At 44.1% G+C, this 72,089-nt stretch overlaps 3 protein-coding genes across 5 annotated transcripts; 1 reads left to right on the top strand and 2 right to left on the bottom strand.

The window, feature by feature from the left end:
• Positions 1–36,812: 36,812 nt before the first annotated feature.
• On the bottom strand, positions 36,813–56,927 carry iftap (intraflagellar transport associated protein). 2 transcript variants are annotated; one of them, XM_029667837.2, is made up of 7 exons: positions 56,781–56,927; positions 53,872–54,060; positions 53,477–53,637; positions 52,506–52,580; positions 52,102–52,165; positions 37,288–37,451; positions 36,813–37,023 (listed from the first exon to the last, which is right to left on the bottom strand). In XM_029667837.2, exons 2-7 carry the CDS (start codon positions 54,002–54,004, stop codon positions 36,916–36,918), a joined length of 705 nt encoding a protein of 234 aa, XP_029523697.1. In that variant the 5' UTR covers positions 54,005–54,060; positions 56,781–56,927; the 3' UTR covers positions 36,813–36,915. The 2 variants fall into 2 exon arrangements, with proteins under 2 accessions (XP_029523697.1, XP_029523698.1); XM_029667838.2 differs by lacking the exon at positions 56,781–56,927 and having other exon boundaries at positions 53,872–54,366.
• On the top strand, positions 55,859–59,030 carry rag2 (recombination activating gene 2). The gene is made up of 2 exons (XM_029667835.2): positions 55,859–56,083; positions 57,151–59,030. Exon 2 carries the CDS (start codon positions 57,165–57,167, stop codon positions 58,764–58,766), a length of 1,602 nt encoding a protein of 533 aa, XP_029523695.1. The 5' UTR covers positions 55,859–56,083; positions 57,151–57,164; the 3' UTR covers positions 58,767–59,030.
• A 329-nt stretch (positions 59,031–59,359) lies between these two features.
• On the bottom strand, positions 59,360–66,755 carry rag1 (recombination activating 1). 2 transcript variants are annotated; one of them, XM_029667833.1, is made up of 5 exons: positions 66,666–66,755; positions 66,226–66,498; positions 64,879–65,232; positions 63,601–64,742; positions 59,360–62,931 (listed from the first exon to the last, which is right to left on the bottom strand). In XM_029667833.1, exons 3-5 carry the CDS (start codon positions 65,214–65,216, stop codon positions 61,175–61,177), a joined length of 3,237 nt encoding a protein of 1,078 aa, XP_029523693.1. In that variant the 5' UTR covers positions 65,217–65,232; positions 66,226–66,498; positions 66,666–66,755; the 3' UTR covers positions 59,360–61,174. The 2 variants fall into 2 exon arrangements, with proteins under 2 accessions (XP_029523693.1, XP_029523694.1); XM_029667834.2 differs by lacking the exons at positions 66,226–66,498; positions 66,666–66,755 and adding an exon at positions 65,926–66,162.
• Positions 66,756–72,089: the final 5,334 nt, after the last annotated feature.

The following is a 72,089-nucleotide window of genomic DNA, read 5'->3' as shown; positions in this document are numbered from 1 at the left end:
GAGGGACCATCACGACAAGGAGGCCAAATCAGTCTCTTACTTTATGTACATTACTGTATGTGACACGTAGAGAGAATTCATATGCTCAAGCACGTATCTTCTCTATACTGATCTAAACTCTATACTCTGTGTCTCTGTACGTGTCTCTGTACTCTACCTATTGGCTTTGCGTCATGACCTATATTGTGAGCTATTTAAAGTTTAAAGTTTACCCACTCCTTTGAAACAGTATAGAGTGCCTGCTCCCTCACTAAGTCCCAACTAAACACAGAGGCTACAATGTATATCTACACACCTTATAAGATACTATTGGTACATAAGGCCTCTAAAAAAGCACAAAGGTTTCAACCAGAGTGTGAAACAAGGAATAGGGACCAACAATAAACACCAACAGAAATGTCAGCAGTATCTACCTATATACACAAAGGTCAACCTCTTATACACATACAGCAATTGCCTCCCAACCATAAGCAAACCCCATCTGAACCACACATGAAACTGTTGTCACATATCAAATAATTGGCTGACAGCTTCTGACAAGAAAATATTAATTATTGTATCAGGCTGGTTGATTCGTTTTGGTGTGTGTGTGGGGGGGTTGACATTGAGGCATCCCACTGTTGTGGTAACGAGAGTGAGTCACTCGAGCAATGACAACAGGAGGTGTGCAGTGTGGGTTGATTGATAACAGAGGATATAACCAACACACACAAACAAACACACACACACACACACACAAACACACACACAAGCACACACACTATATAATTGAGTGAGTGAGGCTGACGGCTCATGATAATTGCCATAACGTGGATAATCAGCCAGTACAGGTCATAATAATGAAGAATCCAAGGCACAGCCATACTCTGCTCTGTGGAATGACAACATGAGGCTTAATCATGAAAAATATACACCCACAAACATGCCATCCTGTGTGTCAAAAAACATCTTTTGATTATGGTCAAATTGCTTGACTACCTGGTTGCATGGTAACGTTTGTGTTCTGACTTCTCTTGTGCCGGTAGACAAGGACACAGGTAGTACTGACTCATAGTGCCCTGTGGCTTTCCTGGAAATAAATCCATAGTGTGTATTGGTCACAGTTAGACACCTCTGGTTCTGAAGAGTTATAGAACTTTCAAAATACAGAAAGTGTATGATGCGTTTTGTATCCTGTACAAATACTTAATAAAAATGTAAAATTAAAACTTGGCATACAAACCTTTTGGGACTGTATAAACAGTGGACTAATGAAAAAATATATATTTTAAGGTAGTAATGTGCAGTATGAGAATAAATATTGAAAACCGTACAGAGGGAGCTGTCTTATAATGTAACTATTGGCATTCCCAAGGTACCCTTCTACTGCCTGACTAAAGCACAGATTTAAGGGGAATGCTGGTTAATCGCTGGTCCCTCTCTTCTCTCCCCTCTCTTTCGCTCTCTCTAACACGCTCCCTGTCTTTTTACCTACTTTTTGTCCCTTTCTCTGTCAGGTAGCCTAGTGGTTAGAGCATTGGGCCAGTAACTGAAAGGTTGCTGGATCGAATCCCCGAGCTTACAAAGTGAAAATCTGCTATTCTGCCCCTGAACAAGGCAGTTAACACACTGTTCCCTGGTAGGCTGTCATTATAAATAAGAATTTGTTTTTAACTGGCTTGCCCAGTTAAATAAAGGTCACATTTAAATGTTTCTCTCTCTCTCTCTCTCTCTCTCTCTCTCTCTCTCTCTCTCTCTCTCTCTCTCTCTCTCTCTCTCTCTCTCTCTCCTGGTTGAAACTCAGTGTCTGATAACCTTTCATCATCCTTTTTAATCTGCTGCCATCACCAGAGCAGCTCCATCTCAGAGTTACCACTGCCATGGCATTGACATTTGGCTCTCCACCCTCATTTGACAGCCCTAATTACTGTACTGATAACCAGTCCATTGAGCTTGGCCATGAGAACCTTTGGGATATGTAACTGTCCCCTCCCTTTGTTATCCTCTGTCATTAGGAATGAATGGAGCTATTGAGATCTCAAAGAGCATGCATCTCTAGATGACATATTAAAGATGGGTCTGTTCCAATTCTGTACGCGACATGTCATTCCACCACCACATGTAGACAGGGTAATGGCATTTTAACTGTCAAACGTTTCGCTTTGAATACTCACTTTTACTGAAATAATGAACAAATGTTTGTGTAGGTATCCTTCAAAATAAGTATTACCGTTTTTTACATTCTAGATACTAAAAATATAGATTATAATACAGCAGTTCCAAAGCTATGAGCTTCATAAGTGCATCAATGACTCATTCACATTCCTAAACTGTGAACGGAAGATAGTAAGTTATTGGGTCTAAATAGCAATAACACTTCCAGTGAGAAAAAATATTATTTAAATTACAAACAAACCATTACAAACACAATGAACCAGGAATAGCTGTTTGAATAACTTGAGAATTGAGTGACTTGCGTTCTTTTTATTCCTTTGTGTCTTCATAAGACATTCAACTTTATTAAAGTTTCATTCGTGTTGCAGAAAAGGCAGGTGGCATTATGTTTGTGTAAGAGTTTAGCTAGACACATACAGAAAAAGGGTATCTTCTCAGTTAACTAAATTTGAAGTATGTGTTGCATCATCAAACACAATTCCTTTAAATAATTTTGACTAATCAGTAGCATACAATGGAAGGTAGCATAAAACACTCAAGACATATTCTCTGTCCTATTTCCATCTTGGATGTTGTTGCATACATGCCTTAGTTCCTGCTACTGTTGGTCTCCAGTGTAGGTAGAGACAAAGCACAAGTGCTGATGTACTTAAAGTGCTGATTCTAGGGGGCAAAATGAAGTGACGTTATGTTGGCTAGCTGCTGCGTCTAGCTGTAAGACCTCTTTGAGAAGCAGTGACAGTCTGCATCATCACTATTTTAACTACTTATTGGATATTCAGCACACAGAAATGCCTTTTACGTTCCTAACTCTGAGTTGAATTTCAGAACCACGGTGTTTCAGACACTCACAAGCAACCATTCAAAACTAATCAATGAATATTCTGATGTAAAAATGGTGTGTGTGCTTGCTTTCATCCATGCATTTGTGTGTGCGTATGAGCATGCTTTCTGGATAAATACAAGCATACACAATACACAGTATAACTATATGAGGTTAACTATAATTATAACCTCACACTCAACGTCAACAAAACAAAGGAGATGATTGTGGACTTCAGGAAACAGCAGAGGGAGCACCCCCCTATCCACATCGATGGGACAGTAGTGGAGAGGGTAGTAAGTTTTAAGTTCCTCGGCGTACACATCACAGACAAACTGAATTGGTCCAACCACACAGACAGCGTCGTGAAGAAGGCGCAGCAGCGCCTGTTCAACCTCAGGAGGCTGAAGAAATTCGGCTTGTCACCAAAAGCACTCATAAACTTCTACAGATGCACAATCGAGAGCATCCAGTCGGGCTGTATCACCGCCTGGTACGGCAACTGCTCCGCCCACAACCGTAAGGCTCTCCAGATGGTAGTGAGGTCTGCACAATGCATCACCGGGGGCAAACTACCTGCCCTCCAGGACACCTACACCACCCGATGTCACAGGAAGGCCATAAAGATCATCAAGGACAACAACCACCCGAGCCACTGCCTGTTCACCCTGCTATCATCCAGAAGGCGAGGTCAGTACAGATGCATCAAAGCAGGGACTGAGAAACTGAAAAACAGCTTCTATCTCAAGGCCATCAGACTGTTAAACAGCCACCACTAACAATGAGTGGCTGCTGCCAACACACTGACTCAACTCCAGCCACTTTAATAATGGGAATTAATGGAAATTGATGTAAAATATATCACTAGCCACTTTAAACAATGCTACTTAATATAATATCTACATACCCTACATTACTCATCTCATATGTATATATATATACTGTACTCTATATCATCTACTGCATCTTTATGTAATACATGTATCACTAGCCACTTTAAACTATGCCACTTTGTTTACATACCCTACATTACTCATCTCATATGTATATACTGTACTCCATACCATCTACTGCATCTTGCCTATGCCGTTCTGTACCATCACTCATTCATATATCTTTATGTACATATTCTTTATCCCTTTACACTTGTGTGTATAAGGTAATAGTTTTGGAATTGTTAGGTTAGATTACTCATTGGTTATTACTGCATTGTCGGATCTAGAAGCACAAGCATTTCGCTACACTCGCATTAACATCTGCTTACCATGTGTATGTGACAAATACATTTGATTTGATTAGATTTTTATCTGTTAATGGCGACAATGGTTTGATGATGTCTGTATCCTGCCAATGCCAGCTGCTTCATTGTCTTAATTGTTCATGTCAGCTCACATTACAAAATATATGCAGTGTGCAAAACGGAGAGCTAGTTCCAAATTCCCTTATTAAATACAAAATACTTCACCCACTCAACACAATACTTTTTCTTGGGATGATACTGTTAAACAAACACAATTTGTCACTTTAGTATCGACTGTATGCTGGGAGCAGTGAGTGATAAAATAATTACTCCTTTATAGAAATGTCTCTCTGTATGACAGCTGGGGAAAGGAAATACATGGTTCATCATTTTTGGGCACCTACTATATTTCTCTTGATGTGCCCGCCCAACGTGGTCTGAGGACAATTCGCATGCAAATCTGTGACACTATTTCGTATGATATTTTTAACTTATTTTATACCTTTATTTAACTAGGCAAGTCAGTTAAGAACAAATTCTTATTTTCAATGACGGCCTAGGAACAGTGGGTTAACTGCCTGTTCAGGGGCAGAACGACAGATTTGTACCTTGTCAGCTCGGGGGTTAGAACTTGCAACCTTCCGGTTACTAGTCCACCGCTCTAAACACTAGGCTACCCTTATGCATTAGTGCATAAGCCAAACTTGAGGGCCTAACTTTACACACGCCAAATAGCCTACACACCAATTGCCAAATGCATTTGGGAACATGAAGAAAAGGTTAAGGTCATACAATGTAGCAAAAAGGAAAATGTTGGAGTTTAATTCAATAAGCGAAAAGCCTGAACATGGAGAGTTGAAAATAAAGAGAAAGGAGGGCCTGAAAAATAATGTTTCGGAAAGATTTGGTAAAGTGGTAAAAGACGATGATTTCATGTTATGTTATGTGTGATGATTGTGAGGCACTATACAAATTTGACAATTACAAGAATGGGACTTCAAATAGGCCTATGGCACATCAAGGCAACTGTAGCCTACTGTTCAGATGGGTTAAATGGAAACTGAAATCTGGACACTACTGTCAGTAGGTCTATAACCTTTCACATAATGCAAATCTCTCTCTGCACTATGTGTTTGGACACTGTGTTAACTAACCTCCAGACAAGCTTCAATGCCATACAACTCTCCTTCCGTGGCCTCCAACTGCTCTGAAACGCAAGTAAAACTAAATGCATGCTATTCAATCGATCACTGCCCTCACCTGCTCACCTGTCCAGCATCACTACTCTGGACGGCTCTGACTTAGAATACATGGACAACTACAAATACCTAGGTGTCTGGTTAGACTGAAAACTCTCCTTCCAGACTCACATTAAGCATCTCCAATCCAAAATTAAATCTAGAATTGGCTTCCTATATCGCAAAAAAGCATCCTTCACTCATGCTGCCAAACATACCCTGTAAAACTGACCATCCTACCAATCCTCGACTTCGGTGATGTCATTTACAAAATAGCCTCCAACACTCTACTCAACAAACTGGATGCAGTCTAACACAGTGCCATACATTTTGTCACCAAAGCCCCATATAGTACCCACCATTGCGACCTGTATGCTCTCGTTGGCTGGCCCTCGGTTCATACTCGTCGCCCAACCCACTGGCTTCAGGTTATCTACAAGTCTCTGCTAGGTAAAGCCACGCCTTAGCTTAGCTCACTGGTCACCATAGCTGCACCCACTCATAGCACGCACTCCAGCAGGTATATATATATTTATTTTTTTATTTACATTTTTTATTTCACCTTTATTTAACCAGGTAGGCTAGTTGAGAACAAGTTCTCATTTACAACTGCGACCTGGCCAAGATAAAGCATAGGAGTGTGATCAGACAACAACACAGAGTTACACATGGAGTAAACAATAAACAAGTCAATAACATAGTAGGAAAAAAAGAATCTATATACATTGTGTGCAAAAGGCATGAGGAGGTAGGCAATAAATATGCCATAGAAGTGAATAATTACAATTTAGCAGATTAACATTGGAGTGATAAATGATCAGATGAACATGTGCAGGTAGAGATACTGTTGGGCAAAAGAGCAGAAAAGTATATAAAATAAAAACAGTATGGGGATGAGGTAGGTAAATTGGGTGTGCTAAATACAGATGGACTATGTACAGCTGCAGCAATCGGTTAGCTGCTCAGATAGCAGATGTTTAAAGTTGGTGAGGGAGATAAAAGTCTCCAACTTCAGCGTTTTTTGCAATTCGTTCCAGTCACAGGCAGCAGAGAACTGGAAGGAAAGGCGGCCAAATGAGGTGTTGGCTTTAGGGATGACCAGTGAGATACACCTGCTGGAGCGAGTGCTACGGTTGGGTGTTGCCATCGTGACCAGTGAACTGAGATAAGGCGGAGCTTTACCTAGCATAGACTTGTAGATGACCTGGAGCCAGTGGGTCTAGCGACGAACATGTAGCGAGGGCCAGCCGACTAGAGCATACAGGTCGCAGTGGTGGGTGGTTTAAGGTGCTTTAGTAACAAAACCCATGGCACTGTGATAAACTGCATCCAGTTTGCTGAGTAGAGTATTGGAAGCTATTTTGTAGATGACTTCGCCGAAGTCGAGGATCGGTAGGACAGTCAGTTTTACTAGGGTAAGTTTGGCGGCGTGAGTGAAGGAGGCTTTGTTGCAAAATAGAAAGCTGACTCTAGATTTGATTTTGGATTGGAGATGTTTGATATGAGTCTGGAAGGAGATTTTACAGTCTAGCCAGACACCTAGGTACTTATAGATGTCCACATATTCTAGGTTGGAACAATCCAGGGTGGTGATGCTAGTCGGGCGTGCGGGTGCAGGCAGCTAACGGTTGAAAGCATGCATTTGGTTTTACTAGCGTTTAATGTGTTGTGTTGTGACAAGGTAGGGGTGGAATACAAAAGATAGCTCTATTTGGTAAAAGACCAAGTCCATATTATGGCAAGAACAGCTCAAATAAGCAAAGAGAAATGACAGTCCATCATTACGTTAAGACATGAAGGTCAGTCAATCTGGGACATTTCAAGAACTTTGAAAGTTTCTTCAAGTAAAATCGCAAAAACCATCAAGCACGATGATGAAACTGGTCTCAGGAGGACTGTCACAGGAAAGGAAGACCCAGAGTTACCTCTGCTAAAGAGGATAAGTTCATTAGAGTTAACTGCACCTCAGATTGCAGATCACCTGTATCATCATCATCATTCTAGAACTTCATCATTCTACATCATCTGTACTCCACACATAGAGATGCGTACAAAGCTCTCCCTCGCCGTCCATTTGGTAAATCCGACCACAACTCTATCCTCCTGATTCCTGCTTACAAGCAAAAATTAAAGCAGGAAGCACCAGTGACTCGGTCTATAAAAAGTGGTAAATGAAGCAGATGCTAAACTACAGGACTGTTTTGATATCACAGACTGGAACATGTTCTGGGATTCTTCCGATGGCATTTAGGAGTACACCACATTAGTCACTGGCTTTATCAATAAGTGCATCGAGGACGTCGTCCCCACAGTGACTGTACGTACATACCCCAACCGGAAGCCATGGATTACAGGCAACATTCACACTGAGCTAAAGGGTAGAGCTGCTGCTTTCAAGGTGCGGGACTCTAACCCGGAAGCTTGTAAGATTAAAAGATATCTTGCTATGCCCTGCGACAAACCATCAAACAGGCAAAGCGTCAATACAGGGCAAAGAATGAATCATACTACACCGGCTCTGACGCTCATTTTATGTGGCAGGGCTTGCAAACTATTACAGACTACAAAGGAAAGCACAGCCACGAGCTGCCCAGTGACACGAGCCTACCATACAAGCTAAATAATTTCTATGCTCGCATCGAGGCAAGCAACACTGAGGCATGCATGAGAGCATCAGCTCTTCTCTTCTGCGTGTGATCACGCTCTCCGTAGCCAACATGAGTAAAACCTTTAAACAGGTCAACGTACACAAGGCTGCGGGGCCAGATGGATTACTAGGATGTGTCCTCTGGGCATGTGCTGACCAACTGGCTGGTGTCTTCAATGACATTTTCAATATGTTCCTGATTGAGTCTATAATACCAACATGCTTCAAGCAGACCACCATAGTCCCTGTGCCCAATAACACAAGGCAACCTGCCTAAATGACTATAGACCCGTAGCACTCACGTCCGTAGCCATGAAGTGCTTTGAAAGGCTGGTAATGGCTCACATCACCACCATTGTCCCAGAAACCCTAGACCCACTCCAATTTGCATACCACCCAAGCAGATCCACAGATGATGCAATCTCTATTGCACTCCACACTGCCCTTTCCCACCTGGACAAAAGGAACACCTATGTGAAAATGCTAATCATTGACTACAGCTCAACATTCAACACCATATTACCCTCAAAGCTCATCACTAAGCCAAGGATCCTGGGACTAAACACCTCCCTCTGCAACTTGATCCAGGACTTCCTGACGGGCCACCCCCAGGTGGTGAAGGTAGGTAGCAACACATCTGCCACACGGATCCTCAACACTGGAGCCCCCAGGGGTGCATGCTCATTTCCCTCCTGTACTCCATGTTCACCCACAACTACATGTCCAGGCACGACTCCAACACCATCATTAAGTTTGCAGATGACACAACAGTGGTAGGCCTGATCTCCGACAACGACGAGACAGCCTATAGGGAGGAGGTCAGAGACCTGGCCGGGTGGTGCCAGAATAACAACCTATCCCTCAACGTAACCAAGACTAAGGAGATGATTGTGGACTACAGGAAAAGGAGGACCGAGCACGCCCCCATTCTCATCAACGGGGCTGTAGTGGAGCAGGTTGAGAGCTTCAAGTTCCTTGGTGTCCACATCACCAACAAACTAGAATGGTCCAAACACACCAAGACAGTCGTGAAGAGGGCACGACAAAGCCTATTCCCCCTCGGGAAACTCAAAAAATGTGGCATGGGTCCTAAGATCCTCAAAAAGTTCTACAGCTGCAACATCGAGAGCATCACTGGTTGCATCACTGCCTGGTATGGCAATTGCTCGGCTACAGAAGGTAGTGCGTACGGTCCCGCACTGGGGCTAAGCTGCCTGCCATCCAGGACCTCTACACCATGCGGTGTCAGAGGAAAGCCCTAAAAATTGTCAAAGACTGTTCTCTATACTACCGCATGGCAAGCGGTACTGGAGTGCCAAGTCTAGGACAAAAAGGCTTCTCAACAGTTTTTACCCCCAAGCCATAAGACTCCTGATTAGGTAATCAAATGGCTTCCCGGACTATTTGCATTGTGTGTGTGTGTGTCCCCCAACCCCTCTTTTACGCTGCTGCTACTCTCTGTTTATCATATATGCAGAGTCACTTTAAATATACATTCATGTACATACTACCTCAATTGGCCCGACCAACCAGTGCTCCCAGACATTGGCTAACCAGGCTATTTGCATTGTGCCCCGCCACCCACCACCCAACAAACCCTCTTCCACACTACTGCTACTCTCTGTTCATCATATATGCAAAGTCACTTTAACCATATCTACATGTACATACTACCTCAATCAGCCCGACGACCCGATGTCTGTATGTGGCCTCGCTACTTTTATAGCCTCGCTACTGTTATTATTCACTGTCTTTTTAAGTAAGTAAGCATTTCACTGTAAGGTCTACACCTGTTGTATTCGGCGCACGTGACAAATACACTTTGATTTGCAGCCCAAATAAATGCTTTACAGAGTTCAAGTAACAGACACATCTCAACATCAACTGTTCAGAGGAGACGTGAATCAGTCCTTCATGGTCGAATTGCTGCAATGAAACCACTACTAAAAGACACCAATAAGAAGAAAATACGTGCATGGGCCAAAAAAACACGAGTAATAGACAATAAGACCGGTGGAAATACGTCCTTTGGTCTGATGAGTCCAAATGAGATATTTTTGGTTCCAACCGCTTTGTGTTTGTCTTTGTGAGACACAGAGTAGGTGATCTATTTAGAATTCAAGGCACCCACTTAACCACCATGGCTACCACAGCATTCTGCAGGGATACACCATCCCATCTGGTTTGTGCTTAGTGGGACAATCATTTGTTTTTCAACAGGACAATGACCCAACACACATCCAGGCTGTGTAAGGGCTATTTGACCAAGGAGAGTGATGGAGTGCTGCATCAGATGACCTGGCCTCCACAATCACCCGACCTCAACCCAATTGAGATGGTTTGGGATGAGTTGGACCCCAGAGTGAATGAACAGCAGCCAACAAGTGCTCAGCATAATTGGGAACTCCTTCAAGCCTGTTGGAAAAGCATTCCACATGAAGTTGGTTGAGAGAATGCCAAGAGTGTGCAAAGATGTCATCAAGGCAAAGGGTGGCTACTTCGATTAAAATAAATAAAATAAAGTGTTATTGGTCACATACACATGGTTAGCAGATGTTAATGCGAGTGTAGCAAAATGCTTGTGCTTCTAGTTTCGACAGTGCAGTAATATCTAACACGTAATCTAATAATTCCACAACTACACACAAATCTAAAGGGATGGAATAAGAATATGTATATAATGTTGAGCGATGGCCGAGTGGCATAGACAAGTTGCAATGGATGGTATCAGATACAGTCTATACATATGAGATGAGTAATGTAAGATATGTAAACATTATTAAAGTGACATTATTTAAAGTGACTAGTGATCCATTTATTAAAGTGGCCTGTATGTAGGCAGCAGCCTCACTGAGTTAGTGATTGCTGTTTAACAGTCTGATGGCCTTATATAAGAGGTATAAGCTGTTTTTCAGTCTCTCGGTCCCAGCTTTGATGCACCTGTACTGACCTTGCCTTCTGGATGGTAACGGGATGAACAGGCAGTGGCTCGGGTGGTTGTCGTCCTTGATAATCTTTTTGGCCTTCCTGTGACATCGGGTGCTGTAGGTGTCTTGGAAGGCAGGTAGTTTTCCCCCGGTGATGTGTTAGACAGACTACACCACCCTGTGGAGAGCCTTGCGGTTGAGGGTGGTGTATTTGCCCTACCAGGTGGTGATACAGCCTGACAGGATGCTCTCAATTGTCAATCTGTAAAAGTTTGTGAGGGTTTTTGGTGACAAGCCACATTTCTTCAGCCTCCTGAAGAGGCGCTGTTGCGCCTTCTTCACCACACTGTCTGTGTGGGTGGACCAGTTCAGTTTGTCTGGGATGTGTATGCCAAGGAACTTAAAACTTTCCACCTTCTCCACTACTGTCCCGTCGGTTGTTTTCCTAACACCACACTCAGAGTGCTCCCACCTCCTCCCTGTAGGCTGTCTTGTCGTTGTTGGTAATCAAGCCCACTACTGTTGTGTCATCTGCAAAATAGATGATTGAGTTGGAGGCATGCACGGCCACGCGGTCATTGGTGAACAGGGAGTACAGGAGCACGCTCCCTTGTGGGGCCCCAGTGCTGAGGGTCAGCGAAGTGGAGATGTTGTTTCCTACCTTCACCACCTGGGCCTCAAGCTTAATGATGATCTTGGAGGGACTATGGTGTTGAATGCTGAGCTGTAGTCAATGAACAGCATTCTTACATAGGTATTCCTCTTGTCCGTATGAGATAGGGCAGTGTGCAGTGTGATGGTGATTGCAGCGTCTGTGGACCTGTTGGGGCAGTATGCAAACTGTAGTGGGTCTAGGGTGGCAGGTACGGTGGTGATATGATCCTTGACTAATCTCTAAAAGCACTTCATGATGGCAGAAGTGAGTGCTACGGGGCAATAGTAATTTAGTTAAGTTATCTTTGCCTTCTTGGGTACAGGAACAATGGTGGTCATCTTGAAGCATGTGGGGACAAGATATTGGGATAGGGAGTGATTGAATATGTCCGTAAACACACCAGCCAGCTGGTTTACGCATGCTCTGAGGACGCGGCTGGGGATGCCATCTGTGTCACGTTCTGACCTTTAGTTTCTTTTTATGTCTTTGTGTTAGGTTGGTCAGGGCGTGAGTTGGGGTGGGTAGTCTATGTTCCTTTTTCTATGTTATATTTCTATGTCTTGGCCTGGTATGGTTCTCAATCAGGGACAGCTGTCTATCGTTGTCTCTGATTGAGAACCATACTTAGGTACCCTTTTCCCCCACCTGTTTTGTGGGAAGTTAACTTTGTCTTTGTTCAGTGCACATAGCCCAAAGCTTCGCGGGTTGGTTTTTGTTCTTCGTTTTGTCTGCGTCATTTTTTAATAAAGAGAAAATGTACGCTTACCATGCTGCACCTTGGTCCGGTCCTTCAGCCAGCCGTGACAATCTGGGCCAGCAACCTTGCGAGGGTTAACACGTTTAATTGTCTTACTCACGTCGGCCACGGAGAAGGAGAGGGGGTTCCTGCAGTCCTTGTTAGCGGGTCACGTCGGTGGCACTGTATTATCCTCAAAGCAAGCAAAGAAGGTGTTTAGTTTGTCTGGAAGCAAGACGTTGGTGTCCGTGATGTGGCTGGTTTTCTTTTTGTAGTCCGTAAGTGACTGTAGACCCTGCCACATACATCTCGTGTCTGAACCGTTGAATTGCCACTCCACTTTGTCTCAATACCGACATTTCACTTGTTTGATTGCCTTGCGGAGGGAATAACTACACTGTTTATATTCGGCCATATTCCCTGTCATCGTTTCATGGTTAAATCCATCCAAGGTTTCTGGTTAGGGTAGGTGGGTACAACATGGGTACAACAACAGTGGGTACAACATCTCCAATGCACTTCCTTATAAACTCACTCCCCGAGTCAGTGTATAAATCAATGTTATTCTCTGAGGCTGTCGAAAGATTTCCCAGTCAGCATGATCTAAAAAATCTTGAAGCATGGATTCCGATTGGTCAGACCAGCGTTGAATGGTTCTAGTCATGGGTACATCCTGTTTGAGTTTCTGCCTATAAGATGTTAGGAGCAAAATGGAGTCGTGGTCGGATTTGCCGAAGGGAAGGCGGGGGAGGGCCTTGTATGCATCGCTGAAGTTAGAGTAGCAGTGGTCCAGCATATTGCCCGCGTGAGTGCTGCAATCAATATGCTGATAGAATTTAGGTAGCCTTGTTCTCAAATTTGCTTTGTTAACATCCCCAGCTACAATAAATGCAGCCTTGGGATATATGGTTTCCAGTTTACATAGAGTCCAGTGAAGTTCCTTGAGGGCCGTCGTGGTACCTGCTTGAGGGGGTATATACACAGCTGTGACAATATCTGACAAGAATTATATTGGGAGATAATATGGTCGACATTTGATTGTAAGAAATTCTAGTTCAAGTGAAAAGAAGGACCAGCCCTTCTTCTTCCCAGAGAGATGTTCATTTCTGTTGGCGCGACGCACAAAGAAACCCAGTGGCTGTACCAACTCTGACAACATATTCCGAGAGAGACATATTTCTGTGAAACAGAGAATGTTACAATCTCTGATGTCTCTCTGGAAGGCAATCTTTGCCCTAATTTCATCCACCTTGTTGTCTAGAGACTGTACATTGGCAAATAACATACTCGTAAGCGGTGGGTGGTGTGCAAACCTTCGAAGTCTGACCAGGAGACCACTCCGTCTACCTCTACTGTGGTGATGTTGTTTTAGGTCAGCCTCTGGGATTAGATCCAATGTCCTGGGTGGGGTTGTCAGAACAAAGGATCCGCTTCAGGAAAGTTGTATTCCGGGTCTTCTAGGCAGAGTTGCAAAGAAAAGCCATATCTCAGACTGAACAATAAAAAGAAAAGATTAAGATGGGAAAAGAACATAGACACTGGACATAACTTATCATATGTGTTGGAGGATGTATTGTAGTGCATGTATTTATCTGAGGCCAGGTTGCTTGTTGCATCATAACAGCAAAGTTTACGGGGATAATTTACGTAGGCAATTAGGAGAACTAAACAAAGGTTAGGTGAATTTACATAACAGGTGAATCAATCAATCAATCGAATGCATTTATAAAGCCCTTTTTACATCAGCCGATGTCACAAAGTGCTATACAGAAACCCAGCCTAAAACCCCAAACAGCAAGCAATGCAGATGTAGAAGCGCGGTGGCTAGGAAAAACTCCCTAGAAAGGCAGGAACCTAGGAAGAAACCTAGAGAGGAACCAGGCTCTGAGGGGTGGCCAGTCCTCTTCTGGCTGAGCCGGGTTGAGATTAAAACAGTACATGGCCAATATGTTCAAACATTCATAGATGCCCAGCAGGGTCAAATAATAATAATAATCACAGTGGTTGTAGAGGGTGCAACAGGTCAGCAACACAGGAGTCAATGTCAGTTGGCTTTCCGTTGCCAAGCATTCAGAGGTAGCAGGTGCGTAGAAAGAGAGAGTCGAAAACAGCAGGACCGGGACAAGATAGCATATCCGGTGAACAAGTCAGGGTTCCATAGCCACAGGCAGAACAGTTGAAACTGGAGCAGAAGCACAACCAGGTGGACTGGGGACAGCAAGGAGTCATCAGGCCAGGTAGTCCTGAGGTATGGTCCCAGGGCTCAGGTCCTCCGGGAGGGAGGGAGAGGGAGATGGAGAGGAAGAGAATTGGAGGGAGCAAACTTAAATTCACACAGGACACCGGATAAGACAGGAGAAATACTCCAGACATAACAGATTAACCCTAGCCCCCCGCCACAAATTATTGCAGCATAAATACTGGAGGCTGAGACAGGAGGGGTCGGGAGACACTGTGACCCGGTCCGACGATACTCCCGGACAGGGCAGGATATAACCCCACCCACTTTGCCAAGGCACAGCCCCCACACCACTAGAATGATATATTCAAACCACCAACTTACTACCCTGAGACAAGGCTGAGTATAGCCCACGAAGATCTCCTCCACAGCACAACCCCGAGGGGGGCACCAAACCCGGACAGGAAGATCACGTCAGTGACTCAGCCCACTCAAGTAACGCATCCCTCCTAGGGACGGAATGGAAGAGCACCAGTAAGCCAGTGACTCAGCCCCTGTAATAGGGCCAGAAGCCCGGTGGAGAGAGGGGAACAGGCCAGGCAGAGACAGCAAGGGCAGTTCATTGCTCCAGTGCCTTTCCATTCACCTTCACACCCCTGGGCCAGACTATACTAAATCATAGGACCTACTGAAGAGATGAGTCTTCAATAAAGACTTAAAGATCGAGACAGAGTCTGCGTCTCTCACATGGATAGGCAGATCATGGGAGCTTTATAGGAGAAAGCCCTGCCTCCAGCTGTTTGCTTAGAAATTCTAGGGAAAATAAGGATGCCTGCGTCTTGTGACCATAGCGTACATGTAGACCAAATCGGAGAGATAGGTAGGAGCAAGCCCATGTAATGCTTTGTAGATTAACAGTAAAACCTTGCAATAATCCCTAGCCTTTACAGGAAGCCAGTGTAGAGAGGCTAGCACTGGAGTAATATGATCACATTTTTTTGGTTCTAGTCAAGATTCTAGCAGCCGTGTTTAGCACTAACTGAAGATTATTTAGTGCTTTATTCGGGTAGCCAGAAAGTAGAGCATTGCAGTAGTCTATTCTAGTAGTGACAAAAGCATGGATTAATTTTTCTGCATCATTTTTTAACAGAAAGTTTCAGATTTTTGCAATATTACGAAGATGGAAAAAAGCTGTCCTTGAAATAGTCTTGATATGTTCGTCAAAAGAGAGATCAGGGTCCAGAGTAACGCCGAGGTCCTTCAGTTTTATTTATTACGACTGTACAACCATTAAGATTAATTGTCAGATCCAACAGAAGATCTCTTTGTTTCTTGGGACCAAGAACTAGCATCTCTGTTTTGTCCGAGTTTAAAAGTAAAACATTTGCAGCCATCATCTTCCTTATGTCTGAAACACAAGCTTCCACGGAGGGCAATTTTGGGGCATCACCATGTTTCATCGAAATGTACAGCTGTGTATCGTCCACATAGCAGTGAAAGTTAACATTATGTTTCCAAATGACATCACCAAGAGGTAAAATATATAGTGAAAACAATAGTGGTCCTAAAACGGAACCTTGAGGAACAACGAAACGTACAGTTGATTTGTCAGAGGACAAACCATCCTCAGAGACAAACTGAAATCTTTCCGATAGATAAGATCTAAACCAGGCCAGAACTTGTCCAATGAGACCAATTTGAGTTTCTAATCTCTCCAAATGACTGTCATGATCCATGGTGTCAAAAGCAGGACTAAGGACTAGGAGCACAAGGACAACTCAGGTCATGTGAATTGGGTTAAATTTAGAATAAGGGTTAGGTGAAGAGTTAGCTAAAATGATACAGTTGTCCCCCAATGCAACTCGAACATGCAACCTTTGGATTGCTAGACTGTTACGGATTATGTTACCCATCCTCCCCGACCAACCTCCCTACTTTCATTTCTGTCTCAAACTGGACCATTCAATTCTATCATAGTACGTATTGTAGGTGCTCAGAAATATGGGAAGTATATTTCATATGGCTCTGAGGCCAGGCTGGCCCGCCGGGGAGACTTTGTCTTCCCATTCTAATTAGCATCAAGGCTCACTCTGTCTAGAAGCCAGCCAGCAAGGGCACTCAGGGATGGCTGAGTCAATATGTCTTCTTATAATAATACAACAGTGCCGACTGATTGACAAGTCATTTCAACAGGGCTCCATGCCCAGCTCCCTCCCCTCCTCACACTGTGGTCTATGAATGCAACAGACCCAAAGCAGCTGCTACAAGTTACCTTCAACTCACTACAGTTTCAAGGACTGAACAAACCTATTTGATAATCCTATTTTTTAAAGAGTGTAAACAAAGCCCTTTCAATCATAGACTTGTACATTGCATTACTGACTTATCCATTTACATTTTGTTGATCGCACGACTGTTGCAGAGTACGACCCTGCCTCACACAGGAAGCAGCGCAGGTCCTAATCCAGGCACTTGTCATCTCCCGTCTGGATTACTGCAACTCGCTGTTGGCTGGGCTCCCTGCCTGTGCCATTAAACCCCTACAACTCATCCAGAACGCCGCAGCCCGTCTGGTGTTCAACCTTCCCAAGTTCTCTCACGTCACCCCGCTCCTCCGCTCTCTCCACTGGCTTCCAGTTGAAGCTCGCATCCGCTACAAGACCATGGTGCTTGCCTACGGAGCTGTGAGGGGAACGGCACCTCAGTACCTCCAGGCTCTGATCAGGCCCTACACCCAAACAAGGGCACTGCGTTCATCCACCTCTGGCCTGCTCGCCTCCCTACCACTGAGGAAGTACAGTTCCCGCGCAGCCCAGTCAAAACTGTTCGCTGCTCTGGCCCCCCAATGGTGGAACAAACTCCCTCACGACGCCAGGACAGCGGAGTCAATCACCACCTTCCGGAGACACCTGAAACCCCACCTCTTTCAGGAATACCTAGGATAGGATAAAGTAATCCTTCTCACCCCCTTGAAAGATTTAGATGCACTATTGTAAAGTGGCTGTTCCACTGGATGTCTTAAGGTGAACGCACCAATTTGTAAGTCGCTCTGGATAAGAGCGTCTGCTAAATTACTTAAATGTAAATGTAAATGTTGTCTGTCGACTGTTGTGAGTGAACACAGTTCTTAACACTTCCTGAAATAGTGTGCTTTGTTGGTTAACAACAAGGGACTGCCTTATCCTATGCACTGTGACTTTTGCTCTGTAATACAACACTATATTCAGGCCTATCTCAACATTGAATATCAGCACTTTTGTCAGGCTGTCGAATACAGCTTGTGCACCCATTGTTACGCAGGTGCAGCTTAAGCTTGGAAGTCTAGAAGCTACACAGGATTCCTGTCGCAACCGCAATGGCAAACCTACTTCCATTTCCCTCTGTCCTGTTTCTCTCTGCCCTGACACTGTAATGTATGTGCAGGCATGTTAATGAAAACAAATGGAAGAAAGCAGCCACTCTGCTGGATAAAGTGGGGGGAAGGAGGGAGGTAGGAACGGAGGGGTATTTATATGAAGGCAGTGCAACTGGAGCATCACTTCGCTTTTCTGTGAAGGTTAAGGAACAACAAGATTAAAGGAGTGTCAGACAGCAACCCTAAGTGGCTGGCAGTGAGTGCATCACTCCTAAAGAAATGATCGAGCGACAGAGAGGAGAGAAAATGAGAGGGTGTTGTGGAGAGAGAGGGAGCGGAGGAGGTACGATGGAGTGAAAAGTGGAGAGATATTGGGGGAGTTTGGCGAGACGTTTATGAGAATAGGACAGCGTGATGATGGGTGAGAAAGCGAGTGATGGATGAGACGTGAGAGAAAGAGAGGGGAAAGAAGTGAGGGAAGAGAGAGCAATTGTGCAGCTCTTGACACCTCCACAGAAAACACCTTGGCAAGCTGTCAATCAGACAGACTCGCTTGATTGATTTTCTCCTCTTTTCAATCAGCCTTTCACTTCGCTTCCTTCTCTTCTTTCTGGGAGCGTGTATGGGTGCCAACATTCCCCCTCTCCGCTCCTCTTCCTCCCCCATCCTAACACTCCTGCAGCGTGAGACGCGTTACAGCTACTTGATTTATTACAACACAGAGCTGACTGTCTGTCATATTTAAAATGCACTTAACATCATTAGGTGGTGGAGTAAAGTACCATTTAACTTTGAGCAATGAGTGCAAAGTTCAAATATATTTAAATACACATTTTAAGTAATTTAGTAGCACATTCGACTAAAGTTTATCAGACAAACACATATCACCATTATCACTGTAAAACTGTTTTTTTTTCATATTCAAATCTTCTAAAATGTTCAAATGACATGCAATACATACTGTATTTGTACAATAAGACCTCTTTAGCTACAGGAGGGGTAAATTAATAAAATAAAAAAAGACAAAAAAACTATGAGCCCAATAACCTTTTCATAGGCATCTAAAAGGTTAACAAGCAGCCCAAGGCAACCCCACCGGCTTCATTTGGAGAACCTGGCTAACCGTGCAGTCAATCATGTATTCTTAATTTATATATATATATATATGTATAGACACACACACACACACCCAGCATACCACCCTGGATCCCACTGCTGGCTTGCCTTTGAAGCTAAGCAGGGTCGGTCCACATGCTGCTGGAAGTGGTGTTGGAGGGCAAGTAGGAGGCACTCTTTCCTCTGGTCTAAAATACATATGCCCCAGGGCAGTGATTGGGAACATTGCCCTGTGTAGGGTTGTGTCTTTCAGATGGGATGTTAAACGGGTGACCTGACTCTCTGTGGACACTAAAGATCCCATGGCACTTATCGTAAGAGTAGGGGTGTTAACCCCGGTGTCCTGGATAAATTCCCAATCGGGCCCTCATGGCAACCTACTCATCCCCAGCTTCCAATTGGCTGATTCATCTGTCTTACTCTTCCCTGTAACTATTCCCCAGGTGGTTGTTGTAAAATGAGAATGTGTTCTCAGTCAACTTACCTGGTAAAATAAGGGTTACATTTTCTTAAAATATATATATATTTTTTTACATATACACAGCATGCACTAACACCAAATTCACCATCTACTTCTGACAGTCAAATCCGTAGCCATACCCATACATTTTTCAAATGATCCTAATCTTGATTTATAACAACATTTCTAATACTGCATTAAAGATGCTGAACTGCTGGAGAATTTATGAAGACAACAGCAACGGTGGCCATCCATCCACGGTCTCCAGTTTACACGTTTGGTACTGCTGACTCAGACCAGAGGCATGTTTCCTGTGACTCCAACTGAGTTTGAACAGCCAGGGTGTGTCTCTAGGACAAGAGGCTCATTGATTTCCATGCAGATGGATGAATAGACTAAATGCTTTTGCTTTTTCTCCTCAATTCCCACAGAGTCCAGGGAGGCCAGGGCCAATCAAATAGGCACCAATTGCTTTCATTTTGCAGAGGAAAAGTGGGCCAAGCGGGAGCAGGCTTTATATTAATCACAGAAACAAATGGACAGGGGATGAGGGAAAAAGGCCTGGTTTTGTAAAATAAAACCTTACAAACATGTCAAGAGATAAGGAAGAGGAGACCGAGGAGGAGGAGGAGTGTGAAGATCACATTATTTTGGACTGGCATTTTGGCAACACATCAACAGACCCTTTGAGCCACGAGAGAGAGAGAGAGAGAGAGAGAGAGAGAGAGAGAGAGAGATCCAACTCAGGACATTGAAATGCAAAAGAAAATGAAGAGCCCAGGAGTAACAAATGGAGAGAAGACATTAAAGTGAATCACTGGAGGGGATATGAGAGATATTTGCCATCCGCTATTCTTAAGGCATTATGAAGTGATAATCACATCACTCTATCCCACCATGATGTGATGTAATCTATCCATCATTCAGCCTGTGTCCCCACAGCCCCTCACGGTGTCAATCACTCTGCCCCCTCCCTCCCTCCCTCCCTCCCTCCCTCTGTCCCACCCTGCCAGCTTCCCTCCCTTCCTCTCTCTGCCCCTTCCTCCCTCCATGCTTACCTGCATCCATCCCTGCCTCCTTGCCTGCCTCCATCCCTGCCTGACCTCCCTCCGGCCTCACGCAACCAGGGGGTTGAAATCAATTATCAAGCAGCCCCTCCCCCCGAGACTGCCTCTAGACACACTTGACCCTGTTGCGTTTTAACGTTTGCCATGAACATAAAGTACATGATATAGATTACATTCCCTGATAGCAGAACAGCGGTCTTCCTTTACCGTCCTCCCTGACTAGGAGTAGGTAGATGGAATCTGGGACCTGTGGCAAAGGGGGACCTTATTTAGTTGGTGAGTGGAGATAGCACAACGGGGAAATGAAAAACCTCCCTCTCATTTCCTGCCTTGCAACAGCAGCTCTGCGAGCTTCAAAGCACAGAATGTTTCTCTGGTGATACATATCACTCAGCCAACAGACTCCGCTAAGCGTAAACCGAACACAAAATAACTTTTTTTCTACATTGAGGTCTACTCTACACAGCCAGGGGGAGAACTGGGAGGAGAGGCATTACTTAGGAGGCTATTCACTTCACAATTTCCTTTTGTCCGCAGCAGACATACAGCGAAGGGCTTGACTGTGGGGTTGACATGGATCACACAGAAGCCCACTACTTCAGTGATGATTAGTCTGATTAGTCTGTAGAATGGAGAAAAAACACAAGATGAATGTATTATTATACTTTCATGGTTTTATTCTAACAGCAGAGACAGACTAGACTTTTAAAACAGCACCTAGAATGTCATTATAAATGAGAGGGATAGTTGACCCTCGCGAAGCACTTTACATTTTTCTATGATGCCCGATGTGTTGCCTCTCTCCCCAGGGCTTACCAGGGAGGTGAGGCTGAGGGATGAGAGCCCTGGAGATGTGTTGCCTCTCTCCCCAGGGCTTACCAGGGAGGTGAGGCTGAGGGATGAGAGCCCTGGAGATGTGTTGCCTCTCTCCCCAGGGCTTACCAGGGAGGTGAGGCTGAGGGATGAGAGCCCTGGAGATGTGTTGCCTCTCTCCCCAGGGCTTACCAGGGAGGTGAGGCTGAGGGATGAGAGCCCTGGAGATGTGTTGCCTCTCTACCCAGGGCTTACCAGGGAGGTGAGGCTGAGGAATGAGAGCCCTGGAGATGTGTTTCCCCTTGTTTTAAGGCTCTCTCCCTCCATCTCTCCCTCCCTCCATCTCTCCCTCCCTACATCTCTCCCTCCCTACATCTCTCCCTCCCTACATCTCTCTCTCCCTACATCTCTCCCTCCCTCCATCTCTCTCTCCCTACATCTCTCCCTCCCTCCATCTCTCCCTCCCTACATCTCTCTCCCTACATCTCTCCCTCCCTCCATCTCTCCTTCGCTCCTCCTGTCCCTGTGACTAAAAGGAGGCTGATTGCCCGGAGCCTGAGAATGCCAAAGTGGAGAGCGAGGCCAGCGATTAGCTCTGACAGATCAACCCCCATGTTAGGAACAACACCCCACAAACACACACACACAACCTTGTAAGAGCGTCATAACTGTCGCTCAGGGGAAGAGTGATGAATGCTAAGTTATTTACCATGTAAGACCCAAATTATTCCCAATGGGCTGCTGTGCCTACGGTATGACGCTGCCTGTGTACAGATGTATTTACTGTAGTAGCACATGAGACATAGACCGTATAAGACTCATGCTAGTCCCAAATACAGTGGGTTGTCCCTATATTAAGGTTCCTGTATAAAGGAAATAGCTTTACGTAATACGGTGATATATCCAGTCATCATAGACACTGTATGATTGGCCACGATAGATCATTGACAGTGCGACATTTTGGGGGGGGGGGGGAATGCAGTACAAGTTGAAAGGTAAAATGTCAAACCCAGTGAACCGTCACAAGCGCTTAGAATGCAAAACAAACAAACAAATCTTTACCATGAACAAAGACACTCAACAAAGCTAGATGTAATTCTTAAAGATGCACTATGCAGAAATTGTTCTGCCATTTTCTGGTTGCACAAATTCTAGTAGTTTGCGTCATTTCAGTTTATGTGACAAAACAAGCAAGTACAGTGTTAATATTCATTGTACTATCTAAACTGCTGTGGAATATATTTTCCATAACCAAAAATATTGTATTTTAAGCAGTTTGAAGCTGATGTACAAAACCAAAAGCAAAAACTTCAAAAACACAACTTAAGAACGGGAAGCATAGAAATAGCGTTACATAGAACAGATACTACACATACTGCTTCTTAGACTTTCTTTTAATGAGAATGACAGATTTATAACTCACATTTCTATGTGCATTTGGTCAGGTCACGCAAAAAGTAACATATTGCACCTTTAATGAGAGGAAACCCCATACAGTTCAATTCAATTCTATGTAAAGTGTTCCTTCCTATGCTGTATAGGTGCAACAGGTGGTGGAATAGGACCGTAAAGGGCATGATTTATATGACCTGTCACATTCACTACATCAGACCAATAATGTCAGATCAGTGACCTTTGGCCTCCAGCGAAACTGCTGTTTCACACATTAGGGTCATGATCATTATGCTGGAGGCTAATGTTGGAGGTCATTAGCTCGCTGCAATCAGAATCATTTTAGAATTTTTCATAAGACTCTAATGTGCATAAGCTGATCCTATACAACTACTTCTGTACATACCTTTTCTATTCATATACTGTACATACTGTCTTTACACACCATTCTGTATACAGTGCCTTGCGAAAGTATTCGGCCCCCTTGAACTTTGCGACCTTTTGCCACATTTCAGGCTTCAAACATAAAGATATAAAACTGTATTTTTTTGTGAAGAATCAACAACAAGTGGGACACAATCATGAAGTGGAACGACATTTATTGGATATTTCAAACTTTTTTAACAAATCAAAAACTGAAGAATTGGGCGTGCAAAATTATTCAGCCCCTTTACTTTCAGTGCAGCAAACTCTCTCCAGAAGTTCAGTGAGGATCTCTGAATGATCCAATGTTGACCTAAATGACTAATGATGATAAATACAATCCACCTGTGTGTAATCAAGTCTCCGTATAAATGCACCTGCACTGTGATAGTCTCAGAGGTCCGTTAAAAGCGCAGAGAGCATCGTGAAGAACAAGGAACACACCAGGCAGGTCCGAGATACTGTTGTGAAGAAGTTTAAAGCCGGTTTGGATACAAAAAGATTTCCCAAGCTTTAAACATCCCAAGGAGCACTGTGCAAGCGATAATATTGAAATGGAAGGAGTATCAGACCACTGCAAATCTACCAAGACCTGGCCGTCCCTCTAAACTTTCAGCTCATACAAGGAGAAGACTGATCAGAGATGCAGCCAAGAGGCCCATGATCACTCTGGATGAACTGCAGAGATCTACAGCTGAGGTGGGAGACTCTGTCCATAGGACAACAATCAGTCGTATATTGCACAAATCTGGCCTTTATGGAAGAGTGGCAAGAAGAAAGCCATTTCTTAAAGATATCCATAAAAAGTGTCGTTTAAAGTTTGCCACAAGCCACCTGGGAGACACACCAAACATGTGGAAGAAGGTGCTCTGGTCAGATGAAACCAAAATTGAACTTTTTGGCAACAATGCAAAAGGTTGTGTTTGGCGTAAAAGCAACACAGCTCATCACCCTGAACACACCATCCCCACTGTCAAACATGGTGGTGGCAGCATCATGGTTTGGGCCTGCTTTTCTTCAGCAGGGACAGGGAAGATGGTTAAAATTGATGGGAAGATGGATGGAGCCAAATACAGGACCATTCGGGAAGAAAACCTGATGGAGTATGCAAAAGACCTGAGACTGGGACGGAGATTTGTCTTCCAACAAGACAATGATCCAAAATATAAAACAAAATCTACAATGGAATGGTTCAAAAATTAACATATCCAGGTGTTAGAATGGCCAAGTCAAAGTCCAGACCTGAATCCAATCGAGAATCTGTGGAAAGAACTGAAAACTGCTGTTCACAAATGCTCTCCATCCAACCTCACTCGAGCTGTTTTGCAAGGAGGAATGGGGAAAAAATTCAGTCTCTCGATGTGCAAAACTGATAGAGACATACCCCAAGCGACTTACAGCTGTAATCGCAGCAAAAGGTGGCGCTACAAAGTATTAACTTAAGGGGGCTGAATAATTTTGCACGCCCAATATTTCAGTTTTTGATTTGTTAAAAAAGTTTGAAATATCCAATAAATGTCGTTCCACTTCATGATTGTGTCCCACTTGTTGTTGATTCTTCACAAAACAATACAGTTTTATATCTTTATGTTTGAAGCCTGAAATGTGGCAAAAGGTCGCAAGATTCAAGGGGGCCGAATACTTTCGCAAGGCACTGTATATACACAGTGCATTCAGAAAGTATTCAGACCCGTTGACTTTTTCCACATTTTGTTACGTTACAGCCTTATTCTAAAATCAATTAAATTATCCCCCCCCCCTCATCAATCTACACACAATACCCCATAAAGGGGAATTTCTTAAAAATGTCTTAAAAATAGAAAACAGAAATTATTCAGATCCTTTACTCAGTACTTTTTTTTGAAGCGCCTTTGGCAGCGATTACAGTCTTCTTGGGTATTAAACTACAAGCTTGGCACACCTGTATTTGGGGAGTTTCTTCCATTCTTCTCTGCAGATCCTCGCAAGCTCTGTCAGGATGAATGGAGAACGTCGCTGCACAGCTATTTTCAGATCTCTCCAGAGATGTTCAATCAGGTTCAAGTCCGGGCTCTGGCTGGTTCACTAAAGGACATTCAGAGACTTGTCCCGAAGCCACTCCTGCGTATGTTTAGTGTCATTGTCCTGATGGAAGGAGAACTTTCGCCGAGTCTGAGATCCTGAGCGATCTATCTGTACATTGCTCTGTTCATCTTTCCCTCGATCCTGACTAGTCTTTCAGTCCCTGTCGCTGAAAAACATCCCCACAGAATTATGCTCCTGCCACCACCATGCTTCAACGTAGGGATGGTGCCAGGTTTCCTCTAGACGTGGCACTTGGCAAGAGTTCAATCTTGGTTTCATCAGACCAGAGAATCTGCCTTTTGGCAAACACCAAGCAGCTGTCATGTGCCTTTCACTGATTGTCCTTCTGGAAGGTTCTCCCATCTCCACAGAGGAACTCTGTAGCTCTGTCACAGTGACCATCGGGTTCTTGGTTACCTCCCTGACCAAGACCCTTGTCCCCCGATTGCTCAGTTTGGCCAGGCGACCAGCTCTAGGAAGAGTCTTGGTGGTTCCAAACTTCTTCCATTTAAGAATGATGGAGTCCACTGTGTTCTTGGAGACTGTAGTGGAAATGTCCTGTATTTACCAAATCACGAGAGCAAACCACACACAAGTCAGAGTTATCATAAAGTCCATCTTACATTATATTAGCTCCATCACAACCCTGTGACTCTCAGATCAATTCAGTGTCTATAAATTAATTCTCTGAGAGTCCTTACAAAACAGTTCTTAGTATCATTTATAGCCAAGACACACCCATCTCAATTCACATGACGAATAACAGATCTTAGGAACATTACAAAGGAAGACTTTACTTGAGAGAGGAGTATCCCATAGCCAGACAGCATTAGCTATAAATTATCGTTCAGTTTGCACTCCTAAAACGAGGTTCTACTTCTCGTTCTTGGTAAAACATAGTACCAAGACATTAGGATATATATCAATTGTCATTCTAGACACTCCCATTCTGGACAAGCTCAAGGGGACACAGTGACTGGCACACAGACATTGTGGAGCCAAGAGATAATTGGTTCCCCCTCAATCACCCCTTCACATGGTTTAAAAGATATGTTTACATATGAAGACAAGCTTGACCTCTCCCCTCTCTGCGGCTCAAGTAACTGAACCCTGACAGAGAACAGATAACTGCAACCGGCCAACAGTATTATCCAAAAATAGACATTCTAATGACATATCTCACATAAGCATGCAATAAAATAAATAAAACATTTTATTTATAAATGTTAACTAAATAATTCTGATTCTGCCACGACAGGACCTTCAATGCTGCAGACATTTCTCTACAGCCAATTCCTCGACCTCATGGCTTGGTTTTTGCTCTGACATGCACTGTCAACTGTGGGACCTTATTTAGACTGGTGTGTGCCTTTCCAAATCCTGTCCAATCAAATGAATTTACCACAGGTGGACTCCAATCAAGTTTTAGAAACATCTCAAAGATGATCAATGGAAACAGGATCCATCAGAGCTAATTTTCGAGGCTCATAGCAAAGGGTCTGAATACTTGTGTAAATAAGTTTTTTTAAACATTTTTTTTATACATTTGGGGTCATTATGGGGTATTGTGTGTAGATTGATGAGGACATTTTTTAAATTTAATCCATCTTAGAATAATGCTGTAACGTAACAAAATGTGGAAAAAGGGAAGGGCTCTGAATACATTCTGAATGCATTGTATACATTGCTGTGAAAGGTTTTTGCCCCCTTTCTAATGTTCTCTACTTATGCCTATTTTTTGTATTGAATGTTATCAGATAACTGGTTGTGCCACCTTTAGCTGCAATGACTCCAACCAAACGCTTCCTATAGTTGTTGATCAGTCTCTCATATCGCTGTGGAGGAATTTTGGCCCACTCTTCCATGCAGCACTGCTTCAACTCAGCAACATTTGTAGATGTTCAAGCATGAACTGCTCGTTTCAAGTTCTGCCACAACATCTCAATTGGAATTAGGTCTGAACTTTGACTAGGCCCTTCCAAAACTTCAGATTTGTTGCTTTTTAGCCATTTTCATGTAGACTTGATTGTGTGTTTTGGATCATTATCTTGCTGCATGACCCAGCTGTGCTTTAGCTTCAGCTTATAGACAGATGGCCTGACATTCTCCTGTAGAATTCTCTGATAAAGAGCAGAATTCATGGTTCCTTCTATTAAGGCAAGTCATTCAGGTCCTGAGGCAGCAAAGCATCCCCAAATCTTCACACTTCTCTGCAAACCCTAGACACTGTCGTGCATGAAAAGCCCAAGAGGGCGGACATTTCAGAGATACTGGATCCAGCGCACCTGGCACCGACAATCATACCATGCTCAAAGTCCCTTAGGTCACTTGTGTTGCCCATTCTAACGTTCAATCAAACAGTAACTGAATACCTTGATGCCTGTCTTCCTGCTTTTTAGAGAAAGCCACGGCCACGTAACTCACTGTCTGTAGGTGCGATCCATTTTCTTGAACGGGGTGGTGTACCTACAAAACTGTCTGTTGAGTGTATATGTATTTATATTCCGGTCTCTGACATTGCTCGTTCTAATATTTCTTAATTATTTTTTCCTGTATTCTGTGTATTGTGTATTTTATATTTTGTATTGTTAGCTATTACTGCACTTTGGAGCTAGAAACACAAGCATTTCACTGCACCTACAAAAACATCTGCAAATCTGTGTGCGTGACCAATAAACTTTGATTTAATTTGAGATGTAACGGATGTGGAGTAAATGTGAAAGGTGGAGACCGTTGACCGAACAAAGCGAACGAAAAAGGTCACTATTTGTTAACATCATTGTTTCAAAACGGGTAGAAGGACATTGACGCCGTCCTTGTACACAATGAGGAATATGTTTCAAGCAGACCACTATAGTCCCCGTGCCCAAGAACACTAAGGTAGCCTGCCTAAATGACTACCGACCCATAGCACTCACATCTGTAGCCAAGGAATGCTTTGAAAAGCTGGTCATGGATCACATCAACACCATTATCCCAGAAATACTAGACCCACTCCAATGTGCATGCCACACCAACAGATCCACAGATGATTGAATCTCTATCACTCACTCCACACTGCCCTTTCACACCTGGACAAAAGGAACACCTACAGTTGAAGTCAGAAGTTTACATACACCTTAGCCAATTCCTGACTTTTAATCCTAGTAAAAACTCCCCTGTCTTAGGTCAGTTAGGAGCACCACTTTATTTTAAGAATGTGAAATGTCAGAATAATAGTTGAGAGAATGATTTATTTCAGCTTTTATTTCTTTCATCATGTTCCCCGTGGGTCAGAAGTTTAAATACACTCAATTAGTATGTGGTAGCATTGCCTTTAACCTCTCTGGGATATGTGGGACGGTAGCGCCCCACCTTGCCAACAGCCAGTGAAATTGCAGGGTGCCAAATTCAAAACAACAGAAATCCCATAATTAAAATTCCTCAAACATACAAGTATTTTACACCATTTTAAAGATAAACGTGTTGTAAATCCAGCCACAGTGTCCGATTTCAAAAAGGCTTTACAACAAAAGCACACCAAACGATTATGTTAGGTCAGTACCTAGTCACAGAAAAACACAACCATTTTTCCAGCCAAAGAGAGGAGTCACAAATAGCAGAAATAGAGATAAAATTAATCACTAACATTTGATGATCTTCATCAGATGACACTCATAGGACTTCATGTTACACAATACATGTATGTTTTGTTCAATAAAGTTCATATTTATATCCAAAAATCTCAGTTTACATTGGCGCGTTACGTTCAGTAATGTTTTGCTTCCAAAAGATCCGGTGATTTTGCAGAGCCACATCAATTTACAGAAATACTCATAGATGTTGATGAAAATACAAGCGTTATGTATGGAACTTTAGATAAACTTCTCCTTAATGCAACCGCTGTGTCAGATTTCAAAAAAGCTTTACCGAAAAAGCACACCATGCAATAATCTGAGTACAGCACTCAGACAACAAAACAAGCCATACAGATATCCGCCATGTTGTGGAGTCAACAGAAGTCAGAAATAGCATTATAAATATTCACATACTTTTGATGATCTTCATCAGAATGCACTCCCAGGAATCCCAGTTCCACAATAAATGTTTGATTTGTTCGATAAAGTCCATCATTTATGTCCAAATACCTAATTTTTGTTTGAGTTATGGACAATCCAAACTCACAATCCAAACTCAAGAGGAGTGGGCAAGTCCAGGCGAAAGTTCAGACGAAAAGTCATATTACAGTTTGTAGAAACATGTCAAACGAAGTATAGAATCAATCTTTTGGATGTTTTTAGCATAATCTTCAATAATCTTTCAACCGGAGAATTCCTTTGTCTGTAGAAATGCGATGGAACGCAACTAACTCTCACGTGAGAGCGCATGATCAGCTCATGCCACTCTGGCAGAGCCCTAACTCATCTCAGCTCTCATTAGCCCCCAATTCACAGTAGAAGAATCAGACAAGGTTCTAAAGACTGTTGACATCTAGTGGAAGCCTTAGGAAGTGCAATATGACCCCATAGACACTGTATATTCGATAGGCAATGATTTGAAAAACTACAAACCTCAGATTTCCCACTTCATGGTTGGATTTTTTTCTCAGGTTTTTGCCTGCCATATGAGTTCTGTTATACTCACAGACATCATTCAAACAGTTTTAGAAACGTACAAGTGTTTTCTATCCAAATCTACTAATAATATGCATATATTAGCACCTGGGCCTGAGTAGCAGGCAGTTTACTCTGGGCACCTTATTCATCCAAGCTACTCAATACTGCCCCCCAGTCCCAAAGGTCAAACGTTTCGGGTAGCCTTCCACAAGCTTCCCACAATCACTTTGGTGAATTGTGGCCCATTCCTCCCGACAGAGCTGGTGTCAGGTTTGTAGGCCTCCTTGCTCGCACATGCTTTTTCAGTTCTGCCCACAAATGTTCTATAGGATTGAGGTCAAGGCTTTGTGATGGCCACTCCAATACCTTGACTTTGTTGTCCTTAGGCCATTTTTCCACAATTTTGGAAGTATAATTGGGGTCATTGTCCATTTGGAAGACCCATTTGTGACCAAGCTTTAACTTCCTGACTGATGTCTTGAGATGTTGCTTCAATATATTCACATAATTTTCCTACCTCATGATGCCATCTATTTCATGAAGTGCACCAGTCTCTCCTGCAGCAAAGCACCCCCACAACATGATGCTGCGACCCCCATGCTTCACGGTTGGGATGGTGTTCTTCAGCTTGCAAGCCTCCCCCTTTTTCCTCCAAACATTTCAATGGTCATTATGGTCAAACAGTTCTTTTTTTGTTTCATCAGACCAGAGGACATTTCTCCAAAAAGATTGATCTTTGTCCCCATGTGCAGTTGCAAACCATAGTCTGGCTTTTTTATGGCGGTTTTGGAGCAGTGGCTTCTTCCTTGCTGAGCGGCCTTTCAGGTTATGTCGATATAGGACTCATTTTACTGTGGATATAGATACTTTTGTACCTGTTTCCTCCAGCATCTTCACAGGGTCTTTTGCTGTTGTTCTGGGATTGATTAGCACTTTTCGCACTTCTAAAGCCATGACATCATTTTCTGGAATTTTCCAAGCTGTTTAAAGGCACAGTCAACTTAGCGTAGGGTAACTTCTGACCCACTGGAATTGCGATTACAAGTGAAATAATCTGTCTGTAAACAATTGTTGGAAAAATTACTTGTGTCATGCACAAAGTAGATGTCCTAACCGACTTGCCAAAACTATAGCTTGTTAACAAGAAATTTGTGGAGTGGTTGAAAAACTATTTTTAATGACTCCAACCTAAGTGTATGTAAACTTCCGACTTCAACTGTACATGTACAAATTACTTACATTTCCTCGGCACCGGTGCCCCCGCACATTGACTCTGTACCGGTACCCCCTGTATATTGACTCTGTACCGGTACCCCCTGTATATTGACTCTGTACCGGTACCCCCTGTATATTGACTCTGTACCGGTACCCCCTGTATATTGACTCTGTACCGGTACCCCCTGTATATTGACTCTGTACCGGTACCCCCTGTATATTGTCCCGCTTTGTTATTTACTGCTGCTCTTTAATAATCATTTGTTATTCTTATCTCTTGCTTTTTTCTTAAAAATGCATTGTTGGTTAAGGGCTTGTAAGTAAGCATTTCACTGTAAGGTCTACACTTGTTGTATTCCGCGCATGTGACAAATAACATTTTATTTTATTAGAATAGGAAAACATTCTATAGAAAGCCATTAACGTTTACTATGTAGTATCCGGAACCTCAGCTTTCCATCAAGCAGCAACACGAAGACCCTCCCTGATCTCCATCAGTACTCAGGAGGGGAAGGAGCACAGCTAAGGAGTGGAGCCGAATTGGGACTTTTCCTCTGCAGGCATGATGCCTACAGCACTGCCTGTTTGTCCTTCTCAATCCCACTGATCCCACCACAAAATCCAGCGTCATCCAGAGCAGGGCCCCTCTGGTGGCCCAGGCTAGCCAGGATTGGTGCTGCCACCCTGGGCTCTGGCAAGGTGACTGTCTGCCTTGCCTGCCACGGGGCATGGAGAATACATAAACAATGCTCCAGAGATCAACAGTCCTCTCTCCATCTCTCTTTTCTATTCCCCTCTCTCTCTCATCTCCTCCCTCTCCCCCTCTGGCATGATGCTTTATTATCATATATTTTTATTGAACCATCATTTCATACCTGCGTCAATCAACAGCTTTACCTCTCTGGCCACAGCCATATAAAGATGTGCAGAGGGAAGAGAGCTGAGGAGAATGGAATCAAATAACACCGAGATACTGTTAACTCATGTTCATTTAAATGTGAACGTGAGCAAAGGGATGTGAGCATAAATCAGAGACACATGAGTCCATTAATCTCCAGCTCCCCTGTGGAATCCATCACAGAGCAGTGGAGCAAGGACCAGAGGGAAGGAAGGAAGCCATTAGTGAAACAACGCCGTTCCTAGAAAATAGAAGTTGTTTCATGGACGGCGTCTTGTGTAAATAATTGCTAAAGTGGAGAGTGCATGACCTTCACATTGCAGAATCACATCCTCTGTGTTTTGTTCTCATCAAACCTGTATTAACATTTTTATGCAGATTGGTTAATTGGGTGAAGCTTGATTGTTGCCATGATGATCAACATTCAACCCATGTAACGAAGTCTCTACCTGTATGTGCGCACACTTGTCTGTGTGTCTCCAGTGCCGACAGGCAGTGCCCTGACTCACCAGTGTGGAGCTGATCAGTGTAGTTAGAGCCCTGTGTTAGACCTGATACACACCATCATTGAGGTGCCACACATGGGGCAACAGTGACACCCTCAGGAAGAGAGAAACACCCTCCCTCCCTCCTTCCTTCTTTCCCTCCCTCCCTCCCTCCTTCCTTACCCCCAACACTAAGCTAAACCAGCCTAAATTATTATAATAAAAAGAAGCATGCTTTAGACATATTAGGAAAGGGCAAAATAATAAAATATTAATATATATATATATCAGGGTGTTTTGTTACTTCCATTTTAAATGGGCCAGGAGAAAACTTCCTCAGCATGTACAGTACAAATTATATGAATATTCAATGATCCCTGGCTGGGTTTCTCTCTGTCTCAGACTCTTTCCGTCTTTAGTCTACAACCCAGTATGGTGTTTTTAAATTATCATCTGGCATCTACTTCCAAAAATCATTCTTGAAAAGGAAATAATTCCCTCCGGGGTGATAGTGTCCCTGTCATCTAATTAAATCACACACTATCTTGGGAATCATTCAAATGATCACATTAATAAATAAACAGGACTAAAGAAATGTTTATTAAATCATAATGAAGCTTGGTAATGAATGCTGCCACTCTTGTAAGAAAGTAAAACTGACCCAGGACAAAAGCTAATGATGTAGGATTGGTCTAATGCTGAGAGCTAATAATGTGAAGGGAAGGCTGCATTTCTGATTTAATGTCTGCTCTGCATTTCAATCGTCTACTAAGTTAGTAGAAAACACACACCAACATACCAATTAACCATTCCACACACAGAGTAACTGCCACTGCTACTTGGTCATAGGATAACAGACCTGGGTTTAAATACTATTTTAAGTCTTTCCAATACTTTAAGCTTTTGCTTTAGCTTGCCTGGAGTGCTAGATTAGTGGGGTTTGCAACTACTCGTTTGGTTCCATTGCGCCAGGCAGGCTCAATTAACCGCAGCTAAAAGCATTTTAAATTATTTAAAATAGTATTTGAACCCAGGTCTCACAGTAATGTATCAAGCTGGAAGAGTTGTGATACTAGTCCCTACCATTTCTTCTCTGCAATGCTCTCCTTTGTGTTCTCCTCTCTCCTCACCTGGGGGTTACCTGCCGTTGGTGGCCCACTAACGCTGCAGCTGTGGGAGGCTGGGTGAGGCAGCCTGCGGGGGCGAGGAGGGGGGTTGCCCTCCTTATCTCTCTCCCCATCCCGGGCTTCTGGTGGGGTAGCACCAACCGAAGGGCTGTGGTCACGGCCCCCATAACACACACACACAGTACCACAGATAACAGGAGCACCTGGGGAGGGGAGCCTGCTCCATCTGCTAAGGCACGGGAGTAGCATGAGATGTTTAACCGTACACAGTCGGATTTCAATTCAGTCAGCTAAGGGATACGAACTGAGACTAAGTTCCCAATGTAAAATTAAATACTCATCCTCTGCTTTCCTTGATTATATTTTCTATGATACTGTAAGCAATAATACATAAACACAATATGGTATGGACTTCAGTAAACAATAACAATATATTACTACAGTCAAGGATGCATACACCTATAGAACTACCACATAGTATCAGCTTTCACAGAGAAGAGAGAAATACATTGGAGCATCATACGTAGTACATACTGTGCTTTCAGAAAGTATTCATACTCCTGGACTTATTCCACATTTTGTTGTTATAGCCTGAAATTTAAATGTATTAAATAGATTTTTTTTCTCATCCATTTTCTCTCCCCATAATGACAAAGTGAATACGTTGTTTTTTGTGCAAATTTATTGAAAATTAAATACAGAAATCTCCTCTACATAAGTATTCACACCTCTGGGTCAAAACTTTGTAGGAGCACCTTTGGCAGCCTTTACAGATGTGAGTCTTTCTGGGTAAGTCTAAGAGATTTCCACACCTGGATTGTGCAACATTTGCCCATTATTCTTTTCAAAATTCTTCAAGCTCTGTCAAATCTGTCAATTTGGCCGACCAACCAGTGCTCCCGCACATTGGCTAACCGGGCTATCTGCATTGTGTCCGGCCACCCACCACCCGCCAACCCCTCTTTTACGCTACTGCTACTCTCTGTTCATCGTATATGCATAGTCACTTGAACTATATCTACATGTACATACTACCTCAATCAGCCTGACTAACCGGTGTCTGTATGTAGCCTCGCTACTTTTATAGCCTCGCTACTGTATACAGCCTGTCTTTTTACTGTTGTTTTATTTCTTTACTTAGCTATTGTTCACCTAATACCTTTCTTTGCACTATTGGTTAGAGCCTGTAAGTAAGCATTTCACTGTAAGGTTATATTCGGCGCACGTGACAAATACACTTTATTTTATTTGAAATTGTTTTTTGATCATTGTTGGACAACCATTTTCAGATTTTGCCATAAATTATCAAGTAGATTTAAATCAAAACTGTAACTTGACCACGCAGGAACATTCAATGGCTTCTTGATAAGCAACTCCAGTGTAGATGGCTTTGTGTTTGTCTTGCTGAAAGGTGAATTCATCTCCCAGTGTCTGGTGGAAAGCAGACTGAAACAGGTTTTCCTGTAAGATTTTGCCTGTGCTTAGCTCCATTCCGTTTCTCCAAAACTCCCAAGTCCTGTTATTTTCACTCTGTCAATTAGGTTAGTATTGTGGAGTAACTCCAATGTTGTTGATCCATCCTCAGTTTACTCCTATCACAGCCATTAAACTGTGTAACGGTTTTAAAGTCGCCATTGGCCTTATGGTGAAATCCCTGAGCGGTTTCCTTCCTCTCCGGCAACTGGGTGTATTGATCCACCATCTAAAGTGTAATTAATAACTTCACCATGCTCAAAGGGATATTCAATGTCTGCTTTTTATAACTACCCAGCTACCAATAGGTGCCCCTCTTTGGACTTGATTAAACAATAATAATATATTACTAGTCAAGGATGCATACGCCTATAGAACTACCACATAGTATCAGCTTTCACAGAGAAGAGAGTATTTGTGGCTGAACCTGTGTTTGACATTCACTGCTCGACTTGAGGGACCTTACAGATAATTGTATGTATGGGGCACAGAGATGAGGTAGTCATTCAAAAATCACGCTAAACACTATTATCGCACACAGAGTGAGTCCATGCAATTTATTAAGACATTTTCTACTCCTGAACTTATTTAGGCTTGCCATAGCAAAGGGGTTGAATACTTATTGACTTAAGACATTTCAGCTTTTCATTTTTAATTATTTTGTAAACATTTCAGGGAAAGAATAATTCCACTTTGACATTATGGGGTATTGTGTATAGGCCAGTGACAAAAAAAAATCTAAATTTAAACCATTTTAAATTCAGGATGTAACACAACAAAATGTGGAAAAAGTAAAGGGGTGTGAATACTTTCTGAAGGCAATGTAAATGCCAGCTCGCCCATACAACACAAGGAACCGTGTTCCATTGAATGCTAGCTTTTCAAATGTGTCTGCTCTTTAACTTTTAACACGTAACTGTGAAAAGGTCTTGTCCTCTTTAGGCTTGTTCCAACCCTGCCACCCACCAATTAAATGTGAGGTGACAGGAACATCCATTAAATATGCATTGCGTTCAGACTGAGTAGGCTACACACGCGTCGCGTTGCACACATTCTTCTTAACGTTTTAAAGTAAACCAACAGTCGACACTGGAAGATGTATTTAGCTTTTCTGCAGTATGAACTCGTCAACGCCTGTCACTCTCTTGCACGCACACACACTAACGCTCTCTCTTACACACACAAATACTTTAGATGTCAAATCACAAACGAACCACTGACACAACAACATAGCATTAGTTAGAGGGAACTATTTGGAATGTGCTTTCAGGTTATATTAGCCTGCTCAGTGCACCTCCCAGAGCTCTTTGTTCCAATGCAAAGGCACAGTGAGACACAGGCTGTAGCTACAGGGAATTAATTACAGTACAGGGTGTTTACCCAGTGGGGTACGAGCACGCACACACACATGTACGCACATACACACAAATGACCTCTTACACACAAACACAAATACACAGCTTTTCTGCTGTGTGATGCCTGGTGGGCCAAGCCTCTATGTTCCTGTGTGTCGTCATTCATCAGTGACCAGTCAGTGACCAGTCTCACAGCCCAAAACAGTGTGATTATTCCTGATCCAGAGGAGAGAATTCAGATAAGCTGTGCCATTAGCTTAGCACTATTTACAGTACATGAAGTCTGTGCTGCTGTTGTGTTCCTTTAAAATAAAACACAGTTTTGGTGTTGCTCTGTTCTAATATTACACTTAGTAGCAGGAATGACAGGAAGGATTCTGTTTTCAGGAGTGGTTTATTAGTCCAGTTAAATGGTAAGTTGGGTAATTTGATGTGGTATGACACAAGGCTCTCCCAGACAGTGGTCCCTGCACAGAGGTCATACACCAGTGTTGGACTGTGGTAGGAGATGTTTGCTAGACAGCACAACATTGTCGTAGTCAAAGTTCTCATCCAGGTTGAAAGGCAAAACCTCTTCACTGCCACTCTGTGAAAAGTCAATGACATGAATTAAGTTGCCTATACTGTATATAGACAGACCCCTCTCGCATGACTTTAGCACAGAAAGACTGGCTTAAATAACAACACTTATGAATGATTAACATAACTCTCAAACAAAATATACCAACTGCAAGTTCCATTTTCCTGGTCAACTAATTGCAGAGTCAACTAAGCTGTTCCTGGGGTGGGTAAATGTTATCTTCATCTTAGTGTCTTTATGTCATAGATTAGTAAATGTCCTTTCTTGTACCTGTCCCTGTGGTGGCGTGTCCTGCTGCTGTCCTCGTGTCCCCGGCCGTGTCCCCGTCCTCCTGCCTGTGGAGATCAGGTCCAGCTGGGTCAGGTGACAGAAGGAGGGCAGGTAGGCAGGGAGTTCCTCCTCCACCTCCCCTGGTAGAACCCGAACCCCACCATCTGAGAAAAGAGGAGAGAAGACACACAGGATGAGGACTCAACAGTGTCTTCTTTCTGCTTCTAGCTGTCCATCCTCAGTAACTTGAAAAAGAAGGAGAGAACATCACACAGGATTAAGACCCCTCTTTGATGGTATGCACAGTTCACGGAGTGTGGCTTGAATAGGATTCACATAGTGAGACTGAACTGACCATTAAATTTTCACTCAGAGAAGCCGGCCTTTTCAAGTGGCACTCCTTGAAAAGTTAGATAATTTTAGTTAATTGGGATTCAATAGCTCCTGAAGATCTAAGCCATTGTATTATTTCCAGAAGATCAGAGTAAGTACATCATTATGCAAATGATTATCGCATTGGCTTTGTTCTGTGCCATCATCAAATACAATTCAGAAGTGTGACAATCAAATTACAGAAAATGAGAAGTGACTCTTTGTTCAATTAAAATCAGACACCAGTAGGTTAGAAAGGGCTGCTCATCACCACAATTGAATTGTATCACTAGGAAATCGTGTATAGAAATGATCATTTTACGAGTAATGATTTTACCTCCTCAAGTTCTCACCACAGTGGGCACTACACACTGTAACCTAATACAACTCCTGCAAAATCCAGCCGCGAGCTGTCCAGTGACGCAAGCCTACCAGACGAACTAAATACCTTCTATGCTCGCTTCAAGGCTAGCAACACTGAACCATGCATGAGAGCACCAGCTGTTTCGGACGACTGTGTGATCACGCACAAAATGCACAAAACGCCAAGGTAACTTGTCTAAATGACGCCTCGTGGCATTCGCATCTGTAACCATGAAATGCTTTGAAAGGCTGGTGATGGCTCATATCAACACCATCATCCCAGACAACATGGACCCACTCCAATTCACATACCGCCCCAAAAGATGATGCAATCTCTATTGCATTCCACACTGTCCCATCTGGACAAAAGGAACACCTATGTGAGAATGCTATTCATAGACTACAGCATTCAACAGTGCCCTCCAATCTCATCACTAAACTAAGGACCCTGAGATTAAACACCTTCCTCTGCAACTGGAACCTGGACTTCCTGATGCGCTGCCCCCAAGTGGTGAGGGTAGGCAACAACACATCCGCCACACTGACCCTCACTCAACATGGCAGCCCCTCGGGGGTACCTGCTTAGTCCCCTCCTGTTCACCCACGACTATGTGGCCGCGCACAACTCCAGCACCCTCATTTTGTTTGCCCACGACAAGGTGGTGGTGGTAGGCCTGTTCATGGACAACAATGAAACAGCCTACAGAGACCTGGCAGTGTGGTGCCAGGACAACAACCTCTCCCTCAACGTCAGCAAAACAGAGCTGATCGTGGACTACTGGAAACGGAGGGCCGAGTACACCCCCATCCACATCGACAGGGTTTTAGTGGAGCAGGTCGAGAGCGTTAAGTTCATCGGTGTTCATATCACTAGGGAATTATCATGGTCCACACACACCAACACAGTCATGAAGACTGCACGACAACACCTCTTCCCCCTCAGAAGGCTGAACAGATTTGGCATGGGCCCTCAGATCCTCAAAAGGTTCAACAGCTGCACCATCGAGAGCATATTGACTGGCTGCATCACCGCTTGGTATGGCAACTGTTTGGCATATGACTGCAAGGTGCTACAGAGGGTAGTGAGTATGGCCCAGTGCATAACTGAGGCCAAGCTCCCTGCCATCTAGGACCTCCGTACCAGGTGGTATAAGTGAAAGGCCCTAAAAATTGCCAAAGACTCCAGCCACCCAAGTCATAGACTGTTCTCTCTGCTACCGCATGGCAAGCGGTACCGATGCACCAAGTCTGGATACAGTCCCAATATGGTTTGCATGTCAGCAGTCAGGTTTTCAAGATATTGGACATTCAAGAACCAAAGTGTCACTTGACACATCATGATGATGTGTTTTTCATCATATAATAATTTTTTTGAGCAAGAGACAAACCATTTTGGGACTGTATCAACACTGGATTAATGAAAAGAATAGTTGTTTTTGAGTGGAGTTTTCCTTTAATTTAGCAACTACATGCTTCACTCCATTTCAAAAGATTTTCACTCAACTGAACACGCCCCAGGAGTATATGCCTTTCTGCTCCTCCTGTCAGACACATCCGACTAGTGTCGCACGGTATATCAAAAATAAGGTTCTTTTCGGATACTAGAACATGAAAAACGGTTCGGTACTTCTGTGAAATGTGTCTCACGAATCACGCCTGTCTATCTGCACAGCCGACCCCTTATTATAGCACGCACTGTGCCTGCTCCACTTACTCATGACACACTTGAATAATGCAACACGTCATGTAGAAATGTTGAAACTGTTGATTACTGTTCACAAAAGAATGTCCATAAAGGCTAAAACACTTTACAATGGAAGAAGATAGCTTCCAGCTCTGTAAGCTACCGGTAACTTTCCTTGCTAGATGACAGCTAAAGCTGACATCCATTCACTACCCTAGTACTTTGTTTGTGATAATATGCAAACCAGAGGGCAACATATGCTGATTTCAAAGCTGATTGCCACCAAAAACTTTATTAATTCACTTACTCCTGTCTACCCCAAAGATTATTTATAGAGTGTTGAGGAGGAGGAGCCCTGTGGACCCATTTAGTCATTCATTGTTGGTATTGGTGCTCTGTAGAGTTGCTATTTTCTCGAGTAAATTAAATCGTGACATTCCTGGATTACTCATTATACTAATAAAGTCCAATTAAATCAACAAATAGAATAAAAAATGTTAAGGGTACAAAACGGTATACATACTGTATCTGGCTGTGTTGGCAAAATCACTAAATATACCATCGAGCCAAGCGGGGAGAGGCTGCCCATTGACAATTCCAAGACCAGTCAGAAATGTCCAGCTAACCCTACCTCAATGACACCAGTGAATTTCAAAACTGAACTTGGATCTGCATTAAGTAGCAATGATATCCTTTGCCACCATTGTCTTACGACACAACAGATAGCACGAATCTGTCATGACAATTCAACAAAACAATAAATATTTTTTATTTCCATTGAATTTCTTAGTTACATGATTGTATAACTAGCAACAACGTTTTGATGTTGAGGGTGCAGTATTTAGGAAGTTTAGCAATGAGGATGAAACTAGCATAGTTCAGCTAGCCAGCTAGTTTAGCCAGTGAAAACAAGAGTGGGACAGGATATAGCTGGGCGCATATGCACACTAGGCTAATTCAGTGCACAGACTTGAGTTTTTATGCCCTGATATCAGGAGCTGGCGGCGAAAAGTTCCATTAAATTGGGTGGTTCGAGCCCCGAATGTTGATTGGCCGACAGCCGTGGTATATCAGAGCGTATACCACAGGTATTTACTGATCTAATTAAGTTGGTAAACAGTTTAGAATAGCAATAAGTCACCTCAGGGGTTTGTGATATATAGCCAATATACAGGGCTGTGTCCAGGCACTCCACATTGCGTCATACATAAAAACAGCCCTTAGCTGTAGTATATTGGCCATATACCACACCCCCTCGGGCCCTATTGCTTAATTATACAATTCAGAGACTGAAACAAATCCATCAGATGACAAATATTTAATGAGAGCGATTCGATATACAATCCCAAAATCAGCAGTAACTGTCAATAGTAAAATAAAGTTTAAAACGATGTTTGAGTGAACCTGAATCCAGAAAATGAACTCTATTGTCTCAGCGAACTGACTGTGCTCTGACATGCCGCACCCCTCTTGCCTCATGAATGACGTCATTACTGGTTAAAGACACAGCGCACATTTTTATAAAATAAGCTACTTCTATGCAAATGTTGTTGGTCAGTACAATAAAATAAATCCTAAATGAAAGGGATACAGGTTGTTTGTCAACTGTAGCCTCATGAAATAAGCCAAAACAAGCTCAATAACTCAATGCATGCACACACTCCTATTGAATATGGATTCACCTGTATTGTGGATAGGCATAGGCTACAAATAAATTATTACCATTACGTTGTTATGTAGTTAGATTGATTTTACCAAAGTCAAATTGATTGTCAAGTTGATTCATTAATGCATGCACAGCTGTCTCTGAAAAATGTTGACATAAAACAATTAAAATGTAATGAACACATAAAATGCCCAACAATTGAACAGAGCAATAGCTGAGTTTATCTGTCTGGATCAAGTGCCATTCTGTGTTTTTGGCTAATTAATATGCCTTCCTTTTTTGCTGTAGTATCGTTCTGGTATAATTTTGGTATTGAGTATGGTGATGGAATAGAGCAGGGGTGTCAAACCCATTCCACGGAGGGCCAAGTGTCTGCAGGTTAAGACCTAGACAACCAGGTGAGTCCTATTCTCGCTATACACCAAGTCACTTGGCTCTGTCATAACCTCACATGGTCTCTCCTATCATTGCTATGCAGACGACACACAATTAATCTTCTCCTTTCCCCCTTCTGATGACCAGGTGGCGAATCGCATCTCTGCATGTCTGGCAAACATATCAGTGTGGATGACGGATCACCACCTCAAGCTGAACCTCGGCAAGACGGAGCTGCTCTTCCTCCCGGGGAAGGACTGCCCGTTCCATGATCTCGCCATCACGGTTGACAACTCCATTGTGTCCTCCTCCCAGAGCGCTAAGAACCTTGGCGTGATCCTGGACAACACCCTGTCGTTCTCAACTAACATCAAGGCGGTGGCCCGTTCTTGTAGGTTCATGCTCTACAACATCCGCAGAGTACGACCCTGCCGCACACAGGAAGCAGCGCAGGTCCTAATCCAGGCACTTGTCATCTCCCGTCTGGATTACTGCAACTCGCTGTTGGCTGGGCTCCCTGCCTGTGCCATTAAACCCTACAACTCATCCAGAACGCCGCAGCCCGTCTGGTGTTCAACCTTCCCACGTTCTCTCACGTCACCCCGCTCCTCCGCTCTCTCCACTGGCTTCCAGTTGAAGCTCGCATCCGCTACAAGACCATGGTGCTTGCCTCACGGAGCTGTGAGGGAACGGCACCTCAGTACCTCCAGGCTCTGATCAGGCCCTACACCCAAACAAGGGCACTGCGTTCATCCACCTCTGGCCTGCTCGCCTCCCTACCACTGAGGAAGTACAGTTCCCGCGCAGCCCAGTCAAAACTGTTCGCTGCTCTGGCCCCCCAATGGTGGAACAAACTCCCTCACGACGCCAGGACAGCGGAGTCAATCACCACCTTCCGGAGACACCTGAAACCCCACCTCTTTCAGGAATACCTAGGATAGGATAAAGTAATCCTTCTCACCCCCTCCCCCCTTAAACGATTTAGATGCACTATTGTAAAGTGGCTGTTCCACTGGATGTCTTAAGGTGAACGCACCAATTTGTAAGTCGCTCTGGATAAGAGCGTCTGCTAAATGACTTAAATGTAAATGTAAATGTGAGGGGAGTTCCTTACTAATTTGTGACCTTAATTCATCCATCAAGTACAAGGGTGGTGCGAAAACCCGCAGACACTCGGCTCACAACCAAAATTCTGGTATCGTGACAACACTAATCCAAACAGGACACTAAGCCTGCTGTAACTCTGCAGTGAAACGAATCTCTATCAAAATGCAAAGCCACACTACGAACCCATATTTCCTCTGACAGTTTCTCCAGAATACAGACCCTGCAGCATGCAGCAGGGGGACTCAACAACAGGGTCACAGACAACAGGTGAGGGATGGTTGGCTGGCTGGCTGGCAGGCATATGAAAGACATCAATGGGGCGGAGGAGATTTAATCTGAATTAAAAAGGCCTTGGTCGGCTGTAATCATCTCTGCCAGCCAGCTAATGTAACCCACATCCAGAGAACACAGAGATGAGAGAGAGAGGAGCCTCAAATAGCAGGACCCAAAACACGCTCCTGATAATAGGACCCTGACCAAAACATCAGGGCGATGGAGAGCGATCAAACTGAAAAGGACTGGCCTAGACAACTGTCAAAGAGAGGGTAGGTATACAATTATGTGTCTCCATGCGTTCATAAAAGGGAATTTAAATCAATTAGAGGAGCAGAGACCATTAAATATTGACACTTCTCCTTGGCTTGGCTTGGCAGCCACAGGGCCGGTGTTGATCCTAATTAAACAGCTAATTACTCTCACTGTGAAAGTCACACTGGGATAGGAGGACGGAGCAGGGGAGGGGAGGTGGAGGGAGACGAGAGGGGAGGATGAGGAAGCAAGACAAAAAATGAGTTGGTGAAGGGACACCACCTTGTGTATTATGTGCAGATGACGGTTACATGCACACGGTTACATGCACACAATAATACGAGTCAGATTAATATACATTTGTTTAAAACATTTAGATGCTTTGCAAGAAGAACAATTTCCCTAATAATTCTGTTTACATGGGCACATCTGAAATCAGGCTACCTGATGGAACTTTTGATGCAGAAAATCGGCAATCAAAATAAACGTTCTACCACAGTGACCATGTTATATTTGCGAAGCCATTTGATTCTGAGTTTGGACATATAAAGTTTGTTTATGAAAACTTTTTCTAAGATGCATACTTTTAGTTTTTGAGAACTCTCTTCATTCACGCATAAGAGGAAGGCTTGTGCTATCAGTGCTGCCACATGCACAGATCAAACACACCTTTGGAACACCGATTAAGCGGTTTACATGTCCTAATAATTAGAAAGATTTCTCAGAAAACCAGGTGTTTTAATCGGTGTATGCTTACTTTGATTTTGACCTTACACCGATTACGATAAACAGAGTAAGGTTTACATTACTATTTTTACACTCGGGCTACTGACATTATCAGTTTAATATCGAATTATTAGTGTGCATGTAAACAAGTACTCTCTAAGGATGTTTTACTTAAAGACAAAAATCACCTGGAGGACACAGCTACAGTGGTTTGTTATGTCTTGGAGACACCTTTAGTCAGTGTCAGAATGGGTAATCAAAAATAAACGGGTCTTAAATGTGACCATTTTCAGGAAACTAGGCGTATGTCACAAGTCACGACTTCACCAGGAGGGCCATTGGAATGTTTTTTTTTTTTATCAAAATGCATTTTTTGGGCAGAAATGCCTTCTGGAGCATAACAAATAACAAACTTGCATGCCATCTGTAAACATGAATAAAATTGTTAAATTACGAGCCTTGTTGGTTAAGCCACAGAAAAAGTGAGCAACCTTCCCAGTAGCCATTTGGCTGAGATAATGAGTGGGCTGGACATGCCGAGAGAGGGGTTCGGATTGGTCTGCCATATAGAAGGCTTCTGTCTATTTCAGTTGGTCAGTCTGTGTTGCTAATCCTGTCTAACGCAGCTTTTTTTAATGTATCGTGTAGTGGAGCTGCATAAGTGTTGCTCTCCACTTTCTGGAGGATCGAGTTTTGAAATCAGTAGTATTAGAGTATGATAGCTAAGGAGTTGAAGAAAAAACCTGTCTCTGGATTACATCTTCAAACTAAGGGCAACCGTGGCATGGCATCCGTGACAGGGAGACTCGTCCATGATGTAAGATAGTCTAGTTCGCTACATTTTCAGATATTACACGTTTGATAGAAAGTGGTTTTATTTCAAGCTAAAGTGTACTGTTAGCTAGCTAGATAACGTTAGCTGGCTCCCTAGCTAACGTTACGTGTATGACGTTATTATTCGTCTCCCAAACCGTTTGCTTTGCTAGTTAGAGCCTAATGTTAGCTAGCTAACATTGAACCTGGTGGGTTAGCTCCCAGCAGATTCATGCAAACGACATGATTTGGCACTATGTTTATTGTTGTTTAACTAGCTAAACATTAGCTGTCTGGCTCGTTAGTTAACGTTACATGGCGTGTGTGATCTTACACATTGTTTACCTAGCTAGGTTCATTGTTTGCCTAGCTAGCTAGCTACATGTCTTACTGTTAACCAGCTAGCTAACGTTAAACCTGGTTGGTTAGCTCCCAGCAGATACATGCAGGGTAGTAACAACATGATTTGGCACTATGTTCATTGTTGTTTAACTAGCTAACGTTAGCTGGCTGGCTTGTTAGCCAACGTTACATGATGTGTGGGACCTTACATATTGTTTACCTAGAGCTAGGTTCATTGTTTACATAGCTAGCTAGCTAGCTACGTGTTTTAAGCTAAAGTGTACAAAACCGTTGAATATGGCCGGTGTCTGTAAAAGTCGGCAAAAAAGCATAATACAATTGTTGCCAGCGTTTTTGACACAAAGATCAACTGTACTGGTTGTTCATGCTCTGATCTTGTCCCATCTTGTGCGAAATATGGTCAAGTGCAGCAAAGAAAGACCTAGCAAAACTGCAGCTGGCTCAAAACAAAGCAGCATGCCTTGCCCTTAACTGCTTGCCCTTAACTGCACACACAGAACTAACATCAACAGCATGCATGATAGCCTTTCATGGTTGAGGAGAAATTGACTCTTCTCTTCTAGTCTTTTTAAGAAACATTTTTATGTTGAAAATGCCTAACCACTTCTATAATCTATTTGCATACACTTCAAACAGACATGTATTTTATTTATTTATTTAACCAGGTAGGCAAGTTGAGAACAAGTTCTCATTTACAATTGCGACCTGGCCAAGATAAAGCAAAGCAGTTCGACAGATACAATGACACAGAGTTACACATGGAGTAAAACAAACATACAGTCAATAATACAGTATAAACAAGTCTATATACAATGTGAGCAAATGAGGTGAGAAGGGAGGTAAAGGCAAAAAAGGCCATGGTGGCAAAGTAAATACAATAGAGAGATATACCTGCTGGAGCGTGTGCTACAGGTGGGAGATGCTATGGTGACCAGCGAGCTGAGAAAAGGGGGGACTTTACCTAGCAGGGTCTTGTAGATGACATGGAGCCAGTGGGTTTGGCGACGAGTATGAAGCGAGGGCCAGCCAACGAGAGCGTACAGGTCGCAATGGTGGGTAGTATATGGGGCTTTGGTGACAAAACGGATTGCACTGTGATAGACTGCATCCAATTAGTTGAGTAGGGTATTGGAGGCTATTTTGTAAATGACATCGCCAAAGTTGAGGATTGGTAGGATGGTCAGTTTTACAAGGGTATGTTTGGCAGCATGAGTGAAGGATGCTTTGTTGCGAAATAGGAAGCCAATTCTAGATTTAACTTTGGATTGGAGATGTTTGATATGGGTCTGGAAGGAGAGTTTACAGTCTAACCAGACACCTAAGTATTTGTAGTTGTCCACGTATTCTAAGTCAGAGCCGTCCAGAGTAGTGATGTTGGACAGGCGGGTAGGTGCAGGTAGCGATCGGTTGAAGAGCATGCATTTAGTTTTACTTGTATTTAAGAGCAATTGGAGGCCACGGAAGGAGAGTTGTATGGCATTGAAGCTTGCCTGGAGGGTTGTTAGCACAGTGTCCAAAGAAGGGCCGGAAGTATACAGAATGGTGTCGTCTGCGTAGAGGTGGATCAGAGACTCACCAGCAGCAAGAGCGACCTCATTGATGTATACAGAGAAGAGAGTCGTCCAAGAATTGAACCCTGTGGCACACCCATAGAGACTGCCAGAGGTCCAGACAGCAGACCCTCCGATTTGACACACTGAACTCTATCAGAGAAGTAGTTGGTGAACCAGGCGAGGCAATCATTTGAGAAACCAAGGCTGTCGAGTCTGCCGATGAGGATGTGGTGATTGACAGAGTCGAAAGCCTTGGCCAGATCAATGAATACGGCTGCACAGTAATGTTTCTTATCGATGGCGGTTAAGATATCGTTTAGGACCTTGAGCGTGGCTGAGGTGCACCCATGACCAGCTCTGAAACCAGATTGCATAGCAGAGAAGGTATGGTGAGATTCGAAATGGTCGGTAATCTGTTTGTTGACTTGGCTTTCGAAGACCTTAGAAAGGCATGGTAGGATAGATATAGGTCTGTAGCAGTTTGGGTCAAGAGTGTCCCCCCCTTTGAAGAGGGGGATGACCGCAGCTGCTTTCCAATCTTTGGGAATCTCAGACGACACGAAAGAGAGGTTGAACAGGCTAGTAATAGGGGTGGCAACAATTTCGGCAGATAATTTTAGAAAGAAAGGGTCCAGATTGTCTACATACATACCTACCGAGTGGCACAGTGGTCTAAGGCACTGCATCTCAGTGCAAGAGGCTTCACTACGGTCCCTGGTTCGAATCCAGGCTGTATCATATACGGCTGTGATTGGGAGTCCCATAGGGCGGCGCACAATTGGCCCAGCATCGTTCAGGTTTGGCCGGGGAAGACCGTCATTGTAAATAAGAATATGTTCTTAACGGACTTGCCTCGTTAAATAAAAATGAATACATAAATGGCGTGGGGATTGTTTTCCTGGCACACGCTAGGTCCCTTGATACCAATTGAGCAACGTTTGAACGCCGTACCTTGTAGAATCCACACCCCGAACAATTCAGGTTGTTCCAGAGGCAAATGAAATTGAGCAAGTTGAGATGACTAAACTGCTTGGAGTAGCCCTAGATTGTAAACTATCATGGTCAAAACATATTGATGCAGTCGTAGTTAAGCTGGGGAGAAGTATGTCTATAATAAAGTGATGCTCTGCCTTCTTAACAACACTATCAACAAGGCAGGTCCTACAGGCCCTAGTTTTGTTGCACCTTGACTACTATTCAGTCGTGTGGTCAGGTGCCACAAAAAAAGGAAAATTGCAATTGGCTCAGAACAAGGCAGCACGGCTAGCCTTTGGATGTACACAGAGAGCTAATATGAATAATATGCATGTCAATCTCTCCTGGTTGAAAGTGGAGGAGAGATTGACTTCATCACAACTTTTATTTGTGAGAGGTATTGACATTTTGAATGCACCAAGCTGTCTAAACTACTGGCACACAGCTCAGACACCCATGCATACCCCACAAGACATGCCACAAGAGGTCTCTTCACAATCCCCAAGTCCAGAACAGACTATGGGAGGCACACAGTACTACATGGAGCCATGACTACATGGAACTCTATTCCACATCAACCAACTGACGCAAGCAGTAAAATTACATTTAAAAAACAGATTAAAAAAACACCTTATGGAACAGCGGGGACTGTGAAGCAACACAAACATTGGCACAGACACACACACACATACACGATAACATACGTACTATACATAAACATGGATTTAGTACTGTAGATATGTGTTAGTGGTGGAGTAGGGTCCTGAGGGCACACAGTGTGTTGTGAAATCTGTGAATGTATTGTAATGTTTTGAAAATTGTACAAACTGCCTTAATTTTGCTGGACCCCAGGAAGAGTAGCTGCTATGGGGATCCATAATAAATACAAGTACAAAGGTGGATACGACTCAGTACTAGATGGGTGTACCCAATAAACGAAATGTATAACTTATTTTATGTAATATCTTATGTTCTTGTATACAACTGTTCTGTACTTTCATGTATTATTACGTTTTATGTGGACCCCAGGAAGAGCAGCTACTGCATGTGCAGTAGCTAATGGGAATCCTAATACACTAAACAAAACCTTACATATACTTTTCTCAAACCCATCACAGCAGCCATCACCCCTGACAGTCAGATTCATTCAGACGCTGAGCGGTCATCGATCCTGTCGTAAAGGCAATTACGATGTACTCAGTGGCAGAAAGACGCAGCAGAACCACCTTCCCCAGCACTCCCCTCCTCCTCTCCACCTGCTTTTACGCCCAGCACATTGATAACTATACTGTACATGCTAATCAAGGTGGGAGTTCACTGTCAGACGTTTGTGGGCATCAGCACCTTGGACTAGCAGCCAGGGTGACAATGACACCCTCCCAGTGATTTTAACACTGTTTGGCACAAAACACTGATACTTACTTAGTCAACCCTCTCCTCATTACCAATCCCCTTTCTCCATCAAGTTAGGAAGGACACACACCAGGCCTGGCTGCAACCCCATTGTAAACACCCTCACAAATCAAATCAAAGTTTATTTGTCACGTGCGCCGAATACAACCTTAGAGTGAAATGCTTACTTACAGGCTCTAACCAATAGTGCAAAAAAAGGTATTAGGTGAACAATAGGTAAGTAAAGAAATATAACAACAGTAAAAAGAACAGCTATATACTGTACAGTAGTGAGGCTATAAAAGTAGCGAGGCTACATACAGACACCGGTTAGTCAGGCTGATTAAGGTAGTATGCACATGTAGATGTGGTTAAAGTGACTATGCATATATGATGAACAGAGAGTAGCAGTACCGTAAAAGAGGGGTTGGCGGGTGGGACACAATGCAGGTAGCCTGGTTAGCTAATGTGCGGGAGCACTTGTTGGTCGGCCCAATTGAGGTGGTATGTACTTGAATGTATAGTTAAAGTGACTATGCATGTATGATAAACAGAGAGTAGAGGCAGCGTAAAAAGAGGGGTTGGGGGGGGCACATAATGCAAATAGTCCGGGTAACCATTTGATTACCTGTTCAGGAGTCTTATGGCTTGGGGGTAAAAACTGTTGAGAAGCCTTTTTGTCCTAGACTTGGCACTCCGGTACCGCTTGCCATGCGGTAGTAGAGAGAACATTCCATGACTGGGGTGGCTGGGGTCTTTGACAATTTTTAGGGCCTTCCTCTGACACCACCTGGTGTAGAGGTCCTGGATGGCAGGAAGCTTAGCCCCAGTGATGTACTGGGCCGTACGCGCTACCCTCTGTAGTGCCTTGTGGTCAGAGGACGAGCAATTGCCGTACCAGGCAGTGATGCAACCGGTCAGGATGCTCTCGATGTTGCAGCTGTAGAACCTTTTGAGGATCTCAGGACCCATGCCAAATCTTTTTAGTTTCCTGAGGGGGAATAGGCTTTGTCGTGCCCTCTTCACAACTGTCTTGGTGTGTTTGCACCATTCTAGTTTATTGGTGATGTGGACACCAAGGAACTTGGAAGCTCTCAACCTGCTCCACTACAGCCCCGCCAATGAGAATGGGGGCGTGCTCGGTCCTCCTTTTCCTGTAGTCCACAATCATCTCCTTAGTCTTGGTTATGTTGAGGGATAGGTTGTTATTCTGGTACCACCCGGCCAGGTCTCTGACCTCCTCCCTATAGGCTGTCTCGTCGTTGATCAGGCCTATCACTGTTGTGTCGTCTGCAAACTTAATGATGGTGTTGGAGTCGTGCCTGGCCATGCAGTCGTAGGTGAACAGGGAGTACAGGAGGGGACATGCATGCGCCTCTGGGGAGCTCCAGTGTTGAGGATCAGCGTGGCAGATGTGTTGCTACCTACCCACACCACCTGGGGGCGGCCCGTCAGGAAGTCCAGGATCCAGTTGCAGAGGGAGGTGTTTAGTCCCAGGATCCTTAGCTTAGTGATGAGCTTTGAGGGTACTATGGTGTTGAACGCTGAGCTGTAGAAATGAATAGCATTCTCACATAAGTGTTTATTTTGTCCAGGTGGGAAAGGGCAGTGTGGAGTGCAATAGAGATTGCATCATCTGTGGATCTGTTTGGGCGGTATGCAAATTGGAGTGGGTCTAGGGTTTCTGGGAAAATGGTGTTGATGTGAGCCATGACCAACCTTTCAAAGCACTTCATGGCAACGGTCGTGAGTACTATGGGTCTGTAGTCATTTAGGCAGGTTGCTTTTGTGTTTCTTGGGCACAGGGACTATGGTAGTCTGCTTGAAACATTTTGGTATTAGACTCAATCAGGGACATGTTGAAAATGTCAGTGAAGACACCTGCCAGTTGGTCAGCACATGCCTGGAGCACACGTCCTGGTAATCCGTCTGGCACCGCAGCCTTGTGTACATTGACCTGTTTAAAGGTCTTACTCACGTCGGCTACGGAGAGCGTGATCACACAGTCGTCTGGAAGAGCTGATGCTCTCATGCATGCCTCAGTGTTGCTTGCCTCGAAGCGAGCATAGAAGTGATTTAGCTCGTCTGATAGGCTCGTGTCACTGGGCAGCTCACACACTGGGCAGCTTACATATACACACACAACATGTTGTGGAGGTGTCTGGTTGTTACTGTTGGGCTCAGCATCAGGGTTGGCGTTAGGGCCCTGTACCTCTGTGTATGGAGATGTAGTTTGCACGCGGTCTATGTATCCCTCACTGCTAAATGAGGACAGAGAGAACAATACACCACAGAGCAGAGAGCCATTGCCCCTAACACTAATTACAGGGCCGGGGCCACAATTTGCATGTATTGAATATGCGTAATAGATGGTAATGTATTTCAAATGAATGGCATGACTAGCCTTATTACAGAAATAATATGCACATGACATTAACTAAATCCTATTAGAAGGTGAACTCTTAAATGTCTTCTAAGGCTTACTGGCAAACTTCTTCATGTTTCCTTCTTTACATGGATTATTAAGAATATATTCTAATTTTCACTGAGATTTTCCTTTCTTTGAGGAAATAATGTAAGAACTCTGGAGCGCTGTAATTTACTGTCAAAGAAGCTTCGATTAATGGAACCATTCTCCGTGAAATAGCATTGTGGACTCAAAGGCTCATATCAATACTGCATGGCAAGGCGATAACTTTCTAATTCTACCGTAATCAGTGAAGATTAGGATAAATTAATGTTAATGATGATCCATGCACACTCTTAAATTACTTTAGAAGAAACAAGAATGCCATTATACAGTGCCAAGAAAGTTATTTTCCATCTTGTACAATGCACTAATCTAAAATCAGTTCTGGAAACCGGAGAGTTATGAGTGAGAGAACAAGATGCTGTACCTGGGTCAGCAGTTACATCTCCTTCCTCCTCACTGAAGTCCCCAACATCCAGGTAGTTATCCAGCTATACACAGAGAACAATGGAGAGTTACTCTTCAATCAACAATTCTCAAATCAGAAAACAAGAGAAAGTGATTATTACTTTTCATGTTGTGTATATTACTGTAGTAAACAAGTTATAAATCTGTATTTTGATCGATAGAGACAAAGTATATAGCAGTTTGTAATATGTGATCATCATGAGTCAATGTGTGTGACCCTGACCGATGTCAGTGACAAATAAATACTTAACAAATTGCAAGCAGTTTTTCTAAAAATATGCACTAACATAAATATTCCCATATTTAATATACAGTATGGAATTGGGATATTACAACAACATTACTTTAGTCCACAATATCAACCTTGAGAGTTATGCCTGGTGGACGACAGTCTCCATTTCCACAGCTGCCCACAATCACTCCAGCACCTAGCTCCACCTGCAACCAAACCACAGTCACAAAGAGATACTCACTGCCAGATACTCATGCTGTATATGACCACTGCATTTTTGCTCAAGCAGTTTGACTGTCATTATGACCTCATCAGACACTAAGAGCTCTGTGGGGTCGTGGCCACTACTCCTGTTGATTTATGGCTCCAGTTGTTACATTTACGAATGTGTTTGGACAGCTGAGTGCCTCTAAGAGTCCTACAGATGCTGTAGGATCTTGTGCTCACTCAACTCTTCCAAATAATCCCCAGTGAGATTAATTGGAAACCAAATATGGGATCCTATCCCAGACATTCAGTTTCAGTGTGTAACTTGCTGATGTGTAGTATTGATTACAGCAGAGAGAACCTTTAATGAGAATCATGGTTAAATCAATAGCTGGCATAGCCTGAGGTCCTAACCACTGTTCATGCTCCAATGTACACATCTGAAGTAAACCTTCCTGCTCCTGAAACAATCCACTAATTTGGTTTAGGAAAATGGGATAACACTGAAATAGATGGAGGGAACAGAAATAAACCAAGGGAGACCGACAGAGAGAAAAAGAGAGAGAGAAATTGTATTTTATTTTAAAAATACCTTTATTAGCCCAATAGTTACATCATTAAAACACAGAACCAAGCTCCCCCGATGCCCCACACCCCTACAAAGTCCTCCAGAAGGCTTGTTAGTATTGTCATAATGTAGGGCGGCAGGTTTGCAAAGAGAGAGAGAATGAGAGAAAGAGAAAAAGAACAAGAACGAGCAAGAGAACAAGAGATAGTAAAGGGCTGAGACAGGTGAAAGAGAGGAGGGATTGAAGCCTGGTGGGGTGAGTTTACGGTGTAAGCCTTGAGTCAGTTAAGCCTGTAGGAAAGACAGACAGATCTAGGTGTCACTGACCTCCTCCTGATCAGCAGGCAGGACACAGACACTCTGCTGTCCTCTCCTCTCTTCTGCTGCATCCTCTTCTCCATTCCTCCTCAACTCCCCTGATCTCTCCATCTCCCTAGAGAGATGACTGGGTCCGGAGGGCAGAGTCGTGTGTCCACTCCCAGCACTCCCTGTGAGAGGGAGATCAGAAGAGAAAATACATCTGTCTTTGTACCAATTTAATACATGCCTGTAAGGTATCAGCTCAACATGTAATGAAGTCACAACCCGAGGGCCTTTGAGACCAGGCTTGGGGCAATTTAGTTTCCAATTGAATTGCAAAAAAATCATTATGGAAACAAATTAGGTGTGTGAACTGCCTGTGAGACTGACCTGGAGTCAGTCATTGTGTGAAGGAGCCTGACCTGGAGTCAGGTGTGTGAAGGAGGACAGGAACTGGTCGTAGGTCTGTTCTGATGAGCTGCAGAAACACTTCAGGGTCTCCAGGACCACCTCGTCATCAGCCAGACCACCTGAGCCACTCTCCACCCCAGGCATCCTGCCACCCAAAACTGGCCGGTCTGGTACACTGGCAACCCCTGAGTACAGCTCACCTGGGGGAGATAGGAAAATGGGGGAGGGAGAGAGATGTTAAAATCAGTAGCACAGCGGCCATATTGTGCACCACGCGTTCTAAGGCACTGCACCTCAGTGCTAGAGGCATCCCTACAGACCCTAGTTCGATTCCAGGCTGTATCACAACCAGCCGTGATTGGAAGTCCCATAGGGCGTGGCGCACAATTGGCCCAGCGTCAACCGGGTTAGGGTTTGGCCGGGGTAGGCCGTCATTGTAAATAAGAATGTTCTTAACTGACTTGCCAAGATAAATAAAAGGTTAAATAAATGAAATAAAAATTAGCTAGGCCCAGGTGTAATTACCCTGCTGCCGACACTCTGCTCAATCCCAATCACTACAGGGGGAACAATTAAGCATCGCATTAAACAGTGATAAACACTGCAGCAAGTATGATCGTCAAAACATCACAACTGTCACTGCGCCCATTAATCAAAACCGGAATCTTGCAGGGAAGGACTTGTCAGGTATTGAAACATTATAGCGGGGACAGAAACAGGTGCTACAGCACTTTCTAATGACTCTGTTCTATCAATTATACTCTGCAAATCCCTGCATGGCCTGGGATCCATCTCCATGGCTCACTGCTGAGCCTGCCACACACACACAACTGCAACGACCCAGCTGCAACATAAAGCAGACCACTGTGTAGGTACCTTAAGGAACTGACTGACTGAGCTGGCTTGTTATTCAGTGCTGATTTGGAGGTGTATTATCTTAACTCATAGAAAAAACATGCCCACAGTACATATTCAGCTGTTAGGAATGGAGCTTTAGTTCCTGTTTCTGGTGCTGGAGGTACCCCCCTCTAAGCAACAACTCAGAGACACAGGTGCTCCGCTGCTTGTTTGTTTTTGAGTTCTAACGTTCTTCCAGGCAATTGTGGTTGCAGCATTTGTTTTGTACGCTCCCTGAGCCTTCTCACAGCCCCTCCAAAACACAAAAACATTATGCTAATGGTTGTCAGACAGCTGCTTCCAGCTCACTGTGTGTTTGTGTGTGTGTGTGTGTGTGTTCCTCTCTCTCCTCCGGTAGACTACACAAGAAGTGGTTAGGCATAATGGAAAAGGAATTCAAGCTTGAGTAGAACTAGAAATTAAAAGGAAATAAAGCTGTGCTATTCTATTCCCTTTCTCTTCTTTAACACAGTATAATGTAAGTCATGCATCAGGTTCAGTGTACCGTGTGAGGACATGAATCGCAGTCCCACTGACTGCACATGGCACTACACACATGCCACTTAGCTGTAGTGTGGAAAATGCCAAACTGTTCACAGAGGGGATAATGATGGCTCTCCAGCTAAAAAATGGGATACATACAATGAGGCCCTCTGAATGTTCCACAGCTGTAATGACACACACACACACAGGGAGAGAGACAGGGAGCTAATGGCCACCTTCCCTTAGATGTAAAAGCAATCTGACAACAATAACGTGGCTGTACTCAGAGTAACAAAGCCAGCTTTTACACTGTCACTGTGAGGAGTCCACAGGAGAGGAATGCGATGGAACAGGGAGGATGAGCTGAAGAGAGGGGCTGGAAGGATTGGTGCACTACATTTGCAACTATATAAAGGGCTGACATTTCCATTAATTGCAAACAGACTGCATTCAAACTGTAGCAGTCACAACTGTAAGCTACCTTTGGTTCTTCAAGGTTCAATCACAAGAGCAATGACAAAACTAAAGCACAAAAACATTGTTCTTTGCAGAGAAACAAACTCTACTGTGCACAACCTATGATTACTTAACAGTGATTGTATTACCAGCTCAGTCTTATTGCAGTGTAGAGAGCACACCTGCCTGTCAGCAGCAGTCACAGACAGTTAACCTCAAGATCTGTACCTCATCTGAGTTAATCGAGCTTCACAAACTCTGTCAACCACTGTCTGTCTACACAGCTTAGTACTAAAGATACACAAAGACTAGCCTAACTTATTACAACATTCCACAACACTGTTCATCGAGACGTTCAAACAGTAACGTTAGCTACTTGAGCAGGAGGTAAGCAATGCTGAAATTCTGCTTTCAATGGGAGATTTGACAATGATCGTAGTAACGTTAGCTATGATTATAACTCCAATGTGACAAGAATGTCTAGACATGATCTATAGCTAGCTAGCTAGATACATTCATTGTCACATTGGAGTTATAATCATATAGCTAGCTAGATATATATTTTATATATAGTAAGGATTGTAGAAAAGTTAGCTAGCTATTTTATGTCCTAAATGATCTCTTTAGCATAAAGACAGCATACGTTAGATAAGTAACTTAGCATAGCCGTTATTACTGTCTAATTGAGCAGGACATCGCAATGGGACCTTACTAACTAACGTGATTAAATGTAGCAGAATGCTAGCTAGATGGTTTGCGTTATTTACGTACTGTTATATCAAAAATCACGGTTTCTCATTTAAAACATCTTTAGCTATATCTCTGCACATCACATCATAGATGATTATTCCCGAGGCTAATTTAGGCTAGCTAACGTTAGCTGGCTAGCTAACTTCCAACTAAGCTTAGCCAGCCAAACATGACCACAGCAGGCTACCACATATGCTATTACAATCGAAGCTGACACTTGTATCATAGTATTATGTTCATTGTTCACCAAAATCGCTAGCTAACCCGTGTTTAGGAAAAATTGTTAGTTATAACACGAGTAAAATGTTGACAACAGAGCGTCGATTTACGTTACCTTCGCTTGGATTTGCGTTGAGCAATGAATGTTGGGAAATGAGTCTTTTGGCTTTTTAATTGCACGAAAAGAAAGCGATTAAAAACTACTCACTAATAGGACATTTATCGGACAGTATTTTCTGCAGGTCATAAACGAATTTAGAATAAATAGTTCCTAAATAAACAACAATTAATACATTGGACTGAAAATAATTTTTTATCCTACTTGTTCAAACATAGTAAAAGGGCCTTTTCCTTTTAAGACACACGGCTCTGTCACTGATAATCAGACCATATAATTAGAAAGAGACAGACAACCCATGTTTAAAATCCTTCAGTTCAAAAGCAGCAGCTGACTGAGACAATTTTGTGTTGTTGTTTTCCTACAGCCACCTGCGGTAGCATGTCTCTGCAACCACTGACTGCAGTGAACTGTGGCAGCCTCCTGCAGCCTGGCTGCTCCCTGTTACAGCTGGACGGTGACATATTTCTGTTCGGCCAGAAAGGCTGGCCCAGGCGCTCCTGTCCTACTGGGGTCTTTGGGGTACGCCTAAAGCATGGGGAGCTCAAACTGCGACCCATCTCCTTCTCAAATGACTCCTGCTATCTTCCCCCTCTGCGTTGTCCCGCCGTGACCCGCCTTGAGCCCCATGATGGACACCCAGAGGGCTACCTCATCCATGGAGGCCGAACCCCAAACAACGAGATCTCCTCCAGCCTCTACCTGCTGACCCTGGACAGCCGTGGCTGCAACCGCAAAGTGACCCTGCGCTGTCAGGAGAGAGAGTTGGTGGGAGAGCAGCCAGGGCCCCGATACGGCCACACACTTAGCATGGTGCAGAGTCTGGGCAAGCGGGCCTGCGTTGTGTTTGGGGGCAGATCCTACATGCCGGCCGGGGAGCGGAGCACAGAGAACTGGAACAGCGTTGTGGACTGCCCTCCTCAGGTGTTCATCATCGACTTAGAATTTGGCTGCTGCTCTGCCCACACCTTACCTGAGCTCACTGACGGCCAGTCCTTCCACCTAGCTTTGGCAAGAGACGACTATGTCTACTTCCTTGGTGGCCACACTCTGTCGTCTGACTCTCGTCCTCCTCGTGTGTTCTGCCTGCGTGTGGAGCTCCTGCAGGGCAGCCCTCTGCTCTCCTGTGAGCACCTGGACACCGGCCTGTCCATCTCCAGTGCTATTGCCACCCGTGTGGGGCCCTCCCATGAGTACATTATCCTGGGTGGGTATCAGTCAGAGACCCAAAAGAGGATGGAGTGCAGCAGTGTGGTGCTGGATGACTCTGGGATCAGCATCGAGCCCAGAGAGGCCCCTCAGTGGACAGGGGAAATCAGCCACAGCCACACCTGGTTCGGAGGCAGCTTGGGTGGAGGGAGCGCTCTGATTGGGGTCCCCTCTGAGGGTAGGCCAGCCCCGCCCGAAGCACATTACTTCTACCAGGTGTGTTTCCAAAAGGAGGGGGAAGGAGAGGGTGAAGACGGGAACCAGGGCTGCAGCCAGGAGTCCACAGACTTTGAGGACTCCGCCCCTCTGGAGGACTCTGAGGAGCTGTACTTCGGCCGCGAGCCCCATGAGCTGGAGGACAGCAGCGAGGGAGAGGGGGATACGTACAATGAAGAGGATGAGGAGGATGAGTCCCAGACAGGCTATTGGGTCAAATGTTGCCTGGGCTGCCAGGTGGACCCCAACACTTGGGAGCCCTACTACTCCACAGAGCTGCTGCGGCCAGCCATGATCTACTGCTCCAAAGGGGAGGGAGGCCACTGGGTCCATGCCCAGTGTATGGAGCTGACTGAGGGCCTGCTGGTGAGGCTCTCGCAGGGAAACGGCAAGTACTTCTGCCTGGACCACGGGGGCCTGCCCCGCCAGGAGATGACCCCGCCACGCCAGGTGCTGTCCCTGAAGAGGAGCCCCATGAAACCCCAGCACAGGAAGGGCCCAATGATGCCGAAGATGACACCCGCCAAGAAGCGCTTCTTCAGGAGGCTGTTTGAGTGATGTCTGACCATGCAGTATAGTTATACTTACTCATTGATCAACTGGTTCATAATATGTCATTCTAATTATATGGCCTAAATGCCATATCATTGTTTGATGTGACATTGCAGCAATTTACTGTTCTCAAACTTAAGTAAATAAGTAAACTGAATTATTTTTTGTGCTTGTTTTTTGATTCCTTACAGTGTTCAATATTTTATGTAATAAACTAAAGTTTTGCAAGAACAATGTATGAAACCGAATTGAATAAAAATGGAAATTAAACCCAGAGTCTATTTGCTTCATGTTCTACTCCCACATATTACACATGGTGACTTTGTGGCTTGCTGTGTTCACCCTCGTTTTTGGCAGTCATTATCAGGATTCTTTTAGAATATTTGAGGTTTGTCAAGCCAAATTTTCTTTGGAAGGTAGGCTAATACTGCGTGGACTGGCACAACTGTATGTAAACCTATAGAATATAATTTACTTTCTGTGGTTGAATGTTTGTGGCAAAATATGTTACGATAAAAAAAATTACATTGATCAGTTCACACAGGTGTAATAACATAAACCAACACATAAGCTCAGTTATCAATGGCAGAATCAACAAATATTTTGAATAAGTTTAATAGTATGATAAATTGTTTGCTACATTTTCAGTACATTAACAGTATTGTAGAGAGGTATGAACAATTACTTCAGTAATCATGAAACAATAACAAAGCCCAATAAAACCACCAAATCAAATGAACAAACACATTAAACAAGTGAACAGTGAACAAATGTGCAACAGGTATACGTATCATTATTTTCATTCAAATAAAAAAAATGAGTGAGTGTTTTTGGCAACAGTTGTTATTTTCCTGAGTTTAAATGTACACTTGAAACATGACAAAGCAACAGATTGAATACACCGCTGGTATGAGATTCACACAAACCATATCCATCATCCTTCATGTAGCAAACGCAATTTAATAATGGAAAATACATTATTTAACATACCGTCATGTAAAACGTGATGTTATTATGTGACTGTGACTGTTGTTTAAACTAAATATTACACATTATGAAAATCTGTACATCATCAGGTTAAAGTCATGACAGTCAAATAGAATTAGAACATTTAATGTGTCAAATATAAAAATTGCCTGTCACAACTCAAAATGGTATCAGAGATAAACAATAAGTTCAATCAATCAAACAAATAAACTATCAAATCAATTCAGTTCGCCTCAAGGCTCACTTGCTTCCCTGTTTACTCTTCCCTGTTTACTCGCTCCAGAAGAAGCATAGAACCAGGGTATGTGAGGATTCAATAAAGAGCATCTAAATACATCATTTTGTCAAGCCTAGAGGTGTTAGGCCTAGTAATGGAGCCTACTGCATTTTCATGCGGTCAACAAAAAGGGCTGTTTATATGTTATTTTATGAAAAGAGGTAGAATGGTATTATTTCTCCTTCACTGTGCAAATGCTAAAAACAGATAAAGATGGTTTCAAAGTCACCCAGGCCCCCATTTTGGACTTTGGGACCCAAATATGAAGCTCTAAAGCAATATTTTTTAGATGGCAGCCCTGAAACGAAGACAATTTGAGTCTATATGATTCCATTTTGCTCCAGGACTGGAGATAAACTAATACATTGATCATAAATTTCCATTCCATGACTTACAGTGCTTTCATTTGTTCCCATAAATAAACCCACTGGATAAATTCATGGATGTGTCATAGCCCATGCAATACAATAAACTGTCCCACATTTCATAGGCACCCAGAGATAAAACACTAACTATCAAATCATTATGAACTAATGAACTAATATAAAATACCAATATAAAATGCAACAACATTTGGGAATTATGTATGGAAATTCAATTTAAGGTAAAAAATATTTTCAAATGTCCTCAGAGTAAATAATAAATCAAATAACAAAGTGCCACCTTTTTTGGATTATGACAATTAATAATAATGTCTTTACAGAATAAAGTATCTTCCTCTTACATCACTACTAATACATAGTTCATATTGTAGAGTAAATATTAAGTTTGAAACAAAACAGCAGGGGCGCATTGGTCATCTGGCTTTTCGTGGAAATGCTATACTTGCGGGTCCATTTTTTAGCCTAGTGGACATGTCTAACTTTTTTTTTTTTTTTTTACACAAAATTATCATTATCTGGCTAATAATTGGGGCCTCAAGGGAAAATGTTTTGCTGGTGTGGGGGACTAGAGGGAAAAAAATGGGCTGCTGTGTGGGCCTCAAGGAAAACACTGGGCTAACATGCTAGGAATGCCAGGATTGATTTTTGGTCTCAGTCCACCCCTGCAGTACAGTACAGACAGATTAGAATTAGACATGCTCCTGCTAAAACATATCCCTCCTGTAATCCATAAAGTTCCAAAGAAATGTCAAATTAAAACAATTTTTTCAAAAGTCTGGGACATCCAGTGACATGTCAGCATCCTCCTGTGTCTCCTGACTCCCCACAGTGTCAATGGTGGCCTGCAGAGCTTTGGCAGAGTCCTTGTGAGCTTCCATGAACTTCTGCAGGTACTTGGATGTGTAGAGCCAGTGGTGCTTCAGCACATCCTCCAGCTCAAAGGTCTTGGACTGGCGGGCATTCATCTTCCTGAACCGTCTGAACAGCTTGTTCCCAGACTCATTCCCCTCGCTGGCCCAGGCCCCGATGGAGCCATCCCTCTCCACAATCTCTGGCACATGGGCCAAGGTCTTGTGCAGGTAGTTGGTGATCTTTCCGTCATACCTGTACTTGAAGACGGTGGAGAGCAGCTCTGCGAAGCGTTGGGAGTTGAAGCTATACCGGCAGAGCTGGTCTGGGCACTCCTTGGCCGGGCAGGTGGAGCGCCACACAGGCTTCATCTGGATGTAGAGCCCCATCAGCTCCCGCAGGGCTTCCTGACGCTCCTCTGAGCACACCAGCTCACACACTGCCTCCACTGCCTCCCGGGTCATCAGCTTCCGTGCATAGTTCCCATTCATCCTCATCACAGGCTTCAGCTTCATCTTCTTCCTCAGCTGCTTGTCCAGGGCGGCCCGCCAGCTCCGACGCTGCTCCCGGCTGGGGTTTGCCTTGTGATAGACCTCCCCTATCTCATCCTGGAAGATCTTGTAGAACTCAGTGGCATTGCCGATATCACAGTGCAGGGCGTCCAGTGTGGGCTGGGTCTCCATGAAGGGCTTGGCAGAGACGCCTTTGACTCGGTCTCGCAGCTCTTCAGCTGACTCAGAATGAGGGTTGGTCCTCCAAAGTTCATAGCGCTCCAGGTTCTCGTCATGGCTGCGGGTGACAGAGTGGAGAGTCATGTTTTGGGAGGCCTCTGCCCGAGTGGAGTCACACAACGTGCAGATGTAAGTGGAGCCAGAGGCCTCCAAACCCTCCATCTCTCGCACCATCTTCTCATCATAGCCCGTGCCCCGGAAGTGGAAGCGGAAGGAGCGAGAAAGGCCACCCACAGACAGGATGAGACGGCTGTGCTTCATAGCGTTCCTCTCGGCCACCACAGGCCCCAGGACGCCTGTGAGAGTCTCGTGGTCCGACTCGTCCACAAACATCAGGCATAGCGGCTTGCAGGACATCTCTGAGTTGGGCTTGGGCTCCCGGAAAATGGTGATCGCCTCATCTTCTCCCTCAGCTTGAATAGAGACGGACATGATGGTGAAGGAGAAACGCACAGCCTTTTCCGGGACGGCCGGCCCTCCGCCATGCTTCTCACTGACGTCCCCCATACCGTCGCAGGACTCCTTGATCATAACGCTGAAGCCCGAGGTGCAAGCACTGTCCTCCAGGCCTCGTTCTCTCAGCCCCTCCATGATGTCCTCCTCCAGGTCCTTCAGGGCTGACACCAGGGCCACGTCGTAGCGAAACCGTCGCGTGACTGTATCTGCTGGGGAGTCGTCCACCGAAGCGATCCACCCTGATAGCCCGTCAATGATCCCCACATGGCAGGATGTGGACACACTCTTGAGGGCCGGCTGCCACTCAAAGGGGTGGTAGCCTGGGAGGAGCTCCTTCTCTGCAGCGCGTAAGGTGTGCAGGGGCTGGAAGATCTGGCGCCCACTGGTGGCCTTGACGGTGCGGTACATCTTGTGGTACTGGCTGCAGCTCAGGAACGTGTTGACCCGGATGGCCAGACACACAGCAGGATGCAGGCCAAAGCCCCTACCTGGAGCCGGAGAGAGAGCGAGAGAGTGATGGAGAGAAACAAAGGCAGATATGATGTATTATGAGTACTAAGGCATGTTTATGAATGAGAGAGCTGTCATCGACCTCAGTCACTAGTTAATTCTAGCACTCTGATGATAATTTCAGTATGGAATATCTCTTAATTGCACCCCTGCATTTGCTGTCATTATGAATGTTATGCAGAGGACAGCAGGGTGAATCAGTGAAGCTGCCATAAACTGATGTATTGGCTGCAGATGAAAACAGACACCAGCTGGCCTCTATTCCCCAGAGTGGAGTACGATGCTGCCTGTATAATTTGCAGATACAAGTGGTGCTGATGTTGTTGACAAGAGTTGTTATTGTGCATTAGAGAGAGTGTGAAAAGGGTAGAGAAAATAGAAGGGGGGAGAAAACGAGAGAGGGGGTGAGAGTGAGAGAGAGAAGGGGTGAGAGAGGGAAAGAGAGGGAGAGGAGCGAGAGGACAGAATGTGTAACAAGATTTTCCATTTACAAATATCCCACAGAGTGGGTAGTTGTCAATGTTTATGTGAACTGCATCTTTGAACAAATGCAATACTCGAATCTCAACAATAAGTGGCTCAAATCCTGTGATTACATTAGATCATATTTGTTGTATGTGTGAGCTACTGAATGTCCAGACTCCTACCTTGCATCATGGCCTCCAGTTCGTCTGCCTGCCGGTGTTCGTTTCCAGCCCTCAAAGCTAGCAGGAACAGGGTCAGGCACACCGACTTGGTGTCTCCACCTTCTTCCTTCTCTGCAAACACCTTCACCTGGGTCTTCAGGTCCCTCAGCCGGTGCTTCTGGGCACGCCTTGTCAGAGACAAGAGATGCTGTCGGGGCCTTCCCCCTTTGTTGACAGGCAGGAAGTTGTCCAGGCTATTTTCCGCTGACTTGTGGTCCCCATCCACTTCCTCCAGATGGTGACCCAAGCAGTGGGCTCTGAAGGAGTCCAGCCGAACCTGCTCCCCACAGCGCTCTCTGGGGCAAAGCAGCAGCAGGGAGTGCAGGACCCCCAGGAAGCCCTTAGCTGGGGCAGTAAGGTCGGCAGGGCCACAGGGCAGGGTGCAAGTCGGGCAGTGGGGGCCCAGAGAGTAAATATATTTAGCGATGCAGCTGCGGCAGAAGAGGTGTCTGCAGGGGGACTGGACGGGCTCAGACAACAAGTGGTCACACACCTGACAGGTGACTGAGCTCAGGAAGTCCACAGGGAGGTCCTCGGACAGCAATCTGGCACTAAGGTGCTCTTTCTGGCAGAGGGTGATGCTCTTCACCCACTGAGCTCTCTGGACGCTGGATCTCACCCAGGGTCTAAGTCCAGATCCCTGGTGAGGATTTATCACTGTTCTCCAGGCTCTCTTCTCACCAACAATAGCAGCGTTATCCTGGATGTCCCACTTGGTCCTCTTGGCCAGGCGTTGGGCTCCACGAGTGGGCTTCCTCCTCTTCCTCCCTCTCCTCTGTAGTGAGGGTTTCTTGGGGTGGCAGAGGAGGCAGAGGGTGGTGTGGGGTCTCCACCCAGGGACATGGGTCCTGGAGAAGCTGCAGAAGCCCCCTCCTCGCATGGCCAATGTCCAGCAGCGCTGGCAGAAGAATGGCGGATGGACGACCTCCATGTCCCCCGCCACGTCCACTTTGAAGACCTTGAGGATGACCTCTGGCCAGCTGGTGGCCTTGCAGCCCATCCTACGCAGGGCACTCCTGCTATCCTCGTCCAGAAGCCCCTGGACTTCATGCTCTGGACCTTTGGCTTTCCTCAGGGCCCCGCCACAGAGACGGCACAGACACCTGCACACACACATTAACATTAGGACATTACATAAACCAAAAGTTTGTCTCTGATCTTCCAGTATGTTTTAAACAGAGTGAAAGTACATTTCAGAGCTTGTCGCTGATTAAAAAACACTCCACTTCCTCGACTGACCTGAGGTGGTTCATGTGTGTGTCCATCTCCTGGAGTTTCAGGTCCACTCTCTTTCCCGGGCCCTCTACGTTCTCCTTGCTCTTACCCCCCAGGCAAAGCTTCATCACACTCCCTGGGAGGTCCACCACATCCCCCACAGTTTCCCCCAGGGGTGCAGAGGCCACAACCTCAGACAAGGCCCCTCTCTCTAGCTGCATCTCCCCGGGCAGCGGGGCCCTCTCCATGGACCTGACCCGGAACAGCTTGAACTTCCAGTCTGAGAACTTGGAGTAGGGGTGATGGAGCTCGGCCGGCATGGAGCACCGGGGGGCATATGTCTCCAGGGTACCCTCCTCCATAGTGTCAGCAACGGCTCTGGAGGAGAGGAGAGGAATAAAGGAGAGGAGAGAAGTTAGATGATCAGTCCTAGTCCAACCAGCTTAACTTAAATCTGGTGGAATTTATGTACAATGTCCTCTGTAAACCAGTGAACAGGGTGGACATTTGAGATCTGACCCAGTTCTGTATTATACCATAAGTGGCATTTAGATCTTCTGTAAAATGCATGAGACATTCAGGGATCGATCCACTACCAAACAAACTTTATTTCTATCTTCCCCCAATCCTGGTGCTCAGGGAACTGCTGTGGCAATTTTTGCCTAGGAATTGTGAAATTGATAAATGGACACACCTATCCCTGGAGGGCTGTCAATCACTTTTATTAGTCATTTTCTAGGCTGGAGACAGAATTGGAGCCCCAGGAGGCTCTTACTGGCATTTGGAGCACCCAGAAAAAGAAATAATTTTTCATTTCAGAAAAATAATTATACAGGAATAGGCCTATATTTTTTATATGCCACTTGAATTCAGAGGAAACTGTTCCAATTGGACCCTGAAGTAGTTATTTTGAAGGGCTAAGACATCAACAACATCCTCATAGTCAACTGCTCGTATACAATAATACCATGTGACTGTCAATGTACATTTGCAACCAAAGTACATTCATATACATTCAAGTAGCTCCACTATCAACACATCAATTAAACCAAAGAACAAACAGACTCTTACCATGTCTCACCATTGGCGTGCCCATAGTGTCATTTTCCTTCTCTCCATCTCTGTGTGTGTATGTACCCAGTGTGATTTTTCCCTGGGAAGTTTGGAAGTCTGCTTTACTCCCAGCTCTCTTTGTATCTCTCAGACTGAACTTTCATTAGAGTCTAACAGCTGAGTCACCCACTGTGTGTGTGTGTGTGTGTGTGTGTGTGTGTGTGTGTGTGTGTGTGTGTGTGTGTGTGTGTGTGTGTGTGTGTGTGTGTGTGTGTGTGTGTGTGTGTGAGAGAGAGAGCGAGAGAGCTGGGCCCTTACCTTGTTTTTCAGTCTCAGCTGGTGTCAGTTCCCTTGGGCCTCCTCTCCGCATGGGGGCACAGGGGGGACTTGGAGTCACAGCCTGCACAGTGTGTGTATGTTTGTGTCTATCTCTGGGCCTTGGGCTGATTCTTGGCTTGGTGTGTCTCCCACTACGGATTGTTACTCCATGGGAAGGATCTCTTTCTGTCTGTCCCTCTCTTCCACACTCTGGTATTTATACCCCGTACGGAGACCCCAACAGACAAACACTGCCACCTGAGACACTGGCAGCTGATCAGAAAAGAATATGAGGTTAACCTCAAACACACACACAGTAGTACACAAACCCACAATCCTAAACAGACATATCCATAAACATCAAAACACACACCTTCAAACACATACACACTCACAAACACACGAACACTGCCAGTACATTAACACCTCACACTCCTCACCAGGTGGGGACTCTTTTGCGACACCCTTTACCAACCTCCATCTGTGGATTCACCTCCACCAGGTGGTCCAAACTGTGAAAGGGAGAGTGGTGAAAGAATACCAGTACAGGTTTTTTTATGGAGAACACAGTATATAGCCAGTAGAGCCCTACTTTCACAAAGAGGAGCAGTTAAATCAAATCCTATTTATTTATATAGCCCTTCGTACATCAGCTGATATCTCAAAGTGCTGTACAGAAACCCAGCCTAAAATCCCAAACAGCAAGCAATACAGGTGTAAGTCGCTCTGGATAAGAGCGTCTGCTAAATGACTTAAATGTAAAAATGTAAATGTAGAAGCACGGTGGCTAGAAAAACTCCCTAGAAAGACAAAAACCTAGGAAGAAACCTAGAGAGGAACCAGGCTTTCTGGCTGTGCCGGGTGGAGATTATAACAGAACATGGCCAAGATGTTCAAATGTTCATAAATGACCAGCATGGTCCAATAATAATAATAAGGCAGAACAGTTGAAACTGGAGCAGCAGCACAGCCAGGTGGACTGGGGACAGCAAGGAGTCATCATGTCAGGTAGTCCTGAGGCATGGTCCTAGGGCTCAAGTCCTCCGAGAGAGAGAAAGAAAGAGAGAATTAGAGAGAGCACACTTAAATTCACACAGGACACCGAATAGGACAGGAGAAGTGCTCCAGATATAACAAACTGACCCTAGCCCCCCGACACAAACTACTGCAGCATAAATACTGGAGGCTGAGACAGGAGGGGTCAGGAGACAATGTGGCCCCATCCGAGGACACCCCCGGACAGGGCCAAACAGGAAGGATATAACCCCACCCAATTTGCCAAAGCACAGCCCCCACACCACTAGAGGGATATCTTCAACCACCAACTTACCATACTGAGACAAGGCCGAGTATAGCCCACAAAGATCTCCACCACGGCACAACCCAAGGGGGGGCGCCAACCCAGACAGGAAGATCACATCAGTGACTCAACCCACTCAAGTGACGCACCCCTCCTAGGGACAGTATGAAAGAGCCCCAGTAAGCCAGTGACTCAGCCCCTGTAATAGGGTTAGAGGCAGAGAATCCCAGTGGAAAGAGGGGAACCGGCCAGGCAGAGACAGCAAGGGCGGTTCGTTGCTCCAGAGCCTTTCCGTTCACCTTCCCACTCCTGGGCCAGACTACACTCAATCATATGACCCACTGAAGAGATGAGTCTTCAGTAAAGACTTAAAGGTTGAGACCGAGTTTGCGTCTCTTACATGGGTAAGGCAGACCATTCCATAAAATGGAGCTCTATAGGAGAAAGCCCTGCCTCCAGCTGTTTGCTTAGAAATTCTAGGGACAATTAGGAGGCCTGCGTCTTGTGACCGTAGCGTACATGTAGGTATGTACGGCAGGACCAAATCAGAGAGATAGGTAGGAGCAAGCCCATGTAATGTTTTCTAGGTTAGCAGTAAAACCTTGAAATCAGCCCTTGCCTTGACAGGAAGCCAGTGTAGGGAGGCTAGCACTGGAGTAATATGATCACATTTTTTGGTTCTAGTCAGGATTCTAGCAGCCGTAGCACTAACTGAAGTTTATTTAGTGCTTTATCCGGGTAGCCGGAAAGTAGAGCATTGCAGTAGTCTAACCTAGAAGTAACAAAAGCATGGATTAATTTTTCTGCATCATTTTTGGACAGAAAGTTTCTGATTTTTGCAATGTTACGTAGATGGAAAAAAGCTGGTCTTAGCTCATTGATCCATTTACATTATTGTAAAGTTACATTATTGTACAGTCTTGTATAGTCTAAGAATAATGGATGCTTCCTCAAGTCAGTGATACAGTCCAACTGTATCAGTAATTAAATTAAATACGATCAGAGGGAAGAATACAAACATAACATTGAGTGTGCAGTGAACATTTGTTAATTAATCCAATTAATGCAGGCTCCAGTCTTACTAAGCAGATTTTTTACTGTAAATGACACGATCACTGGAGTGTGAACTTGATCTTTCACTTGATTCTGTTTTTCTTTGGGGTCAAAATGGATTTTAAAGAACTGATTTTAGCATTAAAAGACTCAGGCCAAGTACCATCATTGGGCCACGGGTGTGAAAGATTCAGCAGGCTACTGGTATTACTGATCTGGCTAAAAGATTATTGTAGCTCTGCTGGTTTCACTTTTATAGATCACTTTGACACCTTCTGGAAACAAAATACACTCTACAGGAATGACGGAGTCCATCCAAATCATCTTGGCTCCTTGATTCTGTCCACGCATTTCAAGGCTGCATTGAAACATTGATTATCAATGAGCTAAGACCAGTTCAGTTAATCCCTACTATTGCGACAATGAGTCGTCATAATGCTGCATCAAATGCACATTATCCTATGGGCGTTGGCAGACACAATATAAGTAACTTGATTTATGTCCCCCTAATTGCCCTGAATACCTCTGTTGATCCTACAGCTATTGTATGCAGTAATCATGAGCCTATGAACCAGAGTTACACTGTTAGCACTGAGGCAGTGTGCAATAGTATGGAAACCACGCTGTGCAGCTCACCCTGCACTATCAGCTCCAATATAAATAACATGAGCAAGTCTACTTCTGATAAGCTTCCCAGTAAAGCATTAAATGTCACGCCCTGATCTGTTTCACCTGTTCCTGTGATTGTCTCCACCCCCTCCAGGTGTCGCTTATTTTCCCCAGTGTATTTATCCCGGTGTTTCCTGTCTCTCTGTGCCAGTTCGTCTTGAATGTTTAGTCAAGCCAACCAGCTTGTTTTTCCTGTACACCATTTGCCATTCTAATTTTTCTAGTCCTCCCGGTATTGACCCTTGCATGTCTCTGTCACAGCCGTTAAAAGAAGAGGACGAAGGTGCAGCGTGGTGAGCGTACATATTCTATTTATTAGAAAAGACGCCAAACGAAACAATAAACACTACAAAACAAACCGTGACGCTAAAGGCTATGTGCCATAAACAAAGTCAACTTCCCACAAACACAGGTGGGAAAAAGGGCAGCCTAAGTATGGTTCTCAATCAGAGACAACAATAGACAGCTGTCCCTGATTGAGAACCCTACCCGGCCAAAACATAGAAATACAAATAATAGAACATAGAATACCCACCTCAAATCACACCCTGACCAAACCAAATAGAGACATAAAAAGGATCTCTGAGGTCAGGGCGTGACTGTTTCTGGACTCTGTACCCGCCTGCCAGACCATTCTGCCTGCCTTGACCACGAGCCTGTCTGCCACTCTGCACCTCCTGTTCTCTGATCTGGTTTTTACCTTTTTGCATGTCCACGACCATTCTCTTGCCTAACTGTTTGGATTATTAAACATTGTAAGACTCCAACCATCTGCCTCCTGTGTCTGCATATGGGTCTCGCCTTGTGCCTTGATAATTTAAAAAATCAAGCAACACAGAAACGTGCAAAAAAAAAGCTCATATTAACATATGCAGCCTGAGAAACAAGGTCCATGAAGTCAATAACTTGCTTGTAACAGATGACATTCATATTCTGACTATCTCTGATGATACAGTGGTAGCAATACATGGTTATAACATTTACCGAAAAGACAGAAATGCCAACGGAGGCGGTGTTGCGGTCTATATTCAGAACCACATTCCTATAAAGCTTAGAGACAATCTAATGTTAAATAGCGTTGAAGTAATATGGCTACAGGTTCATCTGCCATAAAATGATTGTGGGGGCTGTCTTGTTAGACTTCAGTGCAGCTTTTGACATTATCGATCATAGCCTGCTGCTGGAAAAAGTTATGTGTTATGGCTTTACACCCCCTGCTTTATTGTGGATAAAGAGTTACCTGTCTAACAGAACACAGAGGGTGTTCTTTAATGGAAGTCTCTCCAACATAATCCAGATAGAATCAGGATTTCCCCAGGTCAGCTATCTAGGCCCCTTACTTTTTTCAATCTTTACTAATGACATGCCACTGACTTTGTGTAAGGCCAGTGTGTCTATGTATGCAGATGACTCAACACTATACATGTCAGTTACTACAGCGACTGAAACAACTACAACACTTTACAAAGAGCTGAAGTTAGCTTCGGAATGGGTAGCAAGGAATAAGTTAGTCCTAAATATTTCCTAAACTAAATGTATTGTATTTGGGACAAATCATTCATTAAACCCTAAACCTTAACTCAGTCTTGTAATGAATAATGTGGAAATTGAGCAAGTTGAGGTGACTAAACTGCTTGGAGTAACACTAGATTGTAAACTGTCACGGTCAAAACATATTGATACAACAGTAGCTAAAATGGGGTGAAGTCTGTCCATAATAAAGCACTGCTCTGCATTCTTAACAGCAATATCAACAAGGCAGGTCCTACAGGCCCTGGTTTTATTGCACCTGGACTACTGTTCAGTCGTGTGGTCAGATGCCACAAAGAGGGACTTGGGAAAATTGCAGTTGGATCGGAACAGGGCAGAACAGCTAGCCCTTAAAAGTACACGGAGAGCTAACATTAATCAAATCCATGTCAATCACTCATGGCTCAAAGTGGAAGATAGATTGACTTCATCACTACTTGTTTTTGTAAGATGTTTTGACAAGCTGAATGAACTGAGAAATCTGTTTAAACTACTAGTACACAGCTCGGACACCCACGCATACCCCACAAGACATGCCACCAGAGGTCTGTTTAAACTACTAGCACACAGCTCGGACACCCATGCATACCCCACAAGACATGCCACCAGAGGTCTGTTTAAAATACTAGCACACAGCTCGGACACCCATGCATACCCCACAAGACATGCCACCAGAGGTCTGTTTAAAATACTAGCACACAGCTCGGACACCCATGCATACCCCACAAGACATGCCACCAGAGGTCTCTTCACAGTCCCCAAGTCCAGAACAGACTATGGGAGGCGCACAGTACTATATAGTACTATATTTACTATATATATATATATATATATATACTTAAATATAGAGCAATGCCTACATCAAACTCTATTCCACATCAGTAATTGATGCAAGCAGTAGAATCAGATTTAAAAAGTGGGGACTGTGAAGCAACACAAACATAGGCACAGACACATGCATACACACACATGATAACATACGCACTATACACACACATACACATGGATTTTGTGTTGTAGTTATGTGGTAGTGGAGTATGGGCCTTAGGGCACACACTTAGTGTGTTGTGAATTCTGTAATGAATGTACTGTAATGTTTTTAAAATTGTATAACTACCTTAATTTTGCCTGAACCCAGGAAGAGTAGCTGCTGCCTTGGCAGCAACTAATGGGGATCCATAATAAATACAAATACAAATCAAGTAATATATTTTATTTAGTTTCCAAACCACCTCCCTCCATGTCTCCAATAAGACGGAGCACTAATTAGAAAGCACTATTTAATATGTTATCTCTGTGGAGACAAACACAG

The sequence above is a fragment of the Oncorhynchus nerka genome, linkage group LG9a (genome assembly GCF_034236695.1).
Source record: "Oncorhynchus nerka isolate Pitt River linkage group LG9a, Oner_Uvic_2.0, whole genome shotgun sequence".
Lineage (NCBI taxonomy): Eukaryota > Metazoa > Chordata > Actinopteri > Salmoniformes > Salmonidae > Oncorhynchus > Oncorhynchus nerka.
This window is presented reverse-complemented; position numbering and strand designations above follow the sequence as displayed.

Bases quoted from the DNA above. Each gene is read 5' to 3' on its own strand.
- iftap (XM_029667837.2), bottom strand. From the start codon at position 54,004: ATGCCTGGGGTGGAGAGTGGCTCAGGTGGTCTGGCTGATGACGAGGTG. The intron at 52,581-53,476 runs GTCAGTGACACC...GTTTGGTTGCAG, and splicing joins TGCCTGCTGATCAGGAGGAG to GTGGAGCTAGGTGCTGGAGT. The intron at 37,024-37,287 runs GTACAAGAAAGG...GACTTTTCACAG, and splicing joins ACACGCCACCACAGGGACAG to AGTGGCAGTGAAGAGGTTTT.
- rag2 (XM_029667835.2), top strand. From the start codon at position 57,165: ATGTCTCTGCAACCACTGACTGCAGTGAACTGTGGCAGCCTCCTGCAG.
- rag1 (XM_029667833.1), bottom strand. From the start codon at position 65,216: ATGGAGGAGGGTACCCTGGAGACATATGCCCCCCGGTGCTCCATGCCG. The intron at 64,743-64,878 runs GTCAGTCGAGGA...GTGTGTGTGCAG, and splicing joins ACACACATGAACCACCTCAG to GTGTCTGTGCCGTCTCTGTG. The intron at 62,932-63,600 runs GTAGGAGTCTGG...CTCCGGCTCCAG, and splicing joins ACTGGAGGCCATGATGCAAG to GTAGGGGCTTTGGCCTGCAT.